The sequence below is a fragment of the Podarcis gaigeae genome, assembly GCF_964106915.1.
Source record: "Podarcis gaigeae genome assembly, chromosome: 16".
In the NCBI taxonomy this organism is placed as follows: Eukaryota; Metazoa; Chordata; class Lepidosauria; order Squamata; family Lacertidae; genus Podarcis; species Podarcis gaigeae.
Window position 1 is genome coordinate 6,112,647 of NC_139693.1, and position 71,849 is coordinate 6,184,495.

The 71,849-nt window shown below is 44.1% G+C and overlaps 8 long non-coding RNA genes across 9 annotated transcripts in view; 3 read left to right on the forward strand and 5 right to left on the reverse strand.

Moving 5' to 3' along the window:
• Window positions 1-5,705: 5,705 nt before the first annotated feature.
• On the reverse strand, window positions 5,706-13,573 carry LOC310833558. Of its 2 annotated transcripts, XR_014558790.1 has the most exons (3): window positions 13,533-13,573; window positions 8,192-8,453; window positions 5,706-6,581 (listed from the first exon to the last, which is right to left on the reverse strand). It is a non-coding gene; the product is annotated as an uncharacterized lncRNA (long non-coding RNA). The 2 variants fall into 2 exon arrangements; XR_014558791.1 differs by lacking the exon at window positions 13,533-13,573 and having other exon boundaries at window positions 8,192-9,122.
• Window positions 13,574-14,670: 1,097 nt separating this feature from the next.
• Window positions 14,671-18,077, forward strand: LOC310833043. Its single transcript, XR_014558532.1, has 2 exons — window positions 14,671-15,233; window positions 16,949-18,077. It is a non-coding gene; the product is annotated as an uncharacterized lncRNA (long non-coding RNA).
• A 6,527-nt stretch (window positions 18,078-24,604) lies between these two features.
• On the forward strand, window positions 24,605-26,940 carry LOC310833524. Its single transcript, XR_014558747.1, has 2 exons — window positions 24,605-25,306; window positions 26,249-26,940. It is a non-coding gene; the product is annotated as an uncharacterized lncRNA (long non-coding RNA).
• A 5,926-nt stretch (window positions 26,941-32,866) lies between these two features.
• Window positions 32,867-35,478, reverse strand: LOC310833115. Its single transcript, XR_014558567.1, has 2 exons — window positions 35,133-35,478; window positions 32,867-33,291 (listed from the first exon to the last, which is right to left on the reverse strand). It is a non-coding gene; the product is annotated as an uncharacterized lncRNA (long non-coding RNA).
• A 5,079-nt stretch (window positions 35,479-40,557) lies between these two features.
• Window positions 40,558-46,304, reverse strand: LOC310833116. Its single transcript, XR_014558568.1, has 3 exons — window positions 46,083-46,304; window positions 45,010-45,215; window positions 40,558-41,361 (listed from the first exon to the last, which is right to left on the reverse strand). It is a non-coding gene; the product is annotated as an uncharacterized lncRNA (long non-coding RNA).
• An 8,315-nt stretch (window positions 46,305-54,619) lies between these two features.
• On the reverse strand, window positions 54,620-56,980 carry LOC310833500. The gene is made up of 2 exons (XR_014558714.1): window positions 56,423-56,980; window positions 54,620-55,081 (listed from the first exon to the last, which is right to left on the reverse strand). It is a non-coding gene; the product is annotated as an uncharacterized lncRNA (long non-coding RNA).
• A 10,398-nt stretch (window positions 56,981-67,378) lies between these two features.
• Window positions 67,379-69,980, reverse strand: LOC310833499. The gene is made up of 2 exons (XR_014558713.1): window positions 69,117-69,980; window positions 67,379-67,978 (listed from the first exon to the last, which is right to left on the reverse strand). It is a non-coding gene; the product is annotated as an uncharacterized lncRNA (long non-coding RNA).
• Window positions 69,981-70,984: 1,004 nt separating this feature from the next.
• LOC310833044 overlaps window positions 70,985-71,849 on the forward strand; it is a 1,751-nt gene continuing 886 nt past the window's right edge. The window contains exon 1 of the long non-coding RNA XR_014558533.1: window positions 70,985-71,292. This is a non-coding gene — a long non-coding RNA (uncharacterized lncRNA). The remainder of the gene's footprint in view (window positions 71,293-71,849) is intronic.

Consider the following 71,849-nt stretch of genomic DNA (forward strand, 5'->3'; position numbering starts at 1 on the left):
TAGATGATTAAAAACTATGCGTGGGGAATAATAACGATGTCATTCTGACCCTATCCCCAAAGGCAGTTTAGAGGCCTGTTGTTAAAAGAAGATTACTAGGCTGCTGTGACCTCAGGTGATTTGCTGACTAGGTTCAAGATGAATTATGATACCTGGGACCAACCTGCCTTGTATTTTCCTGCCACATTCCCCAACCATTCCACAGTAAAGATAGCACAACTTAATCCACACAATTTGTGTGAGTCATAGAAGTTGGGAGGACCAGCTGAACCATCTAGTTCAACCTACTTTCTTAAGGAATGTCTATAAAACACCAGAAGATGCTTTTGGCTGAGTCAAAGCATTGACTGACCTTACCTGGGCATTGTCTACTCAGGTAGCGTAGCACCTTTTCAAGGTGTCAGTCAGAGAGAGGATATTCATTTCCTTCTTTCTTTCTGGAAAGAAGCCGAAGTCCCAGCAAAGGGAGAATGGATACGGAAACTTATGGAATATGCAGAAATGGCAAAACTTACCAGAAGAAGAATAAATCAAGATAACAAATTTTTCATATAAGAATGGAAATTGTTTATTGAATATTTACAGATAAATTGTAAACAGATAAAAACATTGGTGGGGTTATTGTAATAACCTGCAGTTTCATGAGTATATATTTAAAGGAGATAAACAAATGAAGAAATTAAGTTAATTCTAATAGGTAGAAGATATTAAAAATAAATTTAAGGATCCATAGAAAGAGGGGGAAGGAAGTCAATTTTTGAAATGTCAAAATGATTGTAAAATTAGTGAAATGTATAAACTTGAAAAGTATAAATATTATTATTATTATAAAGGAGGACATTCCTGTCACAATGTAATTAATCATGGCCTGTAGACATATTAGGCTGCGATCTTGCTGAAACTTAGTGGGTCAATTCCTGGGTAGTTGAATACCTGTATGATGCAAATATGGTGCCTTTTGGTTTCATGATGAAAGGAAGATGAGATATCAACGGTCCTTTTTGTGGGAGGGGGAAATATGGTTGATATCTATCCAATGTTAGCCCTACTCACAGTAGATCCACAGAAACCAATGGAATTTAGTTAACCACGGTCATTCATTTCAAAGGGTTCTTCAAAATAGGACATAGCCGGATACAATTTAAATGTCACCAGAAAAGGGGTAAAACAAGTGAGAAATTCAAAAATCTTGAAATCCAGTGAGAAATAGTCTTGCTTTGTTTTATGCACAATCACAAGACAGAAAGACAAACATCACAGGACTAGACACAAATTAGAGGCTGGCACCCATGCTCACTCTGCTTGCCACTCTTTGCCATTCCCCCACACCTGACCAACCCCACCACCCTTTACACACCCCTCACTTTTCTCCCCACAGCTTACCCCAAACACCTCCCACTCCAAGTCCCACTCCTTTTTAAAAGAGGGGCAGGTACTTCACAGAGATGCTTGCTAAACCACTGTGTGAAGGCCCCCCCCTTTAGAAGAGGCTAGGGCATGACAACAATACACCCCATCACCCCCAATACACACACCCCTCAATATACTTCAACTATCTTAACAAAACATTTCAATGTTTCTCAGATACTTCATGTAAGAAGGAATTCTTAAGTTTGCTTTGGGTTGAGTTTCGATAGCTCCCCTTTTCGCAACAGAAGTGGTCAGAGGCTAGATTGGGATTCAGATAGATTTATGGGTAATTCGATCACCAAGGGTTTATAACTCCCAGCTGCTTAACCTGTTGAATTGTCTCTTTAAATCTGAAGGGTCATTATTGTTCCACAAGATGTGTATTTCTTTAAAGGCCAGAGCAAATAACGTGACCTAGTTTTACAGCTATGAAGCAGTATAGCAGGTGCTGTTAAGCTGTGGTAATTAAGCTGTTGGATATAGTATATAAAGAGCAGCATGTAGCTCTCTCGGTACCCTGGTGGATGGGTCATGCTTCTTGATATATTGTATTTTAGTGTAAAAGGAGTTTTTGGTTTTGTTATTAAAAACCTAGCAAAAGTTATTTTGCGTTTCTTGAATGTGTGGTCTCCCCAGCACTTCTGGCGGTTCCCTCACTGTGAGAGGCCAAGTTACAGGGAACCAGGCAGAGGGCCTTCTCGGTAGTGGCGCCCGCCCTGTGGAACGCCCTCCCATCAGATGTCAAAGCAATAAACATCTACCTGACATTCAGAAGACATCTGAAGGCAGCCCTGTTCAGGGAAGTTTTTAATATGTGCTATTTTAGTGTATCTTTCATCTTTGTTGGAAGCCGCCCAGAGTGGCTGGGGAAACCCAGCCAGATGGGCGGGGTACAAATAAATTATTATTATTATTATTATTATTATTATTATTATTATTATTATTATTATTATTATTCTGCAGCAGAGCTAATCTGCAAATAGCCAGCATAACCATGTGCCCCCAGTCCCTATAAATTATACTGCAGAAAGGGGGGGGGGAGTAGGGGGGAGTAGAAGTAACCACAAGCAAGTTTTCCCCTGGAAGAGCTGTGAACTCAGTTCAACTTTGATACTCAAAATTCCCAGGCTCAGGATCCTGTGTGTGTGTGTGTGACCTGACTCAAAGTCTGCCCATTCCCACTGGCAGAGGAAGAGGAGTGTGGGGGGAGCACACCGCCCCCGGTAGCACAATCCCGGTGGGGTGCCATTGTGACTGCCCCCCCACGCTGGGCATCATACCCCAGCAGGTGGCATGCCTCGCCCCCAGGACACACACACCACCCCTAGGATGCATGCCCCACCCCTGTGGGCAGCGTGCCCTGCCCCCGGGATGCACGCCAGCCCCAGCCCCGCCTGCTCTCTGCCTCCCAGTGCCAGAGCATGAAGCTCCGCTACTGCCCATTCCTGCATAATATTTGGAGTAGCAAACATGATGTCCTCCAGGTGCTGCTACACTTCCTAACCTTTGGCCATGTAGACTGGCACTGATGAGAGTTTGAATCCTGCAGCATCTACAGAGGACTGCACTGGCCTCCAGTGCTTTAGATATCTCATGTAGGAAGGAGTGTTAAATTTCATAGTGCAATTTGCCTTGGTACATGAATGAAGATAGAGAACGCAGCTCGCTCCAAAGAAAAGATCCCTATGGGGACTGAATCCCAAAAGGTATTACTGCCCTTATATTGATTTGAAGATTGAAAAACCAAAATATAAACCCAAAGCAATCAAGGGGAGCAGAGAGGCGGTGTATTCCCTTTGCTCCTCAGAAGCTATTAGAGGAGACAGTCTTACTCTTCAATTAGAGGAGGAAGCAAAAAGCTTTAGGCCTTTAATTTTGCAAGATGAGCATGGGAAGGGCAGACAGCAGGTGTTCAACTCTCTTTCAAGGACATTAACTTAGTTCAGGCTGCACAGCTGTAATTCTGTCCTGAGTTTCTCTTACCACCCCTTCATTCCATAGCAATTCAGTTTCACCGCCCGCCAGCAAGTGGATTGGATACAATTTGAAAAACTACAGAATAGGATGCAAATGGTTAAGCAGCAGCATTAAGAAAGGCTGGAAGGAGGTGGGAAAGGAAGTCAGGTCTGGTTGTGATGGAATGGCAAGGAGGAAGGAGAAGAGAAGACTTAAGAGGCTACAGGAAAAGCTACAGGAGAGGCAGGTCTGGTGGTACCAATGTCTTCAACACCAACACACTAAGAAACAAGTACCTCTGGTCAGTCATTCTATGGAAATTAAGGTGTATGAAATGTTCACAACTGCAAAAAAGAGAGTGGAGAAAAGCTGCAAAACCCCCAAGAGGTCCAACGTCTATGAGTTTAGAACTTTATTGGAGAACAGCATAAGAATGGGCTCTAGACACCAAGGTAAATATGGGAACACCATTTACGCAAGCTTCACATATTTTGTCGAATGAAAGAAGAGGAGAATCTTTCAATAGCGTGACACAGGGAAGTTGAAAGCTTTGCCCTGCAAGATTAGGCACATCTACTCAGAAGTAACTCCCACTGTTGGCATGCATACTTATGGTATGACAAAGTCAAGATCAATAAGGCCTTTAAGAACCATATTGTCAGGAAAGCAGTATTTAATGTCTGGACAAAATACAAAGACTTATTGGAAAATAAAACTCCAAGGTGGCTTTCACCTCTGGAAGCTAAGGCCCGAAAAAGACCCAATATGGAAGCCGATTGGCCAAAATATTGGGAAATATTAGAAAAAGATGGAAATAATTGGAAATTGCAGAGTTTGGAGAAAATGAAGGATAAAGTGCGAGACTGGTTACATTACGCTCAGATTAAAGAAGTGTTTAAAAATGACAAAAAGTTAGGGTTCCAGGTGGAGAAATCGAAGTTGGAAACAGAGCTGTTAGAACCTAAGGCTAAGGTACTTTCAAGAATGTATAACTTGCTGCTGAAATGGAATACACAAGACAAAATGGTTAAATCGGCTATGATAAAATGGGCACAGGACATTGGGCATAACATTATGTTTGAGGACTGGGAAAGGTTGTGGACCACTGGGCTGAACTTTACTGCATGTAATGCTTTGAAGGAAAATGTAATGAAAATGATATACAGATGGTACATGACCCCAGTTAAACTTGCCACAATATACCATTTGTCTGATAATAAATGTTGGAAATGTAAAGAAAATGAAGGAACATTCTTTCACCTCTGGTGGACCTGCCCTAAAGTGAAGGTCTTCTGGGAAATGATATATAATGAGCTGAAAAAGGTATTTAAGTATACCTTTACTAAGAAACCAGAGGCCTTCCTTCTGGGTATTGTCGGCCAGAAGGTGTTAAAGAAGGATAGAACATTCTTTATGTATGCAACAACGGCAGCAAGGATACTTATCGCTAAGAACTGGAAAACTCAAGATCTACCCACACTGGAAGAATGGCAGATGCAGCTGATGGACTATATGCAACTGGCGGAGATGACTGGCAGAATTCGAGACTTGGGAGAAGAAAGGATTGAAGAAGATTGGAATAAATTTAAGATTTATCTACAAAAATATTGTGATTTAGTGGAATGTTAATGAGGATGCTTGGTTATAAATAATTGGCCACCACTAAATTGGACTGAAAATTGACGACAAATAAGATTAAGAGAAACAAAATTTGTTGGAGAATTGTTATACTATATTGAATTGAGTGGTTATAAATTTGCAAATAAGATGAGAATTTGCTTGAAAAAAAACTTATTAACGATGTAAGTGGGAGCGGGAGACGTGAGGAAGTCCAAAGAAGTGATGAAATTTTGTCAAAACAAAGTAATGTTGTTTATTATTTTTGTATTTCTTTTATAAAAAACCCTAATAAATATCTTATATATAAAAAAAGAAGAAGTAACTCCCACTGAGCTTAATGGGGATTACACCCAGGTAAGTATGCTTAGGGCTGCTGCTTTAGGTAGCTAATTCACAGTGGAAAGCGATTGTGCAAAGAAAACACTGTGGCCATGAGATCAGTGCTGCCGCTGGAGATGTCCCTCCATCTTCTGAAAGGTTTTAGGCTTGGTTGAACATCCAGAGTTTCTTTAGCAGCATTTATTGGAGCAGGGTTCCTGCAGCATTTGGTCTGAGAGCAGCTGGGGAAGTGGCAAGACTTAGCACAGCCACAAGAGGGAGCACAACAGCGGGGGACACCGTAACCCAAATACTGGCCACTGCAAAGGGGAGAGGCAGGGGTCAGAGCATCTCATAACTGCCAGAAAAGGCGAATGAAAAGCAACCAAGGAGAAGATCAATTTGAATGCTTTTAGAATTTTATTGGAGGCCTCTGAAAGGACCCTGCGCCCCAAGACAAACATGGGCACCATCTACCCAACATTTACTTTACATTTCATTTGTTAAGAGGTAAAAGGAAAGAAGGGAATGACCCAACACTGGAGTGAAAGAGGGAGGTTCAAAAGCTTTGCATTGCAAGATTATCATATTTACAGCGGTACCTCGGGTTACATACGCCTTAGGTTACATATGCTTCAGGTTGCAGACTCTGCTAACCCAGAAATAGTACCTCGGGTTAAGAACTTTGCTTCAGGATGAGAACAGAAATCGTGCGGCAGCAGCAGGAGGCCCCATTAGCTAAAGTGGTACCTCAGGTTAAGAACAGTTTCTGGTTAAGAATGGACCCCCAGAACGAATTAAGTTCTTCACCCAAGGTACCACTGTACTTGTGAGTAACTCTAGTTGAGCTGAATTGTTCTTAATCTGGATTAAGCATGAAGTTAATGTCCCGATGGGGACACTGGATGGGCAGAGAAAACTTGCGGCCATAAGAGCATCGCAGCTGGTGGTGGAGATGTCATTCCGGTTTCCATAACGTTCTGATCTAGACTTGCTCATAATTCTGGGATTTCCTTAGCAGCATTTCTTGACTTGAGCACAGCAGGGGGTGCAGCAAGACTTGGAGCAGCAGTAGGGGACGCAGCAGCAGGCAGGCTTGGAGCAGCAGCAAGGGGTGCAGCAGCAGCAGGGAGCACAATAGGGAGCACAGCAGGGGGTGCAGCAGGGGGTGCAGCAGGAGTTGCTGCCACCGGATGGGACACAGCAAATGATGGTTCCTGAATTAGATGAAGAGCCACAGCAGTCACAGCCCATCTTGGTTGGAGAGAAGGCAAGCACTGGGAAAAAAAAATAGTCGTGTGGGGTTTTTTGAGGATAGGCAACATGTGGTTCAGTTCCTTATCATCATCTTTCTTCTTTGGCAATCCCTCGTAGCCAAGTAAGATTGTCTTCCATAAACACGGTTTTCACAATGATTCCATAAGTGACTGTGGAGGCCAATTCTGGATCCACACGTCCTTTCACAATGGGGACATTGGTTCCCAGGCCGGAGTATACAAATAGGGGTGGACAACTGTGCTTATTTTGAATTTTTGCTATCTCGTTTACCCCATTTTAACATTCCGTTTACTGCATTTCAACATCAGCTTACTCCCCCCTCTTTTAAAATATAACCTACTTAACAAAATGTTTTCATTTATTTTTCTCCTAATATATCTTTTTGGTTGTTTGCACCCCCCCCCTTACAACCCTACACTATACACCCCATATAATGCATTTTTCATGATATTAGCATTTTAATGTGCATTTCCCATGATATTTGCCCAACACAGAGATACAATGTATGCTCTGAGATGTAAAAAGTGGAACTATGTCATTTCTGACAGCAGGCTGATGTTTTGGATAGACATTGGGTTGCCTCCAACAAAATTATGCTCCACTGAAATTGATGGGCTGAAGTTAGTCATGACATTTATTTTCAAAGGGTCAACTAACTTCGATCCATTTATCTCAGTAGATCTACTCTAAGTAGCATTTAGTTGCCGACCAGCCATTGCATATGTTCCATTTAGAACTAATCACAGCTCGTGCACCCAAGACAATGAGCTATCGCTTAAGAAGCTCCTATTTCAATTTTTTATTGGACATGAAGTCCATAAGTGGATGTAGAAAAATGCAATATCTCAACCTCAATCCCTTATCCCCAACCTGCAAAACAAACCAGGGCTGTTAATGGGTGGCTAACCTGAAGGCAGGGAAGTTTTTGATGTTTGATGTTTTATCATGTTTTTAATATTCTTGTTGGGAGCCACCCAGAGTGGCTGAGGAAACTCAGCCAGATAGGCAGGGTATCAATTATTATTATTATTATTATTACTATCATCATCATCATCATCATCATTATGGTTCACCATATGCTGTTGGGACTCAGCCAGTATGGCCAATAGTCTTGGATGAGAGCTATAGTCCAGCGACGACTGAATGGTCAAAGCTTAGCCGCTCAGGGATTACAACAGGTGTGGGTACCTTTTGGCCTTTCAGTTGCTTCTGAACTACAATTCCCATGATTTCTGGCCATTGACTATGCTGGCTGGGACTGATGGGAGTTGTAGTACAGCAACAGCTGGAAGGCCAAAAGTTCCCTACACTTGACATGACACTTTTAATGGGAGACGCCAGGGATTGAACCTGGGACTTTCAACATGCAAAGCAATGCCCCCTACCTTTAAGTTAATGGTCCCTCCTGTAAGATTGATAGTTTGGTTAAAAGAAGAGTCCATAGACCACATGTGGAGAACCTTCAGCCCTCCATCAGCTCCAGCAAGCATGGGCAATGGCCAGGGCTGGAATTTGTAGTTCAGCAACATCCATCAGGCCATTCCTGCCATAGACTCTACCAAAGGAAAATCCCCCCTCCATAATGAACAATTTGTGAAATTCTCCTTACCTTCTTAAGCAGAGAGATGTCGAGTGGAACAGAAGCCAATGGATCAAATGAATGAGGAACCAATGTCCTGAGACCTTTTATACAGCTCCTTCCATCCTCCCCCTTAGGAAGTGAGGCACCATGGAAGAACAGCAAGTTCTCCAATAACCTGCGGACATGCCCTCTTTCGGTTTGATTCAATTCACATTCCTCATTACAAATTGTTTTATGGCAGTGTCTTCTTCCGTGGATCCCTTCCCACCGTCACAGGGTCAATCCCAGGCTAGAACCCATGCAGAAGTTTAATTTTAAAATAAGTATCATTGCAGGGTTTCCTTAAGCCATTAAGTGCCTTTGTCACCGTCATCCTATAGCTAAAGACCATAATTATTACCCAAGTAACCATAGAGGGGACCTTTATTGCTAGAAGTCGATGTTGTCCTTTTGTGGCATGTAATTAGCAATAACGTGGTTATTTTGCAGAGACTGGGTAGGAGAAGCTCTTTTCACATGCAATCCCCGGTTTGTTATATTCTGGATTTGGCCCTCCTGACTTCAGTCTTATTAAGGAGGATTTAAGAAAATAAGAACAGGCCAATGCCTGTCTAATCCCCTGTCCTGTTCTCACAGTGGCCATTCAGATTCTTGTGGGAAATACAGGATGCAAGCCCAAAAGGATCCTCCTGATGTTCAGAAGAATTACTGACCATTGAGGCAGAGCACAATCATAGAAACTAGTAGCCATCATTAGCCTTATTCTTCCTGAATTTGCACAATCCTCTTTTACAGACATCCAAGCTGGTAGCCATTTCTGCCTTTTGTTAGAGCAAGTTCAATACAGTCATACCTCATGTTACGTCTGCTTCATGTTACGTTCTTTCAGGTTACGTTCCGTGGGGACCCGGAAGTACCGGAAAGGGTTACTTCCGGGTTTCACCGTTCACGCATGCGCAGAAGCGCAAAAATGACGTTGCACGCATGCACAGAAGCGGCAAATCGCAACCCTTGCATGTGCAGATGCGCCGTTGCAGGTTGTGCTCTTTTCATGTTGCGAACGGGCCTCCAGAACAGATTCCCGTTCGCAACCAGAGGTACCACTGTAGTTTGTCCATGAGCTGTGTGAAAAAACTGCTTTCTTTGTTCTATCCTGAATAATAATTTCTTTAAAACAATTCTGGTATTGGACTTGTAAAAGGGTAAGAGAGTATTGGGAAGTTACAGATAGGTAGCCGTGTTGGTCTGCCATAGTCAAAACAAAAAAATTCCTTCCAGTAGCACCTTAAAGACCAACTAAGACCAACTAAGTTAGTTCTTGGTATGAGCTTTCGTGTTCATGCACACTTCTTCAGATACCATCTGAAGAAGTGTGCATGCACACGAAAGCTCATACCAAGAACAAACTTAGTTGGTCTTTAAGGTGCTACTGGAAGGAATTTTTTTTGTTTAGAGTATTGGGAAATGATCCCATAATGAATTGGGAGGGAAATGTTTGAAAGTACTTCTCCCCCCAAAATCAGAGTCCTTTCCGTTGGGGATAATTCAGACTGAAATTTCCAGGTGTCAGAAAAGGTTATTTATGTATATCACTACTGCAACCCGTGTTTTGTTAGCCCAAAAATGGAAATCGAGTGAGGTCCCAACTAAAGAAGAGTGGCAACAGAATATGTGCAGCTTGCAGACTTCACATATAGAATAAGAGAACAAGAAGAACACACATTCAGAGAAGATTGGAAAATGCTTATTGAATACAGTGGTACCTCGGGTTAAGTAGTTAATTCGTTCTGGAGGTCCGTTCTTAACCTGAAACTGTTCTTAACCTGAAGCACCACTTTAGCTAATGGGGCCTCCTGCTGCCGCCATGCCACCGGAGCACAATCCTGAAGCAAAGTTCTTAACCCGAGGTACTATTTCTGGGTTAGCGGAGTCTGTAACCTGAAGCGTATGTAACCTGAAGTGTATGTAACCCGAGGTACCACTGTATAGGGGAAATAACTGTACGTCTGAAAACACTGGCAGCATTGAAATAAATTCAGCAGTGTAAATGAAGTTATGATGGATGTAATAATGGAATACTGAATGGTATAGTTTTTGTAAAATATGCAGGGATTTATGATATGCAAAATGAACCTTTACCTCACAACAGTGAACACGATGAACCAATTGGTGGACTCTGTAGAGGGCAGCTTCCTATGTGAACCTATTCAGAAGAACACCAGACAGGTTCACTCCACCAACAAACCCTAATGGCTGTGTTCACGCGCCTCTTTCACAGGCATTGAGGGAGTTACCTTCCAGGGATCATGCCCAAAGCCAAAATCACATTGGATTTCTATTGCTCAATACTGGATTTAATTCAAATCACATTGTTCATTATGAAGTCTTTGAGGATGATGAAAGAGATCAGCATCCCCGCAGCAATGTAAGCCATGCAGAAGATGCATTCTAAACTGTGGAAAGGTTGGAGTTCTTTAACCAATAAGAGCAACAGAAGCCCTATGTAATTATTATCCGAGTTGCTTGGATAATACCTTGCCCATCCTCTATCACCAGAGGACAATATTTTCCCCCTTCATGCATATAATTAGCAATGCCTCTGACATGAATATTGTGTTTTTAAATATGTTCAGCACATAATTATGGGAGTCTACATGGGATGTTGTTGTTGTTGTTGTTGTTGTTGCTGCTGCTTTGCTTTTATTTGTTTATTCCATTTCGATCCCACTTTGCCCTCAAGGAGATCAAGGCAGGGTACATGGTTCTCGTCTCCCTCGTTTTATCCCCACAACTAGCAGAAACCTTTGTGTGGGATTCCACTAGAGCAGTGTTGGCCAAACTTGGTCCTCCACCTGTTTTTGGACTACAACTCCCATCATCCCTAGCTAACAGGACCAGTGGTCAGGGATGATCTGAATTGTAGTCTCAAAACAGTTGGAGACCCAAGTTTGGCCAACACTGCACTAGAGGAACTCGTTAGTTGAATTCGTCTCACTGTCATTACGTTATGCCATCCAATTAATTACAATGCAAGTGTAGAGGAAATGTAACCAATTACATATTATTTGTGGGCTGAAAGCAAAATGTGCTTTCTATCTTCAGGTGGTGGTAGTGGTTGTGGCTTGTTATCGGGTCACCATATGGGGTCAATGGCAAAAATGAATAAATCTAAATCAAATAAGTGTTGGAAATGTAAAGAGAAAGGAGGTTCTTTTTATCATATATGGTGGTCTTGTAGTAAGGTTAATGCTTGCTGGGAAATTATATACAGTGGTACTTCAGGTTACAAATGCTTCAAGGTACAAACACTTCGGGTTACAGACTCCGCTAACCCGGAAGTAGTACCTCGGTTTGAGAACTTTGCCCCAGGATGAGAACAGAAATCGTGCGCCTGAAAACCCAGCTCACCCACTGAGATAATATGCAGGAGAGTTGATGGTTGTTTCCTGAGTTGGCGAAACTCCTTTGATAATAAGAAACCAAGCCTTTAGCAACTTCTGTTTAAGCTTTTAAACACCCACTGAAAGCTTTTCCATAATAGCTAGCTGACTTTGGATTTTATTTTTTAAATACGTGATTATATGCTTTTGGGTACAGTTGTAAACCACTCTGATTTCCCCCCCCCCCCCATGAATAGCAGTATCTAAATATTTTTAAATAAATAAATAAAACCCATAATCGTTCACCTGGATTGGTGGGGCTGTTTTGTTCTGCATTCAAAGCAGGTACTCGACCTGTTGGACTGGCTACAACATTTCCAAACAAGGCAAGAGAAAAATCCTCTTGTTTTGTCTTATGGTTTTGGGATTGTCTTATCTCCCATACACATATTTTGCATTGGGTCAACAGTGGAGTTACTCACAGAGATGGAACAGAACTAGGAGAACCCAGTTTCAAAAACAGTCATGCCTCCTCCACGAATTACAAAGCAAAGAGTAGAATGAGAGAATATGAAAGGTGATCTACAAATTAGTAGAGGAGGCAGGTGCAAAGCTTGAGGGAATCAACTTGGAACACCGAACAAAAGGAGAGAAGCAGCAGGGTGAGTCTGGGTGGTGGTGGTGGTTTCAGGTCCCCTAGTAAAGGTAAAGGTAAAGGGACCCCTGACCATTAGGTCCAGTCGTGGCCGGCTCTGGGGATGCGGTGCTCATCTCGCTTTATTGGCTGAGGGAGCTGGCGCACAGCTTCCAGGTCATGTGGCTAGCATGACTAAGCCGCTTCTGGCAAACCAGAGCAGTGCACGGAAACACCGTTTTACCTTCCCGCAAGAGTGGTACCTACGGTATTTATCTACTTGCACTTTGACGTGCTTTCGAACTGCTAGGCTGAAAGGAGCAGGGACTGAGCAACGGAAGCTCACCCCGTCGTGGGGATTCGCACCGCCGACCTTCTGATCGGCAAGTCCTAGGCTCTGTGGTTTAACCCACAGCGCCACCCGCGTCCCTCAGGTCCCCTACTTGCTTCCAAAGCTTCCCTTGAGGTTGAGCAGCAGCCCTGCTTAGAAGAGCAGCAACCAGAACCGCAGCCACAAGAGCCAGAACTACTGGGACCACAGCAAGGGCGGCAGCAGCAGTTGCAGCAGCAGCAGCAGGGAGAGCAGTGACAATTGGAACCACACAACATCTTTGAGATGAGGATGGAAAGAAGAGAATTTTTGTGAATTCGCCTCAAGAGACTCAAGGGAGCTTCTCCTTGCAAAGGATGTGCTCTACCATTGAGCGATGGCTTTCCATATTCCAACCCCACCTCCCAGCCGGGGTGGAGGAACGGGGTGCGGTGAGGGTGGGTCGCCCTGGGTGTCATCACTGAGGGGGGTGACAAAATGCCAGGTGGCACTCACCATGGGGCCTGCAGCACACCTGAGCCACATGTCTTTCCTGGGAGAGACGCGGTGGCTTATGCACACAGGCTCTGCGCTGCCCCAAATGGTCTGCCTGCCGCCTCCCCCTCAGCTGTAGGGCGGTGATTGGGAGGAGGCAGGCAGACTCCTTGGAGGCCCCACAGAGTGTCCTGCCCCAGCTTGCCCCACCTCTGCGGGCGTCTGGCCTGCCCCTTGGCGCAGGGAATGCACGGTGCCCGATCAGCTTGCTCCGCTGCTGCCTCCCAGGCCTTAGGTCATGGAAGGGGAAACTGCAGCCTCCCATATGTTGTTGGACTTCAACAACCCATCAGCCACAGGCATCGGAGTTTGGGGAAATTGGGGCCCAGCAACATCAGGAGGGCCACAGCTTCCTTACCCCTGCTTTATCTGAAGATGTCAGCTAATTCTATCACATTCTTATGTTTATCCCTTTGCTGTGAACAAAGATCTGCTGAGCAAAACAGACCTTATTAAGCAGTTCACAAAGATTCCTTGAGCTGTACTTACCTTGTTAAGCAATGGGAAATGGCAAGGAGGGATGCATCCTATTGAGCAAATGAGGAGTTTTGCTGGGGGAGGGCAGCTTTTATACAGTTCTTTGGAAGTGAGACACCACCACGAAACGGCAAGGTCTTCATTAAACATCAACACACATGGTCACCTGCCGTGACGTCTAATGGTTCACGGCGCTTGACTCAACCCCCATATCCCATTCTTCTTTAGAAGTGTGTTTGTACTATGTATGATTAAAGCTTTGTTTAGATAATAGCACAGTGATTCTCAGGGCTTCCCAGGAGGCACAGAGAGGAGTGTTTTCTTTTTTAAAGGACACATTGTGGAGTCTATGGATATTGTAGGGTCTGCTTATTGGGAACATGTGACTCTTGACTGTTGATTATTATCTAAGGTTTAATGAGGTCACATCTGACCCCTGGGCCAGAGGTTTCTCACCACTGTTGTAAGGGGAAGAATCTTGGATTTTGATTGTTTTTAAGACTTGAATAGTAGTATAATCAATAACAGTATTCACATTGTCAAATAGGGTTATATCCAACCATAAACTGTTCATGGAAGAGTGGAGACACTTTTTGGACTATTTGAAGAACTGTTACAGTCAAATGAAAACATGGAATTATGAGCAGTGGAAAGAAAATAATAATAAGTGAAATAGATGATAATTGTATTAGATAAAAGTATGTTATATAAAGCAGAAGGTATAAGGTGGAAATAAGAACATCATTGATGTAAGGGTGGAAAGTCAAAATTTTAAGAAAAACATACACTGAAATTTAAGGAAATTTGTAAAACATGTGAAAATCAATAAAAAAATTATGAACCCCCCCAAAAAAAATTTCAGTTGGTCTACTCTGAGTAGGGCTGATACTGGATACAACCAACAAACAAAAAGCTAATGAAAACTTTAAAAGAGGAACATAATCCAGATAATTACAAAGCATTCCTAAAACTTAGGGATGCATCCAATGTGAAGCCTACTCAGAGTAGACCCAATGGAATAGATGGGCATGACTAACTTAGGTTCATTGTTTTTAATCGGCGTACTGTAAGTGGATGTTTGTTGACTGCAGTCCTTAATTTTGACTGCAGCTACAACCCCTAAGCAATGTCCCACCGTGATTATCCAGCTTTAGACCTTGCTGGTTGCATTGCAAGAACCTTTGCCCTCCAGATGTTGGCCACTGGCTGTGCTTGTTGGGGTTGATGGCAGTTGCAGTTCAGCAACATCTGGAGGGCCGAGGCTCCCCACACCTGTGATAATCTGATGATGCATCAAGAGGACTCAGAGTCAAAAGAATTTGGGAAATAATGGCTATTTAGTCATATGGTCCCCACAAGGAGAGCATTGGAGCAGTAATCTTCCTCCTTAGGTTTCTTATTTTAAAATCATTCATGTGCCTCCTGGTCTTGGAATTACCACGTTGCTAACTCAAAATCCCTTTAATCACACGCCATGGGGAAGTGCTCTTTTAATGAGAAATGGGCATTCCTTCGAGGAGCATGAATTGGATGATGGCATCAAGGAAGGAAACGTGTTTCGATGATGAGTGAAGGCTCTGCCGTTCCACGGCGGTGCCTCACTTCCTACAGGAAGGTTTGGGGGAAATATATAAAAGGTGTCCCCATCCCCAAAGATCTTCATTATCTCACTTGGGTTCATTGTCCTTATACCAGCTTCAACCTCTCCGAACGGTAAGTTGCATTTGACAGGTCATTACTGCAATGGGAAATGGTTTACTTTTAGATCAGGGCACGGTAACCTGTGGCTGTCTGCATTTTGTTGAACTCCAGCTCCCATCCAGTATGGAAAATACTCAGGGATGATGGGAGCTGTGGCCCTTCAACATCTGCAGAGCCGCAGGCTTCTAATGCTCAAAGTAGACTGTATTAAAGATTAAACAGTAGTGAATGTGTTGCTTTCAAAATATGATGCTTTTAAAAATTACTACATACTGGATGAGGGTAAATAAACTTAAACTGAATCCTGATAAGAAAACTGATTATGGTAGAGGTCTAAGTAAAATTGAGCAATGTATCAATAGGATCACATTCTCCTATAGGAACCAAATTAATTGCTAAGAGGGTACTATTGAAAGCATCCTTATTCCAGGAATCCTTGTTTGTATACTTGCTTGCTTGCCTTTTCATTTATTTCATGCAATTTATATAATGTTTGTTTGTAAACAAAGAAACAAACCTCAGAGTGGTTTACAAGAAGTTGGTGGCTAAAGTCCAGGATACTTTTATCAGCATTGGCTTATTTGTTGGCTATGCCCAGCACTGAATAACAGAAGCCAGGCCAGTGTCATTCATGCTTGTTGACTTCCAGGTTAGACTACTGCTGTGTGCCTTATGTGGGGCTGCCCTTGGAGGCTATTTAGAAAGTTCATTTAGTGCAGGCAGCTGTGGTTCTCTTGAGCCACCTATATTAAAATAGAGCCATAGATTTCAATTGCCCCCCCCCAGTCTTTTAAATTTTCAAACCCTTAAAAAGTAGATTTATTTTATTGTCTCAGAGAAGCACCTCTAACATGATTGTTCCCCTACCTCCCCACCCCCCAAAAAAATGGCATTCCAGAAGATTCCACCTTATGGACTTCAATAACCTAAAATGACCTTTTCTGTTGAAGCCCCAGAGGCCTGGGATTCTTTACTGTAGGAAATTGGAGCCTGCTTTTGCTAGGAAGTACTATGACATCTACCCACTCTTTAAACCTTGGTGCTTCCAACATATATTCAGTGGTTCATGGTTAATGTGCCAGGGTTCTGCAGAAGGTGCTGTCTCAAAAGCTACCTTCTTAAAGGTAAAGGTAAAGGGACCCCTGACCATTAGGTCCAGTCATGGACGACTCTGGGGTTGTGGCGCTCATCTCGCTTTATTGGCCGAGGGAGCCAGTGTACAGCTTCTGAGTCATGTGGCCTGCATGACTAAGCTGCTTCTGGTGAACCAGAGCAGCGCACGGAAACACCGTTTACCTTCCCGCCAGAGCTGTACCTATTTATCTACTTGCACTTTGATGCGCTCTCGAACTGCTAGGTTGGCAGGAGCAGGGACCGAGCAACCGGAGCTCACCCCGTCGTGGGGATTTGAACCGCTGAGCTTCTGACCAGCAAGCCCTAGGCTCTGTGGTTTAGCCCACAGAGCCACCCGTGTCCCTACCTTCTTAAACATGGCTAAATTTCAAAGAGAAGTTGTCCCAAAAGCTCAGAGTCGCCTGATCTGTTTATTCATTTTTTTAAAACCACATCGTTCATCTCAAAAACCTGGCTACCCTACTAAACATGGGCTGGATTTTAAAGAGTGCTTTTCTCAAAGGCTCAGAGTTTGCTAATCTAGTTTTTTAAACACACACACACACACAAACCACAGACCGTTTTCTATCAATACCCCCCCCTTTGCTTTACAGAAATGGGAAACGGTGGTTCTTCCTGCTGTGATTGCGATTGCGGTGGTAATGGCAACAACGATACCATGATTGTCTGCACACCCTCCTCGGGTTGCCGGCCTTGCTGCACTCCCTGCTGCTGTGCCCCAATGTGCTGCCCACCTTGCTGCCCTCCCTGCTGCTGCTGCTGCCACCCATCTTGCTGCACGCCCTGCTGTTCTCAGATGTGCTGTAGAAAATGCTGAGCCCAGCCCACGGCTGCACCACGAGGTGCCTTCTCGTGGGTAGCCATCTCCTCTCCCCATTACTATTCTACAGGTAGCCATCCCCCCCACCAGCCCTCCACCCTTGTCGCTTCCACTCCCCAGTTTCCATCTCAGGTTCCTCCACACCCCCATTGGCAACCAAGGTGTGTCCACTCCCCCATTTCCATCCCAAGTGCAGCCACTTCCCCCCCTGTTTCGACACCATGTGGAGCATCTTGTCCTTCCAGATGCAGCTACTCCCCCATTGCCATCTAAAGTGTAACAATTCCTCCTTGTTCCCACACCCTGGCTGCAGCAACTCCCCCCATTGCTATGCTTAGGGTGACTACTCCCCATTCTGCCATACTGAATGCAGACATTCTCCCCCCACATTGCTCTCCTAGATGAAGCCACTGCCACTTTCCATTTCCATTCCAGGTGTTTACACTCCCCTTGCCCCTTGCTTCCATGGTCAATCTTCCCTGTCCCCTGTCCCTGTAACCAGCCACCCCCACTTTGAATATGGTTGCTCCCCGCTATCCCTAGTCTCATCACTCTGTCTGTTCCTGCTGCTCCAATGGTTGCAGATCCAAATGCTGAAATCCTCTTCAACTTGCAAGCCAACTTCAACAGAAGGGGAATCTGGCATGGAAGCTCAAGTCTGCCATCTGCCAGAATAACAGCGGGAATGAACTTCAGCAACACTACATTCCATGGTGATTTGAAGACTAGGTGATTCACTTCCATGGCCTCCATCTTGCTAATTTGCCTGCCTGAAGCTCTTTCTTAAATTACAGATCCTTCTTTGGCCACAAGGACATCTTGGAATGATACACCTCTCCCCCCCATGATCTATTAGCTGTAATTTGAGAGGCTCAATACAATAAAAGATTGGAATGATTGAACTTGTGTCTTGTCATGGAATTAAGGGGTCATGTGGTGGTGAGGGTTGTTGGCAGCCAGATCCCACCAAAGCAACACTGGCTGGGCTTCCAAGGAGCTGGTGGCTGCTGTTGGATAAGCTCTTTTGATCCCCTAGGGTGGAGATAAGGGGCAAACAGAACGGCTTACAGCAGGGTTGGGAAACTTTTTTTCAGATCAAGGGCCGCATTCCCTTATGACCAACCTTCCGAGGTTCACATGCCAGCGGTAGACAGGGTGGAATAATGATTGGAAAATTCCTCTTTGTCTAGTAGCCTACTTTCTACAAACACAGACACCCCTCTCTATCCTCCATAAAGGCATTACAAGAGTTCAAGTATATATTCTAGTCAGGCAGCCCCCTGAATTAGGGCCAGTGATGGATGTGGCCTGAGGAGAGAGGGGGTGGCTGAGGAGAATTCCTAGATTCAGGTCACAAAGCCTGAGATTCCTCACCTATGGGTGTACATGGGTTGGAGAATCCACAGAAGGTGAAAAGCCGGGGGCTGAAAATGGGAAGAAGCCTAGCACGTTTAGTATGGAGGAGAATGAATAAAAGGATAGAATGTGGAGGAATAAAAGACAAAGGGAAGGAAATCAGTTTCCTCCTGTTGCTGCATTTTTTCTCCAGAGGTATCCAAATCCACTTGCAAAGGGGCTTTATCTATGGCTGTGTTCATCAACCTTGTGTCCTCTTATCTTGTTGGACTACATAAGAACATAAGAAGAACCTACTGTGTCAGGCCAATAGCCTATCTGGTCCAGTATCTCGTTCTCTCAGATGCATGTGGTAAACCTGAATCAGGACATGAGCTGAACAACACTGTGTCCACCTGTGATTCTCAGAAACTGGAATTCAGAAACATTACTGCTTCCAAATCACTGAGTTCAGCTCCCATCACTTCCCCCCCACACCCCCAGTTTAGCCAGTGTTCAAGTATAGTAGGAGTTGTAGTCCAACAACCTCTGTGGACCCAAAGTTGAAGAACACTGACCTGTGGAATGACTATGCTGCAGATTCAGCCTCCAGGATGCAACCCTGTTCTCGTTGAAGGATAAACTACCTTGGCTTTATGAGTTCAGATCCCTGGTACTTATGTTTGTGGGTGTTGGAAGGAGGAAATGAGGAAGGAGGACATCTGAAGTACTGCAAAATAGCATTTATCTGAGCCTAAGGCCCAGAAACTCCTGTGCTTAGATATTTGGAAGGATGTTTCAGCAGGTTGTTGGGACAATGCTCCATTTGGGGAGCCCAAACCTGTCAGTTGTAGGACAATGCAAGAAGCAAATGGGAAAGGATATGTGTGCCCTTGGAAAAGGTCTCTCCTCTGCCCTGGAAATGTGTTTGGCTTATAATAAAGGCCATTTTATTTTTAGCCTGCCAGTTGTGCTACCCCAGTTTTGTGGTTGGAGTGAAGGCATTCTTTGGATAGAAAGCTCCTATATTCTTAATAAAACCCACTACATGGAATATAACCATATTATGGGGCCGAAAGTTCATATCCTCCAACATTTCTCTGATAAAATAGGGATATCCTATTCCATAATAGTAACTTAATTATCTGTATATCCTGCTCATTTGACTAGGTTACCCCATCCACTTTGGGCGACTTCCAACATATATAAACACACACACACACACACACACACATAATACAGTGGTATCTCAGGTTAAGAACTTAATTCGTTCTGGAGGTCTGTTCTTAACCTGAAACTGTTCTTACCCTGAAGCACCATTTTGGCTAATGGGGCCTCCTGCTGTAGCTGCGCTGCTGCTGCACGATTTCTGTTCTCATCCTGAAGCAAAGTTCTTAACCTGAGGTACTATTTCTGGGTTAGTGGAGTCTGTAACCTGAAGCGTATGTAACCTGAAGTGTATGTAACCCGAGGTACCACTGTAAAACATCAAACATTGAAAAAACCTTCCCTATACAGGGTTGCCTTCAGATGTCTTCTAAAGGTTGTATAGTTACTTATCTCCTTGGCTCGGGGGTCGTGTAACTCCATACCCACCATCATTTTTCAGATGAAAACAGGGACACCCTAAGGAAAAGAGGGACATTCCAGGATCAAATAAGAAACTGGGATGGGTTCTGTAAATCCAGAACTGTCCCTTGGAAATAGGGACATTTAGAGGGTTTGAAAGTCCTCTTTCTGACATGTACATTTTCTACTGCGTCCAGGTGGAAATTGCTAAAATGTTCAGTAAAATCCAGACATATAGCATCCCATTTTGGAAGTGTAGATTTTGGCTGTTTTCTTTAAAAAATAGCTCAAAATTTCAAACAACAACAACCAAATTCTCAACAACTTTTGCTTCCAGATTTTCACTTTTTGAAATACGGCAACCCTATCTTAGGCTACAGGTAGTCAATGTCCGGCCTCCACTGTAAGAGGCAATATGCCTCTGAATACCAGTAGCTGGGAATCACGAGTGAGAGAGCGCTGCTGCAGTCAGGTCCTAATTTCTGGTTTCCCACAGGCATCAGGCTGGCCACTGTGAGAACAGGAAGGTGAACTAGATGGGCCATTGGCCTGATTCAGCAGGGCTGTTTTGGTGGGCAACTCCCCTTTGAGGAAAGAGTTGCAGCATTTGGAGTTTTCTCCAATCCAGAATGCGGCAGCTAGACTGGTGACTGGGAGTGGCGGCCGAGACCACATAACACCAGTCTTGAAAGACCTACATTGGCTCCCAGTACATTTCCGAGCACAATTCAAAGTGTTGGTGCTGACCTTTAAAGCCCTAAATTGCCTTGGTCCAGTATATCTGAAGGAGGGTCTCCACCCCCATCGTTCTGCTCGGACACTGAGGTCCAGCGCCGAGGGCCTTCTGGCGGTTCCCTCACTGCGAGAAGCCAAGTTACAGGGAACCAGGCAGAGGGCCTTCTCGGCAGTGGCACCCACCCTGTGGAATGCCCTCCCAACAGATGTCAAAGAGAAGAACAACTACCAGATTTTTAGAAGACATCTGAAGGCAGCCCTCTTTAGGGAAGCTTTTAATGTTTAACAGACTACTGTATTTTAATACTTTGTTGGAAGCCTCCTAGAGTGGCGGGGTATAATTAATAAATTTATTATTATTATTATTATTATTATTATTATTATTATTATTATTATTATTTAAAGAAAGGGCACTTAAGAGGTGACATGATGGAAGTTCATTAAACTATGCATAGAACAGATATTGGTTTTTCTTCTCTCTTTTTTAAAAAAATTCTTTTTATTGAGTTTCAGTTACAAAAAAACAACAACAACAAAAATATGAAACAACAGTTTCAGAAAAAAGAATGGAAAACAGAAAAGAACAAATATCCATACTTAACACCAAAAAACATCAATTTCTGTTACGGTTCTTGGTCTTATACTTCAAAATTTTATGCCTCTTCTCCTCTCAAAACACGAGAACCTGTAACCATCCAATGAAACAGTGTGTGGGAAGATTCAAGACACATAAAAGAAAGCATTTCTTCACACCACAAAGTTAAGCTATGGAACTTGGTCCCACAGGAGGCAGTGATGGCCTACAACTTTGATGGCTTTAATTGGACAAATTAATGCAGGAGAAAGCCACAAATCATCACTAGCCATTATGGCTATACTCTGTCCCCACAAACCAAGCCACCAGTGCTTCTGAATTTCAGTTGCTGGTAACCACAGGAGGGAGTGATCTTGTTCCCAGGCCCTGTTTGTGAGTTTCCCACAGGTATCCAGTCAACCACTGGGAGAACAGGATGCTAAACTTGATGGGACACTGTCATGATTTAGCAGGTTCTTCTTAGGAACAGAATTTGTCAACGGCTCTTGTTGGCCTCCAATTCCCACCAGCTCCAGCCAATTGACAAGAAAGATGGTAGTTGGAGTCAAATAATATCTGGAGGGTCAACCCCCCCCCCCAATTTATTAGCAGATCCTATGCTGGTAAACTGGCGTCAAACCTTTGCTGAAGCCCCTCTAACTCTGTGGTTCATGAACTGCAAATAAGAGAAGACTTTATACTTAACAAGAAGGCTAGAAATACTGCAATGAAGGCCCAATAAAAGTCAGAATCACATAAGTCAGAATCACAAGGAACCTGGAGCACCAAGACACTCATAGTCAAAGCACCCCAATATTCACCTTTTAAACACAGACATGTGACTGCCTTTGGGGCTAGCCTAAGAATAATCCTGCTATTATCCAAAGATAGCTTAATTGCCTACCCGTACCAAAACAACAAGTAAATAAATATTTGCCCGGTGAGCTGTGAATTGAGTTAAAGAGCATGAACCGGAAGTTTGAGCATGGGGCTGAATTATCATGAATATAGGGCACGGGATTTTCCACCTGTTGTTTATATCTCTTTGGTTGTTTTATTTCTTGCTTAGCTTTGTTCTAACAATATAGTTGTCCAATATTGCCCTGAAACATTTCATTCCACAATATTGTACGTATGTAGCATGTCACAATACATATTTAAAGCACATGGACTTGTCCCAAAGACTCCTGGGACATGTAGCTCACCGCTCATTGAGCTACAATTCCTAGCATCCTTAACAGTTCCCAAGATTATTTGGCTCAGTCATGCATTTTAGTTGAAATTTGAATTTACAGTGTATCTACAACTTGCATAGGATCAGCCTGTAATATTTTGAGACCCACATCTGGACCTGGAGTAATCAAGAAGGTGCCGTGAAGGACAATGCCACCATTGAAAAGTTGCTCTAGCACTTCAAATGTCTATGAATTAACTCACCTCTCCTTTCCTTTTGAGGTGGTGAGGGTAGTACCTCCACCCATTGAAAACTGCTTACTGCTAAAGGAGGAAGTTGGAAAGGGAATGCTCTTCCACACTTCCTGTTTCTGGGAATTAGGAATTGGATTAGCCCAATAGTGGGTCCAATAGTCAAGAAGGCAGTTTCTGCCCATGCTGTTGAGGGAAGTGAAGGGTAGATGGGGCTCAACCTGGGAAGATACTTGAAAGAAAACTTTGATCTTAAACCTCTGCTGCCTTGTGGGATATCTTTGGGAGAAGAAAAGACTAAGGAGTAAACCCTACACAAATCCATAGCTGTCAACCGTCCCTTATTTGGTGGGAAAGTCCCTTATCCCAGCACTGAGTTCCACTGCTGTCCCTTATTGATGATGTCCCTTAAATTTCCCAGGTTTTCAAAGGAAGCAGCTCCTCTCCCTCCCTCCTTCCCTGCCGGCCAGGGAGGAGGGAGGCTCCAACTGTGTTGCTTGGCTGTGTTGCTCACCCAATAAGGAGTCTAAGAACGACTGGGGGGTGGAGCTTGCATGCCTTGTGCAGATCAAATTGGCTGCTGGTTGGGCTTTCTGCCTTTGGCTCGGAGGGGCAGAAGTTGAACATATCTGTGTTTGGAAAATCCCTTATTTTCGAAGCTGCTGGTCCCTTATTTTCAAATCTGTAAGTTGACAGCTATGCACAAACCCAGAGTAGAGTCCCTAAGACAGTTGGATGGTGCCTTGTCTGCTGCAGCAACTCCTGCAGCCAAGCTGGTACCAAACGTATTGCTCTGCTTTCCTTTGGTCCACATCAGTGAGGCAGACAGAGGAGTCTTGTCATCCAGGCATCCCAAGACCTCAATACACACTGCCCAGGTTTGCACCCCAGGGAGGTCACTTTGGTGCTGCTAGCACAGCAGATTAACTTCACCCCCAGAGGTGCACTGTATTGCCTCTCAAGACAGACAGATGCCAACAACAACAACAACAAAGTCTGTCATTCACTGATCAGAAAATAAGGGTGCTTTGTTGTTCTTCCTGAATGAGCATATGCAGAGGAGGCAACACAACCAGAAGAATACAAGCAGATTTCCCCATCTGCATTCTTACACAACCCTATAATTCTGTGGTGGTGAACCTTTTTCAAGCCTTAGAAAGCTGTCACATAAATAGGGGAAACAACTGGCCATAGGGGGAAAAGCCCGCTATCCACTCAAATGGCAGATTTAAGAGAGAGTCTGTCTGATGGATTCTGTCCTAGATTTTGAGGTTATGCTTTGTCAGATATGTTGCTGGCACCCATAAGCTTCGTAGTATTCAGCTATGGAGATCCCGATGAGAAAAGCCATCAGCAGACATTCACTCCAATATTCTGTAACAGAATTTTGGGCTAGCTAGTTTGAAAATTATTATTTTTAAAAGATTTTTTATTAGTTTTTACAGTTCAATATTCAACACATTCATCATATAAAATAAAAAAATTCCAAAAATCCAAATCCCCACCTCTACCCCGTGACTTCCCTCAACTTCCAGAGCCAGTGTGGTGTAGTGGTTAAGAGCGGTAGTCTCGTAATCTGGGGAACCGGGTTCGCTTCTCCGCTCCTCCACATGCAGCTGCTGGGTGACCTTGGGCCAGTCACACTTCTCTGAAGTCTCTCAGCCCCACTCACCTCACAGAGTGTTTGTTGTGGGGGAGGAAGGGAAAGGAGAATGTTAGCTGCTTTGAGACTCCTTAAAGGGAGTGAAAGGCAGGATATCAAATCCAAACTCTTCTTCTTCTTCTTCCCCTTCTGGTTCTTTAAATATTTGCTACTTCTCCTTAATTTGTTTTTCCTTAATTTTGTAATCTTTTAGCTAAACGCTCTTATATTCTTATCGTTTTATACCATGTTTTCTTTCAAATTACATCTTACACTTGATTAAATTACATCTTACACTTGATTAATTTCCAAATTATTATTTCTTAACCTTTACATTTGCTTTCTTGGTTGTATGTCTTTACTCAAACCCTGCTAGTGAGTCTATTTCTTTACAATGTTTCTGTAAATACAGCATGAACGGTTCCCAATCTTTTTTAAAGTCTCTATTGTCATTGTCTCTGAGTCATCCCGTAAGTTTCACCTATTTCTGCGTATTCCATAAGTTTAAACTTGCCATTCTTCTTTCATTGGCATCTTGGCATCTTTCCATTTTTGGGCTAGTAGAATCCTAGCTGGGCTAGTTTGAAAATTATAATGTTAACTGATGACCAGTCTCATCATCTGCATCATTAAAGGAGCATAATTTTTAATGGGAGTTGAATTGAGCCAGGAAATATAATCAGGAAGAAATAATGATGCCTTGGAGGTTGAAGAAGAATTTTCAACTTTTCGATGATGTGTCACTTCCTAGAGGAAGGGCGACTTGAGATGTATAAATAAGGTCCGCCATTCCGCAGAACTTCATCCAATCCACTTGGGTTCATCATTACCGGCTGCTTCTGCTAACTAAGGTAGGAATTATTCCATTGATGTTCAACTTTGGGTGGACTTCTCATTGGTTATTTACTGATTGCATGGAAGGCTATTACCCTCATGCCCTCCTTGCAGGCTCTGACTGCCATGGGAAACCTTTATGATAAGTCTAGATGGAGCTTTGGTCTGATCCAGCAAGACTCTTCCTGCGTTCTAATGAAGGAGGGTGAGGTTAGGGAGGTGAGAGATTAAACCTTGCAAACCTCCCTCTCTCTGGTTGAAGAGCCATAGCTCACTGGAAAAGCACCGGCTTTGCATGCAGAAGGACCCAGGTTCAATTCCCAACATCTCCAGCAAGTACTGGGGATTGCCCTTTGCCAGAAACCCCAGAAAGCCACTACCAGCCAGTATCGTAGACAGAACTGAGCTAGATGGATCAATGGTCTGACTCAAAATGAGTTAACTTCATATGTTCCTAGGAGACCAAAGTGTGGGGGGGGAGGGGTGTGTGGATTCCACCCTCTTCCTTCTCCTCCAAACCCACTTGATCCCAATCTCCCCATTTGGTCCCGGAGACTTTTCCCAGCCACAACCCATCTTCCCCACCACACCCCTCACCAGTCCTATTTTGAATCCTCCTTGAGTGTTTTTACCTGGCTGGAATGTGTCCTTGAACTCTGATCATGCCCTTTGCTTGCTTGGATGGAGGACAAAGAAGGGTCGTTGGAGTGCGTGAGCAGAAATTAACCTGCTGTACAAAGCTAAAATTCACATGTGTTGCTCCATCCACTTTCCCCTTTCGCCTACTGCCATGTGGCCCCCATAAGGTTTCTCAGAAGGGAATGTGGCCCTTGAAATGAAAAAAAATAATAGTTCACCATCCCTGGACCAGAAGGATACCCATTTTGAACCAGCAAGTGTCTCTTTTTTGTTTCTTATAGTAACCATACCTAACTGAGGTGTTTTGATTTATCTTCCAGCTTTTCATTCGCTCAACAAAGATGAGCTGTTGTGGCTGTTGTGGTGGCTGCTGCGGTGGCAGCGGAAGTGGGGCAACCATCATTTATTGCCCAATGCCCATGGCACCCCAGCCATGCTATGCACCCCAGTGTATCCCTGTCCAAAGCTACTATCCTTCCATGCAATCTTGTTGCCAGTCTCTGCAATCCGCCTGCGCCCCTGCAAAGGCCTGCTGCCAGTCTCTGCAATCCGCCTGTGCCCCTGCGAAGGCCTGCTGCCAGTCTCTGCAATCTGCCTGTGCACCCGTGAAATCCAAGGGGGGCGCCATTCCCCTTCAGCAGAGCTTGGGTTCGGCCAAGATTTGTTAATGGAACATCTGTGAAAATAAAACCCAGCCTCCAAGATGCTCAATCATCAGATGGATTTGGAGTATCATCAGCTGAAGACTTCCTGGTCTATCTTCTGCCTGCAACTGGTGAAGGCTATCACCTCTCTCATCCTCCTTTGCTAAACATCTCTTCTTTTCTTTGCTGGAATTAGTACAATATTTATCACAGCTGTTATTAAGAAACAGGAGTTTCGCTGCTGAATAGTCTTCTTGATATTTTCCGTTGATAGGTGAGCTAAATTGCTTTCATATTCTTCTCCTCTATAGCTTCCTTCTTGGATGAGGTACCTAGAGTACAATAAAGCTTACATGCAATTTGCACAAGTTCCTGTTTGTTTTGGTGTTTTGTTGCAAATTACTTTGCTTGAAATGGTCTCACTTTCCTTCCAGATGAATGTCTGCTACTTGGGGGAATGGGTCAGGGTGGAGACAATTCTGGAGATAAAAGGCCCCTACAAACCACTGTTTTATTACAGTGTATTCTACAACATGCTCTTGACGTAACAGCATACACACAGTCTCTAATCTTGTGGATACAGTGGTACCTCAGGTTAAGTACTTAATTCGTTTCGGAGGTCCGTACTTAACTTGAAACTGTTCTTAACCTGAAGCACCACTTTAGCTAATGGGGCCTCCTGCTGCTGCCGCACCACCAGAGCACGATTTCTGTTCTCATCCTGAAGCAAAGTTCTGAACCCGAGGTAATATTTCTGGGTTTGCAGAGTCTAACTTGAAGCATCTGTAACCTGAAGCGTATGTAACCCGAGGTACCACTGTATTCTAAATGCATTGTGATTTACCAATGATATTTATTTTTTTAAAATAACAATGGATGCTGAGAGACCCAGCAACTCCTAGAAGTCCTTGAATTGGGCCTGGAACTGAACTCGCAGCAGAGCATCAATCATGGATTTCTTCAGCTTTAGTTTCTTCTGTGATGCTTCCCCAATGCTGTACCACATTATTGCTGCCTGGAAGGTCTACAGTGAAACAAAAGCAGGTCAGAAATAAACCAGAGTATTTGTGCCATAAAAAGTCTCAACAGCCAGTGTGGTATAGTGGTTAGAGTGTCAGATTAGCACCTGAGAAAGACCAGGGTTCAAATCCCACTTGTCTATGAAGCACACTGGGCATGATATTGGGCCAGTCATTACTTCTCAACCTGATCTACCTCACATGGTTATGGTGGGTTAAACCACAGAGCCTAGGGCTTGCCGATCAGAAGGTCGGCGGTTCGAATCCCTGAGATGGGGTGAGCTCCCATTGCTCGGTCCCTCCCAACCTAGCAGTTCGAAAGCATGTCAAAAAGTGCAAGTAGATAAATAAGTACCGCTGCTGCGGCGGGAAGGTAAACGACGTTTCCGTGCACTGCTCTGGTTCGCCAGAAGCGGCTTAGTCATGCTGGCCACGTGACCCAGAAGCTGTACGCCGGCTCCCTCGGCCAATAAAGCAAGATGAGTGCCGCAACCCCAGAGTTGGCCACAACTGGACCTAATGGTCAGGGGTCCCTCTACCTTTACCTTTACACAAGGAAGGGGAGAACTATGCACATTACTTTGAGCAATTTGAAGCAGGGGAAACGTAGGATGTAAATGCAATACAGTGGTACCTCAGGTTAAGTACTTAATTCGTTCCGGAGGTCTGTTCTTAACTTGAAGCACCACTTTTGCCTCCTGCTGCTGCCACACCACCGGAGTGCAATTTCTGTTCTCATCCTGAAGCAAAGTTCTTAACCCAAAGTACTATTTCTGGGTTAGCAGAGTCTGTAACCTGAAGTGTATGTAACCTGAAGTGTATGTAACCCAAGGTACCACTGTAAACATGTAAAATAAATAAATAAATGGATTCAGCTTGACATTTCGGTCTAGGAAAAAATAAGGATTCTATCTGAATAGTGCTTCTATTACAGCTTGCACATTCTGTGGGAGAAGAGCTAGAATTTCTAGTTGTCCAAATGATGTTCATGTCCCTCAGGACAGCTGGCTAATGGGCTCTTAATTTCCTCAAGCAATTACAACAATCAAAGGGGTGATCTAATTGGATGAGGGTGTTCCTTGAACCCATTGGTCACAAATAAAATTAAAAAGAATTCTCCACCAAGAATCAGGGAAGGCCTACAGGAAGGGAAGGAATTCTCTAATCTTTCCCATGTTGCTAGACTGAAACTCCCATCATTCCTGATCACTGGGGCTAGGTTGGGAGAGCTGAGAGGGGAGAAAGAAAGGCATGACTGGGACTGGAGGCTGCCTCCTCTCAGCACATGTTTGGCCACCTTAAGGCTTGCTTGGAAGGGTAGAGAGTTTAGGGTGGTGTGGCCACCTGGGAAGGGCCATAGCTCAGTGGTAGAGCACTGGCTTTGCATGCAGGAAGTCCCAGATTCAATCCCTGACATCTTCATGTGGGACTGGGAACGGCCCACTGCCTAAAACCCTGGAGAACTACTGACAGTGTGGACAATACTAGATGCATCAATGACCTGACTCAGAATAAGGAAGCTTCCTACATTCCCGAGTCGCCTGGGATTGGAGGATGTTGGAATCTAGCAACATCTTAAGGGCTGCAAGTTCCCCATCCAAGACCAAAAAAGGCCGATTGAAACATTTGTGAAAGTGTCTGCCTTTAGTAGGAATGGGAAAATCTGTTAATTTCACTTCTCTCATTCCCCCCTCCCCACATTTTTGCAATCTTGATTTCAGCTCCCCACATTTCAGCCATAACTTGCTGCTTTTATGTTAAAAACGTCTCGTGGAAATTCACCAGCATATTAATGTAAATTTCTCATAATAAGCACATTCTGTCTGCAGTTTGGACTGGTCCACTCACCCTCTCTGGTGGCCGCCATTGCGTGGTGGCATCCTCCCGCAAGCTGGGATCTGATGTGGAAAGTCCCAGGGCCTGTTTCCCAGACAGCAAAGGAAGCCTCTGGGCTCAGCTTGCTACCTGGGTAAATTGGTCCTACCTGCTCACCTAATCAGCAAATCACAAGCAGGCATGGGCCACCGGGGACTGGCTTGGCCCACCCCTCCCGTATATAACATAGGCCTCTGGCTTGCTCTGCAGTCACTTTTCATTGGATCTCCCACATGTTATATATTGCTGCTGCATGTTGTTCTCCTTGACATTGTTATGGCATAGCCGGCCAGCGTATTCAGGGCCAGGTTGGCATTTTCCCAGTTGGCAAATTGGCTCCATCCCTCTGGTTTCCTCCATCCTCATAGCAATTGTTGCAACTTCAGCAGCTTAGGCATTGGATAGGCATCGTCTTGGTCAGAAGGTAGGTTGTAGCCTCTGCCTGGCCCATCCAAAATAGGGTATCTAGGGTAGATGCTTCTATCCAGATGCCCATGTGGGGGCGAGGTGCCACAGCACTCCCCAGGTGCAAAATAGTGAAGGAGTAACCTCTGGATGTAGGTCACAGACTCCCCCATTTCTGGTTGACCCCAAAATGAAAGTTCTTTGGGCAGGTGGGCTGGAAGGGGTAGGGCCTACCCAATGCCCATGCCAAACCTCTTACATCTGTTATCAAAGTTGTGGCCTGATTTCTCCCAAATATTGGATGTCATGTGTCTTATTCTTGGGGGAGGGGGACTGAAGAGTAGGGGGAGTGCCTTGCCACACAAACGTCATTTTTTTCTGTATTTTGACAGATGTGCATATTTTAAAAAGCCATTTCCTCTAATGCAATGCTTTTTGTATCTTATTTTCACCGATACATTCATTTTAATGCATGCTTTCCCTTGATATATGCATTTTTTGTAAATACTGTTTTTTTTTTGGGGGGGGGGGAGAAGTGCACCACAAAATTCAGATACATGTGCATTTCGAAGGGTGGGTATGTTTCGGTTCTAATATTGTTTTGGAAGGTGTGAATTTGATAGATTTGCCTTTAAATGCAAACTGGGTTAGATTTTTCTCCCATCCCTAACCACTGGGCAAAGGAGGTATAATTAGTGTGATTGCAGACAGCAGAGAGCCAGTGTGGTGTAGTGGTTAAGAGTGGTAGACTCGTAATCTGGTGAACCGGGTTCGCTTCCCCGCTGCTCCACATGCAGCTGCTGGGTGACCTTGGGCCAGTCACACTTCTTTGAAGTCTCTCAGCCCCACTCACCTCACATGGTAGTGATAAAGCAGGATATCAAATCCAAACTCCTCCTCCTCCTCCTCCTCTTCCTCTTCCTCATTTACCAAATGGTGTTTTGCCCCACTATTCAGATATACGCACTTCATCCATTCTTCTGCATTCGCCTGATCAGTGTTGCTGGAAAGCCTATCCCTACACATTATCCAAATTAGATTTGTATAATTAGTTGGACACAGGACAACAAATCAAAGATGTTTAGAAATTCTGGCCACATCTGCACCATACATTTAAAGCAGTAGCATAGCACTTCAAACAGACACACCTTCCCCCAAAGAATCCTGGGAACTGTAGTTTGTTAAGGGTGCTGAGAGTTGTCAAGAGACTTCCCCATCCTTCTCAACAGAGCTGAATTTCCAGAGTTCTTTAACCATAGATCCCTCTTCATGAGGATTCAGGGATTCAGATTGGTGGATCCGTGGGAGTTAATAATCTTTATAAGAGGTCTATTAGGCAGCATTGGTGACAGAGGGGCGGAGGTATTGTGAACCATAAAATGTCCAGATATGACCCATGAGCTGCAGAGTTACCCACACCCCATTTTGCTGCGAGAGCTACCAGGAGTTGCAGTCAAACAACCATTAGAGGACCACAGGCTTCCCATCCCCGTCTCAGATGTACACCAGGGATGGGTAATATATGGTCCTCCCAGATGCTTCTAGGCTCTAGTTCCCATTATCCTTGACCACTGGACGTGGAGGTTGAATCCTGACAAGTCAGAAGTACTGTTTTTGGGGGACAGGAGGTGGGCAGGTGTCGAGGACTCCCTGGTCCTGAATGGGGTAACTGTGCCCCTGAAGGACCAGGTGCGCAGCCTGGGAGTCATTTTGGACTCACAGCTGTCCATGTAGGTGCTGATTAATTCTGTGGTAGGGCAGATGTTTACGCAGGCTGAGACCCTACCTGCCCACAGACTGTCTTGCCAGAGTGGTGCATGCTCTAGTTATCTCCTGCTTGGACTACTGCAATGCACTCTATGTGGGGCTACCTTTAAAGGTGACCTGGAAACTACAACTAATCCAGAATGCAGCAGCTAGACTGGTGACTGGGAGCAGCCGCCGAGACCACATAACACTGGCCTTGAAAGACCTACATTGGCTCCCAGTACGTTTCTGAGTACAATTCAAAGTGTTGGTGCTGACCTTTAAAGCCCTAAATGGCCTTGGCCCAATATACCTGAAGGAGCATCTCCACCCCCATCATTCTGCCCAGACACTGAGGTCCAGCACCGAGGGCCTTCTAGCGGTTCCCTCACTACAAGAAGTGAGGTTGCAGGGAACCAGGCAGAGGGTCTTCTCGGTAGTGGCGCCCACCCTGTGGAACGCCGTCCCACCAGATGTCAAAGGAAAAAACAACTACCTGACTTTTAGAAGACATCTGAAGGCAGCCCTGTTTAGGGAAGCTTTTAATATTGGAAGGACTATTGTATTTTAATATTTCATTGGAAGCTGCCCTGTGTGGATGGGGAAATCCAATCAGATGGGTGGGGTATAAATAATAAATTATTATTATTATTATTATTATTATTATTATTATTATTATTATTATTATTATTACTACTACTACTACTACTACTACTACTACTGGAGGCTGATGGAAGTTGGAGTCTGGCAACATGTGAAGGACTGCAGATTCCCCCATCTTTCACAGAGGTGGGATTCCCAGAGTTCCCTGGGAAGAGGGATTGATTGTTCAACCACTCTGAGAGGGTAATCAGAGCTGGAGTCAGTGTAAGACAGTGCTGAGCCAGGGAGTCCAATGAGCTGATTCAGTAGAAGGTGGCTTCCTTCAGTGATGCCTAATTAGCTCGATTTGCACAGTGCATTGGCCATACCAGTTAAACACACACACACAGAGAGAGAGAGAGCTTTTCACCACAAACCAAACCACATCAGCTAAATCAGCTCGTTATCCATTCAGCTGTCATTTCAATAATAGCATTATTAACATTCACATTCATATTTTTACTATAATTATTGGTATTATTTCTGGCATTCCTGTTGATCTAATTGTTGTAATTTATTATATTCTGCCCTCGTGGTAATTCAATGGCTGAAAAATCCAGACCTTGAAAGTCAACTTCAGACTTGATGACAAATGAGAAATTTAAAATTTGTGAAGCACATGTTTTTTGTTATTTTTCGTTTTAACAGAAGATGTTAAATCCTGGAGTTTTGAATTGAAGTCTTTGACTTTATGGTGTTGGGGTGCTGCAGTGCTTGAAATGGTAGTTTATTCAGCCTTTGGTATGAACCGGTTCTGGGGAATACATGTCATGGTGTTTATAATGCATGGGTGCTGAAGGGTAAGGTTGAACAGGGTAATTCTGCCTTGCTGGAGAAGGTCCAGAATGCTCCAACTCATGGTGGGCAGGTCGTGGTTTGCAGCAGCAGCAGCAGCAGCCACCACCCCTATGATGGTCTCTGGGCTGCTTTGGCACACACACTGCATGTCTACGAGTTTCATGCCATGTTCTTTCGTCATGCTTCCTCATACCACTTCCACAACAGCCCATCTTTCCTGTAGCTGTGGTGATGCTGAAAAGGGATTAAAAGCATTTGAGAAAGGAGCAGTTATGGCACTCAATATCTCCCACATGACTCTTTCCTGTCTCTGCAGAAGTTGTCATAAATTTCAAAACTGGCAAACAGAGGCTGGCTGGCCACTTTTGAGAGACCTTCCAACTCATGAGTAATGTAGATGCCTATCTGAATGCTTGAGCTATTCCAGGTGGGTTTGCCACCCACAGCCTCACACATCTCCACTGGAGGTCAGTCTTGTCCACCTAAAGGCTTGAGATGTGGAAGGCTAATTGCAGCTTCCTCCTTCTCTGCCCTGTCTTGCTACTTCAGAGGTGAGGAATGGAGGTGCCTCACCTCCTCAGCCACCTCCTACTAATGACCATATCCAACATAGCCAACATAGTGTCCTTCAGAAGTTGTTAGAGACTATCAACTCCAATCAGCCCCAGCCAGAATGGCAAAAGGTCAAGTATGGTGTGAGCTATAGTCCAATGACATCTGGAGTGCACCACAGTAGGTACTTTTGAGCTAGATGCAGGTAGTATGAATAGGCAAGCCAGAGTCTCCCAGCCACTCGAGCCATCTTACAGAGCTTCTCGGGAGTTTAAAAGCCACTCATTCTTTTACAGAAATGTCATTTTGAAACAACAACAGCCATTGTTTCCTGATACAGTAACACACCGAAGCAAGTTCAGAAATGAACCTAGTGTTCCCAGTTGAAATCTTACACCTATTACTTTGAGCATTTAGCATGGTGGTCTCTCAAAACCAAACCAAGCCCCTTGACTTTTCAGACTATTCACTTTTCAGAGAACCAGTGTGGTGTAGTGGTTAAGAGCGGTAGACTCGTAATCTGGTGAACCGGGTTCGATTCCCCGCTCCTCCACATGCAGCTGCTGGGTGACCTTGGGCTAGTCACACTTCTCTGAAGTCTCTCAGCCCCACTCACCTCACAGAGTGTTTGTTGTGGGGGAGAGGAAGGGAAAGGAGATTGTTAGCTGCTTTGAGACTCCTTAGGGTAGTGATAAAGCGGGATTCCAAATCCAAACTACTGTCTGGATATAAGCCCAAACACAAATTTGCATTCATGGCTGACAGATGGAATTCAGCGCTTCCCCTTTTTCCCCAACAGAAGGTGCTATTCCACTAGAACACAGTCAGTGCTATTTTTCTAGAAAGAGAGGTACCGGAGCTCACCATGAAAGCCTCCCTTGTTCTCTTATATTGACAATAGTGACCACCTAAGAGGTGCTAGAACTGAGTTCTGGCGAGTTTTGCCTTTAAAAAAGCCCTGGAACACACATAGGGGGAATCTATGTCCTTCCAGATGTTGCTGAACTTCCATTTCCCAACTCTCACCATCACTTATCAGGCAGGAATGGGGAACCAGTGGCCCTCCAGACATTACTGGATTACAGTTCCTGTCATCCTTCATCATTGGCCATGCTGGCTAGGGCTGATGAGAGCTGGAGTCCAACTACATCTGGAATGACAAAGGTTCCTTGCCCTAGTGAATGGTCAGAGATGTCTGATGAGAGTTGGAGGCCAGCTGCATCTGCAAGGTACATCAGGTTCCCTATCTCTGCATCAAAAGAAGACTCCTACCAGAAACAGAAACAGAGAACCTTTGGATCCAATCCAATGTACATTGGGTTGGATGCAAACGCATGCAAGCGCATGCACACACACACGGTAGGGGCTTCCATCCTTGCTTGCCAGCACTATCTACCGCTCCATTTACACCTCACCCAAATCCCATTTCCTCACAGCTTCTCTAAGCCTCTCATCCCGCAACAGCAGCTTTGAGCCTCCCCCACCCCATATCTTCAAATATAACAAAATCCATTCATGCTCACCCTTGATATCAGCTGTGCAGCAGAAGGCCAAAGTGCTCTGAGTGAATTATTTGGACCATAGGACAGACATCATTTTATACGATGCCATGTCCCTCCCCCAGGACGTGAGGCATAGCCCCAAATTGGAAAAGACATTATGCACCTTAACCCGAACCACAACAGTCTTTTTGTGCCTTCATCCAACATCTGATCTTGGGCTCATTATTTTAAATGGAATGGCAATTTAGACCTTATTATGAACAAAGAGATTGTTTGTGCTACCTAGCACTGAGAATATTCATACTTTGTGCTACAGAATGCTAATGGTTTTGTTCATTTGTTTGGGTGTCTGCGAAACTTGCGAGAAGATATGGAATAGAATATCCTGGAAGAAGGCATGGCTTGTTGGGACACTGCCAGGGAGTCGGGGGCACTTGGCAGGCCACCGGTGGGCAGCTGGGCTATCTCCGGTATAGCATCAATCAGCTACACGAGCCTCAGAAATGTTCAGATGCTGTGCACACTCTTATCATCAGAGTGAATAAATTCTCACAACGGTAGTGGCGGACAGAGACATGTGTAAGCATTATTTACAGGCATTTATTCAGCATAGTTCAGGAACAAAGGGAAAACATGTCTGCTTCCCTTCGTGTCCAGCAAAACTGCAGTAAAGCAAAAGCAATATACAAACGGAAGTTCCCAGCAGACTGTGCTGGAAGTAAACAGGCATGTGACACACAACAGTCATGCCTGTTCCTTTTAAGGTGGAATGGAACCATATCCTAACATGGCTGTAGTACTTAACACTCCATCCTGCAGCATCTACAATTGGAGGCAGAATGCCAGTTGCTGGAAATCACAATTTGGGAGAGTTGCTGTTGACCTGCTATTGTTCCTGCTTGTGGACTTCCCATTTGAGCACCTGGCTTGCTGCTGTGAGAACAAGGTAGTGAACTGGACAGTCCTACAGCCTAATTCAACAGGGATGCAAACATCACTTCCTGGGATTCACAAGTGGGAAGAGTTGCTGTTGCGCTCACATTCTGCTTGCAGTCTTCCCACTGGGACACTGGTTGCCCACTGTAAGAACAGAATCCTAGCCTAGATAGGCCACCATTGGTCTGATCCAGCAGAACCCTGCTTGTGTTCCTATGTTGAAAGCCCTATTTGTCTCAGTTAATGCATCATTTCAGGACTGCTGCCCAGAAGCGTTGGATTTGGGCAGGGCCATTTTAAGCAAATCTAGTGCCGTGGTTCAAAGATCCCTCTGGCGCCCACCCCGGCAACTCCAAAACAATGGAGGGGGCTGTGGAAAATGTCCTCTGCCTCCCCCACTGTCCCAGTCCCTGGCGTGGTGGTGGCAATCAAGCAGGAAAATGTGCTGGTGGACATGGTCTCCAGTGTTGGGGTGCCCGAGAAGGCAGCCCTGGAAGGCTGCACACCACCTTTCACCAGGAAACAGGAGGAGGACAACGACCGGGAGCAGAGCCATCTTTAGCAGATGCAGATGCTTGGGAGGGATCGCTTGGGAAGGAAGCTGCATGCCCACCAGCCATATAGTTGGCAGGGGCGGGGCGCAGCTGGCAGGCATGCAGGGAAAGGGGAGGCTGCTGGCAAAGACACGCAGCTCCCCCACTTGCTAGGGCTCCCCTGAGAGGCTGGCGCCCTGGTGCAATGAACCACTAACACCAATGGGAAAGACGGCACTGGATTTGGGGGCAATCTCATCACGTGTGGAGGTATGTGCCTGCAGAGGTGCAACCTCCTCAGCATTTTGGTGAGCTTCCTGGGCATATCAGCACCAATTTTCATGGTGTTGGGTACCAAGTATAGGTAAGTTTCAATACTACCTCCCTCTGCCCCCCACTCTCCCCACCCCTCCCAACCTTATATAGTATACAACATCATTGTCTCACATAGAATGTAAGTGATCTGTAGAAAAAACTCTGCAACCTGAAAATAGAGACAATGTGTGTATGTTTGTAAGCCAAGAAAACCTTTAATGAAAACTATTTGGAAAAAAAGAAAATACATTATTTGATGAAGAAGAAAATCGTTCATGGGCACAAATCACAAAAGGTCCCTGCTTCAATTCCTGGCATCTCCAGGTCAGGCAGGAAAGACCTCTATCTAAAATCCTGGAGAGTCATTTCAATTTAGTGTTGACAAGACTGAACCAGAAGGACCAGTGGTCTGACTTGGAATAAGGCAACTTCCTGTGTTTGTTATTAATAAGAATGAAGTCATTGTCCTGTTCACAAGCCCAGCAAGCATTATATTGGAATTCAGGAATTTATCACATCATTCTACTACCAACTCACTTCTTGATCATGTTTGGATGAGTCCACATGTCTTCTAAAAATTTAGAGAAAAGCACCTGAACTTCTTAAGTAGTCACACACACATGGTAAACACACACACACCTGTTCTATTTTCTAATATTACATAATGAGATAAATGGTGTGAGAAAAGGAACACGACAGAACAGCCAGTTTACCACAAAGGCACAAGCCAGGAATGGTTGGATTCTAAACATAGTCACCACATCATCACCCAGTCATGAGAGGTGGTTCTGAAACCAATGTGCCTCAAATTTGATCACCTCCAGTGCTAAACAAACATGGTTGCTCCCAGTATCACTGTGGAATAAAACACACATAAAAAGGCAATGTAGGTTAGTTCAGTTGTAAAACTGTTTTTTTATGGTGCTCAGGTTGTCATTATGTAGGAATGGAAGCGGATTGAAAAAGTGTGAGTCAATGTGTTGAATGTTGTATCAAGGGAACACCAAATTACCAGGGCTGACATGAGGAATGAAAAGCCCATATACAACAGAGTCGCTCATTATTGAGGATCTCCTGAGCTTTCTAAAAAGGCCATGGGTCCCTCATACGTTCGCCCTTGCATCGCCTCACAGAGCCTTGACTATCCACAGGGTAAGTCAGACCACACCAAGAAAGCTTTAGTCCAAGGATGGGGAGTCTTTTTGGACCCCAACCTCCCCTAGGCCCAGTCAGCATGCCCAGTGGTCAGGGATGATGGCATTTGGATGTTCCATAATTTCCCCACCCCTGTCCTAGAAGCATGTCCCAATCAATCAGGGAACATGTTTAATGCACTTGCAGAGTTGGGGAACCCATGGCTCTCCAGAAAGTTTCTGCCACGCCAACAAAGCTGAGTTTCCTATGGGAACAACTGAAGTAAACTTTATTGGCATGGCCAATGGTGAGGGATAGCAGTGGCTGTCTGGAGAAATGAGGAAAGATGTTGAGAATCTCTGCAGTTTGCAGATTCTGGGTTTCCTGGACATGTGGCAGGATATAAGACAGAGAAGGGAAGCTTGTGGCTTTTCAAGATATTGTCTGGAGGGTCCTTATACAGGAGCTCCATAACAAGATTGAGCATCTATGTAGGATCTTCTCTCCAAAATTCTCCAAGTCCTGACTCTAAATTTCATCTCATAACATGCAAACATATCTTCCAGTGAGGTTTAAACTGCTTGGAGAGGATCACAACAGAGTGGTTATAATCCAATGGGTGTGCAGAAATCCAAGTGGATTGTTTTGCCAGAGAAATAAGACAATGGCTTCTGAGTGTTAGAAAAAGCTCTTCCAGAAGGGAGAAGGTAGAGTTAACTTTCAGGTATGCTCAGAATGCTGGCGAATGGAAATCATTTTAAGACACTTCTTGAAAGTAGCATTGCAATTAATTTTCCGCACATCAAAGTGTTGCTGGTAATTATTCTAGCAGCTGTGAGTCATGTGCAGTTGTAACAATCCATGGGAGATGAGGATAGCTTGGACTTCATGATTCAGGCATAAGGAAGCTTTTTCTCCCTTTCCCATAAAACTAGAAGTGCTTTCAGATTACCTGTTTATTGAGGAATATGGTTTATTGAGTCATTGTATTTTTTTAAAAAAATAACACCATATATTATGGTTTGTTGATATTATTGTTGGCATTTTTGATCTCTCTGGTCATGGGCTAGAAGATTTTTTTATCAATCATCTCTCTTTCTCTCTCTCTTTCATCAAACTTGGCAGGTTGTGCCACCACCAATAGGTAGCCTTGCCTACTCCAGCATGACAAATAGCAAGAGTTTATGTGTGTCTTTCTTAATGGAGAGGGGAGAGCACACCACAGAACAGCTTAGCATGTCATTCTGTGAAGCACTCCTCCTGAATCAAATGTTGCTGTGGCGAGGTTAAATGGAGGGAGGGAGACACTTCACACAGCGGTTTAGCAAGCCACTGTGGGAAGCGTCTCCTCCCTCCTTGAAAAGGGGCTGGGAGTTGAGGTGAGCTGGGAGAGGAGGGGCAGAGGCTTGGGGGAACTGTGGGTGGAAGGAGTGGGCCAAGGTGTAATGGGAGGAGGGCTGGTGTCAGGGAAGGGACATTGGCAAGAATGTTGGCAGGCAGGGAGGGTTGGCAAGTGAAGAGAGCAAGGATAGCAGCTCCTAGTTTTGTATATATAGATATATGGTGTAGAAATATATGGTATTGAGTTTATTTTTTTGCACTTACTAGTTCAACCTATGTGTCTATTGAGCACCCAGCCAGATTTGTTTGAAAGGAGATTAGATGCCATTTTGGCTAGTGGCTGTTGGGACAAGGGATGATGGAGAAATTTGCTTCAGTTTGCATTGAAAAGTCAACTTACCAAATTTGCACTTTCAGAATTGATACATGAACTGAAGCACTGCCATACTTTGAAATTTGCACTTTTCTGAATTTTGTAACGCCATTCTCTATTCAAGTACAGTGGTACCTTGGTTTACATACGCTTCAGGTTACAGACTCCTCTAAACCAGAAATAGTACCTCGGGTTAAGAACTTTGCTTCAGTATGAGAACAGAAATTGAGAAGAGGCTCCATTAGGTAAAGTGGTGCTTCAGGTTAAGAACAGTTTCAGGTTCAGAACGGACCTCCGGAACGAATTAAGTACTTAACCCGAGGTACCACTGTAATGTGCACCAAAAAGGGGGAATATGCTGGGGAAAGTGTTTCTATACCAGAGGTGCCAACTTGAATCAAATATTTGGGGGGGGCAGGGAAGCCCCACCTAGCATAATCAATCACATGACATGGGGCAAGCATGTCATATGAATGACAATGCCCATCAACTTTGGGTCTCCCTGGCCCCTTCAAATATTTCATGGGGGGCCAAAAAACCCATCAGCCCCCAGAAGTTGGATCCTATGTTCTACACATTTATAGATTAGTTTTTTTTAAAAAAAAAAAACTTTATATGGGGAAAATTGCTTTGCAAAAATGTACATAGTAGGGGGAAATGCATTAAAAATGTGTACTTTAGGAGAAATTCGTACTAGAATGCTGATGAATTTTCAGGAGGATTTTTTTTTTAAAAAAAGAAAAGGAACATGGAGGTTAGCAAATTCACCCTAATAAAAAGTGTTTTGGTATGTTATTTTCTCCAATACATGCATTTTTATGTACACTGCAGCCTATGCATTTTTACGAACTGCATTGCAAAGTTCAGGGATGTGCAAATTTCAAAGGGTCATTGTCATTTGGTTTGCATATTGTTTCAGAAAATGCAGATTTGGCAGCTTTGCCTTTAAAGACAAACTGAAATCAATTTCTTTCCCATCCCTAAGTCAGCCACAGGTCCACCAGTGCCTTGTGGGGCAGAGGCATTGTAAAGTGTGAAGGGGAGGGAGGCATTGACCATGCAATAAATATGTTGGGCACTCTGAGAACAGGATGCTAGACTAAGTAGGACTCTGGCCTGATCCACCAGGGCTCTTAGATATACAGTGATCTATCATTTAATTACTTCTGTGGTTTGTGGAAGCAAAGCTATGCTGGACTATCTTTTGGACCACTTGCCAATTTGTTTTCTATTCTTCCAGCCCCCTGCTCCTCATCTGGATACATAATGACCTGCTCTTCTGGGAGAGAGTCATACTTCAACTTGAATTCAGTATGGTATGACCCTGCAGGTTCTTGGCTGGATACCCGCCGCACGCCATTTTGCTATGGCAATAACACTTGTTGCATGACTTGTTGTGACAAAGATCTGCCCATCAGAGGAGGCCACAATTACCGCTGCTATGGCAGCCGACGTCTCTGCACTGGTACAGCCACAGAGTACTGCTGCCAAAGAGGGTCTTGCTGTGTCCGCAGGCCTTTGGGAGGCTGTCAGGATTATTGGGGCCGTCCTGCTGGAGAATGTCAAAATGGCAGGGGATTGGCTTGTGCCAAGAGCTGCCATGGAGGATGCTGCAGCACTGCAGGACCAGTCTGCGAAGAAGAATGCAACAGTAGGGAATAAGAAGAGACCTTCTGGATCAGGCTAAAGGCTCAGCATAGTCCAACATGTCATGGAATTCTACTCAATATTGATCCAGGGTAGATTCCAATGTGGAGTCAGCAAAGTAACAACTTAAACACATTGCAAGATTCCCCAAAAATAGACCAGAGGCAATTAATATTTCATTCAGCAGAGCTGAAGGCAAATGTGCATGATGGTCACAAATCCAATACATTCAGGATTGGCACTGTCCATAAGAAATCCAGTTGCAGCAGACTTTAACTTACAAACACTTATAACAAGTCTAAATCACTAAGCTTACTATGTACAGAACACCATGCCTGAAGGAAAAGACATAGAAAGAGTATGAAATCCAGGCTCCTTCTGGCCTTACTTTTATAGTCAGCATGACCCTGAAGAGGAGATAATAGAAACAGAACCAGTTTAAGAAAGCTGTACTCAGCTTCTCTGAAGGAATAACCCAAACATCATGAACCTTCTCCTTGTTTCTATCACACAGAGAAGCTTCCAGAACCCTTTTGAATTAATTAGAATAGGAAAGATTTCTACACATCAGATCAATACTTTCTGCACTAAGAAATGAAAACCGACACATCTCATCCAGCATCGTGTTCTCACAGAGGAACTGTGCAAGAACTGTGTGAACTCTGCAAGCACAATCTGAACGCAACAGTCCTCTCCCCACATGTGATTCCCAATTACTGGCTTCACATTCAGAGGCTTCTTGCTTCTGACAGTGGAACTATAACATAGCCATTGTGTCTAGTAGGCACTTATAGCCTTATATGCCATGTGTTTATCCAATCTGCTTTAAAGCCAAGTTGGTGGCCATTACTATCTTTTGTGGGAATAAATTCCATAGTTTCACTGTGTACTGCACAGTTTGTTATTGTTTGTTAATTTTTGTGTGTTTATATTGTAAGTCACCCTGTGATCCTCAGAGAAAGGGCAGTATAGAAATGTTAGCAGCAGCAATAATAATCCATTCTTAATGGATGACTAATCCTGCTTTAAAGATATCCAGCAAGGGAGACTCCTCTATAGGCCATTAGTTGCATTGCAAAACTGCTGTGTCTGCCAATAGGTTTTCCTTTACGTTCAAATGGAATCTACTCTCCTGTCCATTGCTCCAATCAGACTTAGTTTCTGCCCTCTGGGGCAGTAGAGAATATATATTTGCCCTGTGTTCACCATGTATTTCTATGGCTTGAAAAGGTTTCACTGCCACTGAAGCATAGGGGATGCCGAAGAGGAAACCCACTTGTATTCTTCTTATTGTGTTTCCTCTTCTCCTTATACCATTCAGGAACAGAAGCAAAGCATTGTTCTTTCCTGATCAGTGAATGGCAGACTGCATATAGGCAATGAAAGCAGCACTGCGAGTGACATGCAAATGCTGTCGATGCCTCAGGGCAATTGCAAGCAGCTCAGGGTTATTACAAGCAACCAAAGATTATAGGCAACCTGCTATACAGGCTGAAGCCTGCAACACTTGGTTATCAGCAGCCCAGGCCAGATCTTTGGCCCAGTTTCCAGTGGTGCTGATTTTATCATGCCTGGGTTCATGCTTGGCCCAGAAGGGAAATAGGACTATGTGAAAGGTATGATTTTGCACCCCAAGAGATTATATCGAATAACCATGAGGCCCACTCAAATGCAGATGGGGAAAACTATGTATGTCACCTTGAGCTCCTTGCAGAAAAGGTGGGATATAGATGATATACAGTGGTACCTCGGGTTACAGATGCTTCAAGTTACAGACTCCGCTAACCCAGAAATAGTACTTTGGGTTAAGAACTTTGCTTCAGGATGAGAACAGAAATCGTGGCGCAGCAACAGCAGCAGGCCACATTAGCTAAAGTGGTACCTCAGGTTCAGAACAGTTTCAGGTTAAGAACGGACCTCCAGAACGAATTAAGTTCTTAACCCGAGGTACCACTGTACTACTAATAATAATCACAATCACAATAATAAATTAAGAGAGAGGCCCACTCCAATTGTGTTTATGAATTGTTTTAAGCTGTTTTAATGCTGTATTTTATATAGCAGTAACCCACCCTAGGACTTTCTAGTTTTTACTAGGTGATAAATCAATCATCTCACCAGTATTATTTTTCTAGCATCTGAGAATGAAGTGTCGATTAGAGAAGATCGCTGGCAAACTTCCAGGAAACAGCATAAGTAAATGTCAGGGGCACAGGAGTTGCAAGCTGGGAAATTCAGCACTGCTGGCATCCACAAATGCAATATATTGTAGGGGTCGAGTCCATCTATTCTTCTTGAGTACAGTGGTGCCTCGCAAGACGAAATTAATCCGTTCCGTGAGGCTCTTCGTATAGCGGTTTTTCCGTCTTGCGAAGCAAGCCCATTGACAGCTTAGCGGATTAGCGCTATTAGCGGTTTAGCGGCTTTTAGCGATCAGCTGTTAAGCGGCTTATCAGCGGATCAGCTGATAAGCGGCTTAGGAAAAGGGGGGGAGGGAAAAAAAACCCGCAGGAACTCGCAAGACATTTTCGTCTTGCGAAGCAAGCCCATAAAGAAATTCGTTTTGCGAAGCGCCTCCAAAACGGAAAACCCTTTCGTCTAGCGGGTTTTCCGTCTTGCGAGGCGTTCGTCTTGTGGGGCACCACTGTATACTGGAGGTACAAACAGTCACCCTGACGACATTATTTTACAGTATATTCCTTCTCACCATAGGCAAGTGGCAATATGCAATATTCTAAAGCTCCTGCCAACCTGGCAGTTCGAAAGCATGTCAAAGTGTAAGTAGATAAATAGGTACCGCTCTGGTGGGAAGGTAAACAGTGTTTCCGTGCGCTGCTCTGGCTCGCCAGAAGCAGCTTAGTCACACTGGCTACATGATCTAGAAGCTGTACGCCAGCTCCCTCCCAGAGTTGGTCATGACTGGACCTAATGGTCAGGGGTCCCTTTACCTTTACTAAAGCCGCAGGGCTGTGGTGGACATACTTTGGAGACACATGATGAGATGTGTGGCTAGATAGCACATCCTTCTTGCATGGTTAATGGCTCCCTCTCCTCCATACTTCATAATGCTACCCCCTCACTTTACATGGCACCCATGCATATGGATGGATTTTTAATTATGCTGAATGTAATGGATTGGTTTATATGTTTTCTAATATTCTTGGAAGCAATCTTGGCATTAAACAGAGCAACAACAAACAATGCACTGTGAAAGGCTAAATTGCAGGGTTATTCTCCTTGAAATCCAACCACTTAAATACTTTAACATTTCCTAGAGCAGCAGTTCTCAAACTGTGGGTCCCCAGATGTTGTTGGACTACAACTCCCATCATCTCTGAGCTCTGGCCTTGCTAGCTAGTGATGATGGGAGTTGTAGTCCAACATCTGGGGACCCACAGGTTGAGAACCACTGTCCTAGAGTCTTCATGTGATGACTGACCCATCTTCAGGGTACATCCAAGGTTAACAGGTCTGGGAGCTCAAATAAAAAGCCATTACACACACACACACAATTTTAAAAAGCAAGTTTCATTAGAGAAAGAGAATTTCAAACGACAACACAAGTTAAAGCTACTCAGAAGCAAAGAAAACAACAAAACTGTCTTATCCGGCTAAAGACTAACAACACTTATACAAAATACTGGAAGTTGAGCAGGAAGGTGAACTTCAATCTGGCATCATGGCAGGCAACTGCACCTTCACGATGAACATTTAAGGGAATACTGGTCCAAATCTCATAACCAGAGGCAGCCAATCAGGAAGTACAGGTGGTTAAGCCTTTGAGAAAATGGGCATTCAGTCCTTCTATCATAAAGCAGCGAACACCTGTTTGCACCACAAGTTCTTAATTAACGAATTTTCCTTAGAGCTGGCCTTGAGAGCCTAATAAAGAACACCTGCACTCAGATTCAATACGCTGGGATTTTTAGCAGCTTCTAACGCAATCTAACAAATTAGGCTGGGGTGGGGGGGGAGACTGTTTCTCCACACTTAATTGGAATGTTCTCCCCATCTCTGAAAGTTGAGCTGGCCTGTTTCCCCTGTGGTGCAACAATTTGTGTTCACTGCATCTGTGATTGGGTTTAACGAGGCAAGGTAAATCTATTCATTTGTTTCCTTGCATTAGAAACTTCCAGACCAGGTAGTCTCTGAAAGCTGTTTGCAATCAAATAAGCATATGGCATTTTTAAACACACACACACACACACACAAGCATTTATAATCTCCTATTTTGCCTGCAAAATAGAAAAACTATTAAAGGCCAAGTGGCCTGCTGAACTCTACCGCATGATACCCAGCTGAATTCACTATTGGGGGGGGGGAGAACAAGGAACTGGAGTCAAATTCATTTGCAGGGGCATTCCGAGGTGGGGGGGCAGTCCACCCTGGGTGTCATTCCAAAGGGGGGGGGACAAAATGCCAACCCCCAATTGGTGGTACCCCTGGGGCACGCAGCGCACCCCCGGATGTGTGCCAAGCCCCTGGGACATGTGCCAGGCCCCCAGCATGCGACCATGCCCCCCACTGGTGGTGCGCCACACCCTTCGGGACACACACCACGCCCCACCCCCCAGGACAAGTGCCACTCCAGGTATCAGAGCAGGTTGCTTCGCCTCTGTCCATTGTAAGAAAGGTATCTGGCTGAATGCTTCAAGAAAGAAAAGAAAAATGAAATTGGGAAAAGAGGCTTACTGTAAACACTGAGAAGGCACTTCTGTCACTGGAATCAACTGAATGGGGAGCACAGTGGTGGGATAGATTTATATACCACCTGCCAAGCCCTGCTCTGCTTCTGATATCTAGTCACGGCCAGCATCTTTACAAAGAAATGCTACCACTTAATGTTTTCATCACTCACAGCAATTATCTTCTGAGTCACTTCTTCTGATGTTTATCTCATCTTGTATGTCATTTGTCCTCTGCATGTTAGTCCAAAACTAATTAAAGGGCGGTCCCCGTCTTTGACACTTTTAATTGCACTCTAAATGAATTTTCTGGAAATAGTAGCCTTGCACTGCGGAGCTTTCCTTCAATAGGGCATGGGAACAAGGGGCCCAGAGCAGCAAAGAGATAAAACAAAACAAAGGAGAATCATTCTAAAGCAGAATGAACCACCCTCAAAACAATTGCAAACATCTAAAAGTGCAATTGCAATTAGAAACATGCTCCCATCCAGCGATCTTGAGGTTTGCCAGGAACAGCCCACAAAATGCCCGCTTAAACAGGAATATTTTAAAATTCTTCCTGAAAGGTAATAATCATGCGGATGGGAGCAGCTTACTGGAGAGGGCATTCCACAACGAGAAGGACTATTTGTTGCGTGTTGAGTCCCACAGTGCCACCCCCCAAAATAATTCACACTTCACACATCAGTTTTTGTTTAAGGTTTTTGGCATAATTTTGGCCACAACTTTATTAAAATACAAAAAATGTGACTGGTTGCTTAGGCATTGGTTATGACTATCTGTCCTGGCCCTCAAGGACAGAGCTGGTCCCTTCCGGACACCACCGGAAGCCAGCGTGGGAAACAAGTATTGGGTGAGAAATGAAGCTGGGAAACAGACCCTCACTTCTCACCCCCATGTTCCTTTTGGGGCTTGCACGGCCCAAGTCCGGCTCCACGGACAAGGACGAAAAGAATGGCAAGCCCCTGGATTCCTCTAACGGAATTCCCTTTCCGCATCATTTGGAGGGATAGGCACTTAACCCTCCAAGCACCAATTAACCAATGCCTAACCGCCAACCTTACAAGTTGTGACGGTTTGCTATGCAGTAGGCAAAAACCAAATGGCACCAGCCAATCAGCCAAGTGGCAAAATTCCTACCAGGCCCCCGCTCAAAGGCGAACGACCCCATGACAGGCATAGCAAGGTCAAGCGATCCAGAAAAAACCACCCTATGAAAGGGAGGGAGGGCGGGTGATCCGATGCAAAACGGCCAAGAGGACGTCCCCACGTCTGGCCCCTATATTTAAAGCCTCTGACCCCTCCTCCGAATTGGTAACAATCAAAATTCCCCAGCAACCCAATTAACCCCTTAAAGGCTAGGGTTGCTGACCAATTTGCCTAGTCATGGCAGGGTGGCCTGTTCCCCCAACCGCAACACGCGCTCTCTATTAAGGAGAACACGCTATATGGCAATATAATTGGGGAAGATCCAAACACATTGCTGTATGATCGTATCAGCTTCATTGCTAATGAGAAAATTCCATTAGAATGAAGAAGCCGACTCTAAGTCTGTCTATTTGCTCCTCCCTCCCAGCCTGCTTTCCTTTTATGAGCCTGTCCAGATCCTGAGATCATAATCACAGACCTTTCTCTTTATGCTTAACCTCCAGGGAAGGTCCAGGAGTTGCCAATGGGAGAATGGGCCATCTTTGCAGAAGCACCCTACCTGCAGAATGCTCTCCCCAGGGAGACCCACCTGGTGCTATGCCTGTCATCAATTCAATGCCAGGTGAATACCCATTTGTATTTAATAAATAATAATAATAATAATAATAATAATAATAATAATAATAATAATAATAATAATAATAATATTTTATTTATATCCCGCCCTCCCCAGCCGAAGCCGGGCTCAGGGCGGCTAACAACAATAAAATAATACAACATGCTAAAATCATTTCATTATAAAATTAATTCAAAACAAACTGATGGCAACCATTGGGCTAGAGTTCTGTGAAGATTGCCAAAGGAGGGAGTCAGGCTGTGCCCTGGCCAAAGGCCTGGTGGAACAGCTCTGTCTTGCAGGCCCTGCGGAAAGATGTCAAGTCCCGCAGGACCCTAGTCTCTTGTGGCAGAGCGTTCCACCAAATCGGAGCCACAGCCGAAAAAGCCCTAGCTCTGGTTGAGGCCAGCCTAACCTCTCTGTAGCCTGGGACCTCCAAGATGTTTTTGTTTGAAGATCGTAAGTTCCTCCATGGGACATACCAGGAGAGATGATCCTGTAGGTTCGAGGGTCCTAGACCGTATAGGGCTTTAAAGGTTAAAACCAGCACCTTAAACCTGATCCTGTACTCCAGTGCAGCTGGTATAGCATCGGATGAATGTGATCTCATAGCGAGGACCCCATAAGGAGTCTTGCCGCGGCATTCTGCACCTGCTGGAGTTTTTTTTTTATAACATTCACACAATTTCATTACAAATGACTATAAATCACTTTTTCTTTAGTGGAAAATGATGTATGGATTTAATAAACTAAACCTTTAAATTTTAGTTTATTATATTATTTTTAGTTTTTTTATTATTTTTAATACTTTTATTTTGCTTTAAACAAATACAGATAAACATAAACAACCAAAATTACAAAAGAAAAGTCCTTAATAATAATAATGGAAAAACTAAAAAAAAAAAACTACAAAAAATATCAAAGTACATGGCATAGAACATAAGCCATTATGGGAAAGAAAAAAGAAAAAAGGAAAGAAGGAGGAGGAGGAGGGGGGAAGAAAAAGGAAAAAAGGGGGGGGAGAGGAAATAGACGAGCCTTCTTGTGTTTTGGCTCATTTTCCTCTTTATTTACATTTATTATTATTATTTTCCAGCGCTTTGATAACTGCTTTTGAACACATTATTGTTTGAACACAAATAATCAACAACAAAATAATAACCCCACCAGGTGAGGTTTGGAAAACCGCAATAGGATGCCAGCATCAATCCCCTTACAGTTGTAGCATATTACTTTACTTCCATGTTTGTTTATTTCATTTAAATCCCAACCGTGTTTTTTTTTTTGCGAAGTCATTTTAATAATACAAAGGACTTCTGAGCAATGAGTTGAAAACAGTGCAATGAGCATGCATGCCTGATATCAACTTAAGCTGCCTGATACCACTGCTGCTTCCTTGCTTACCATTCTGCTTGTGGTTCTGTCTTCACCCTGGAGTTGCACGACAGCCTTGCATTTTTATTATATAGTAAAATTTATTTGGCAGATTTGTAAACAGTTTTGCAGCTGGAAGCTATCAAAGATGTTGAGCTTCGAGAGAAAATGCAGTAAAATACAAATGCAGTTTTTAGTTATTCATTTGGAAGGTTTATATACCTTATATATATACCTGTTGGTGCTGACCTTTAAAGCCCTAAACGGCCTCAGTCCAGTATATCTGAAGGAGCGTCTCCTCCCCCATCGTTCTGCCCGGACACTGAGGTCCAGCTCCGAGGGCCTTCTGGCGGTTCCCTCACTGCGAGAGGCCAAGTTACAGGGAACCAGGCAGAGGGCCTTCTCGGTAGTGGCGCCCGCCCTGTGGAACGCCCTCCCATCAGATGTCAAAGCGATAAACATCTACCTGACATTCAGAAGACATCTGAAGGCAGCCCTGTTCAGGGAAGTTTTTAATATGTGACATTTTAGTGTATCTTTCATCTTTGTTGGAAGCCGTCCAGAGTGGCTGGGGAAACCCAACCAGATGGGTGGGGTACAAATAATAAATTATTATTATTATTACCTGCCCCAAGTGGTCTACAGCAGATTGCAGTAACACACACTCCTTCCCAAGCTCAAACATACTCAATACAAACAAACAAACAAAAATTCTTCTTGGTATCTGAAGAAGTGTGCATGCACACGAAAGCTCAAAACAATGACCAACTTAGTTGGTCTCCAAGGTGCTACTGGAAGGATTTTTTAAATTTTGTTTCGACTACGGCAGACCAACACGGCTACCTACCTGTATATTTGTTAAATGTTCATTGGTTGTAGCCTGACTGGAGTCTATTTTTCTATTGTAAATATGAATTTTGATTTTATTTTTTTAAGGTATCTTAAAATGCAAGCATTCCAGCACATTGATGGAGCATGAATTTTCTGCTTGCAACTGGATACTTTATTTGGGCTGAGAATATAACTTAGGAGGGCAATTTAAATTTGGTGAGATTTGCAGCTGCAACTTGAGGCATGCTTGTTATGGGACTTCTTTAGCCTACCTAACCAGTCACACTACTGACTCCCAGTACGTTTCTGAGCACAATTCAAAATGTTGGTGCTGACCTTTAAAGTCCTAAATGGCCTCAGCCCAATATACCTGAAGGAGCGTCTCCGCCCCCATTGTTCTGCCCGGACACTGAGGTCCAGCTCCGAGGGGCTTCTGGCGGTTCCCTCCCTGCAAAAAGTGAACCAGGCAGAGGGTCTTCTCGGTGGTGGCACCTGCTCTGTGGAATGACCTCCCGGCAAATATCAAGGAGATGAACAACTATCTGATTTTAGAAGATATCTGAAGGCAACCCTGTTTAGAGAAGAATACATCACAGGGTTGCCATAAGCCAGTGTAAAGCTATCTCTCCATCTCTCAGCCTCATCTCCTCCACCCTGCAATATGTGGATAATGAGCTCCATAAGCATTGGAATCCACAGACACACAGGGCTTTCTCAGCGCCTGAAGTGCACTCTCTAATGACAAAATCATATTGCATGCCAATGTAAATATTTCTGTTCCCGTCTCCCCAAATCCCTTGCAGCACCAAGATAGATAGAGGCATGACATCATCCTCATGAGAGATTATTGGATGAGGAGACACCTCAGTTCATTTCCAGTTACAGACGCTTTTCAAATTTAGGTATTGGTCCCAATGTGCAGATACCATGATATTTTGTGGGCAGGTTGTCTTGCTCGATCTCTTTTATTTGTAAAAAGAGTAGACTCTTCCGGGTTAGCGCCATTGCCTAATGGCGGATCCCCTCCGAGCTCCGGAGGGAATCAGCTCAGCAGGGGTCGGGTCCTGCTGCGGCGGCGACGCGGGGACCCTAAAAAACCACAGGCGCAGAAGCCTGTGGACTTGGTGACTCGGTGGGCACCATTTGCGCCCCCCCGACCTGCGAAGGAGCCTTTTTAAAGGCTGCGGAATGGGGGACGGGGAGCGGCGTGGTGCTGAGAGTCCTGCTTCCCCTGCTGAGTGAAGCCGCATGCCATGGATGGAGAGCGCTGACTTTTTCCTTTGAACATCTGGATTAAAAGCAACAACCCGTGAGTAATACGGAAATTGGACTTAAAAGGGAAATTTTCTTTTTGAATTTGGCACAATCGGGGAAGGCGCAAAAAGGAAGTCCGTCTCCCCGCCTTGTAAACAACTTAAAGCAAGGACTAGATCACTAAGGTTGAGAGAATATTTCCTTCTTTACTGGACAAAAGATATTAATTTCACGATTGGACAGTACAAGTAATTTTGCTGGAGGATAAGAGTTGATTTTGAGAGCTGAAGTGTAACCCCCCGGGACCCGGGAGTGATCCGAGAGAGAGCCTGTTGAAAAGATACAGAGGACTTTGACAGCTGTCAAAATTAGCTGTCAAAGTTGGAGAATAAAAAGAAACTTGGTTTCTGGTGCCTTTGCTGGTTGGATTTGCTACAATTTGGATATAAATTGTTGAAAACAAAGAGAAACAAGTTATTTTGACTTTGAGATTGGAACTAGAAGGATAGTAAGTAACCATAATCCCTCTAGAGGGGGTTCTGGGACATTGCAAGAATGGCTGCAAGTGGAAAAATACTCATTGAGCTGAACAGGACTTTTTATCTCCTGGGAAAGTTTCAAGAACAAAGTGATATTTTGGCTACAAGGGTAACTACACTGAATGAAACAGTAAATAGTTTTACTGAAACTGGAAGGGACTTAACTCAAGTCTTTGTTGCTGAACAAAAAGTCCTTGTAGCGGAAATAAAAGTTTTTGCAGCTGAGCAGGAAAAGAAATTTGATAAATCGGAGAAAGTGGAACAAGAGATACATGATGATCTGGAGGGAAATGAAGGAGGAGCTACAATGCTGCAGAAGGTTAAGGAAGGCCAGAGGCCTGGCAGGAAGGTCACAAAGGAAAATAGGAACGGGATGATGAAAAATTGGCTTGAATTGGAAAATGAAGAATGGAGACCTGAAGACCGATGGATTACAAATTTGATCAAGATGGAAGTTGGAGCTTTTGGGACATTTAGACTCAAAAGGATTAAGAAACAAGATTTGAGCTCCACTTACAAATATAGAGGTCTGGCTGGAAGAAAAATGGACATTATCGAGACAGAGCTTCTCCGAGATTTGGGGTTTGATATAAAGGACTATCAAAAAAACTGGCAAAGAGGAACTGAGAGGGAATTAAGAGCCTCGGATGTAAGGTCTCCAGGCTGATAACAGATAGACTGACGGACATTGGGGAAACCGGGAAAGGGGGGGGGGAGTTTGGGAATCCAAAGGGTGTATAACTATATTTTGATTTTTTTCTTCTTTTTTATTTTGTTTTGTTATGAGTATAAAAATGGGGAAATCGTGGAAGGGAACAGGGGTCGATCTTAGAAAAAGATTTTAATGTATAAAGCCTGAGGTTTATAAGGTAAAATTGGTTATATAAAATGTACTAAATATAATAAGGTTAAAAATTGGGGATAAGAACTTGTTGAACCAAATAAATGGAATTGGAATACAAGAAGGGGAGATGTGGGGAAGTCTTGGAAGTATGTCATTGAAAATAAGGCTTAAATGGTGAGTGTTTTTTTAATCTTTTTTCTCTTTTTTCTTTGTTTGTTCTTTTTCTTTTCTTTTTCTGTATTTTTTGAAAATTTCAATAAATATGATTTAAAAAAATATATTTGTAAAAAGAGTAAAAAGAGTTTAGTTTTGGTTGTCTCTTGAATTTGGGGAGCAAGGCTATCAGTTCTAGGGTTTCCATACGTCTGGAGCCATACGTTAACAGTGTCTGGGTGGAAATGGGCCAAATGTCCTGAAAAATCTGGACACATGGCAGCTCATGTTGGAAATGCCAATTTCCCCTTAAAATAGCTCAGAAACAGATAAAAAAAAAAGTTCAGCAACTTTGCCCCCCCAAAAAAAACTCAACAAATTTTCTGTCCAGAATTCCACTGTTTCAAATATGATGACCCTATGCAGCTAGCCACTATGGATGGACTCTGCCTCCACTGTCAAAGGCAGTAGCCCTTTGAATGCCATTTGCTGGAAATTTGCTGGGCAGAGTGCTCTGGTACTCATGTCTTGCTTGTAGGCTCATCCCAAACATCAGCATGCTGGACTAGATGGGCCATTGGCCTGATCCAGCAGGGAACGTTTTATGTTCTTTCCACCATGGATTAGTTTCACCCCATCTGCAATTTACATTTAAAGCAATCGTGATCCAACTTTAACCACTCGTGGTTTCCGTCAAAGAATCCTGGGGACTTAAGTTTGTTAAGGCTGCTGAGAGTTGTTAGGAAATCCCTTGTTCCCCCTGTACAGAGTTGTATTTCCACACATCTCCACACACTAGGATATTCTGCTCATTCCTCTGGCACCCAGAGATTTCTTCAGACACTGTCCGCTGGTTTTCAAATACAAATCATAGCCACATGGACTAGACACTTGATTTTATCTCATTTTTAGGGTTCCCTCAAGATGCTAAGGGATGCGGGTGGAACTGTGGGCTAAACCACAGAGCCTAGTACTTACTGATCACTAGGTTGGCCGTTCGAATCCCCGCAACAGGGTGAGCTCCCCTTGCTTGGTCCCTGCTCCTGCCAACCTAGCAGTTCAAAAGCACGTCAAAGTGCAAGTAGATAAATAGGTACCGCTCTGGCGGGAAGGTAAACAGCATTTCCATGCACTGCTCTGGTTTGCCAGAAGCGGCTTAGTCCTGCTGGCCACATGACCCAGAAGCTGTACGCCGGCTCCCTTGGCCAATAAAGCGAGATGAGTGCCGCAACCCCAGAGTCGGCCGCGATTGGACCTAATGGTCAGGGGTCCCTTTACCTTTACAAGATGCTAACATAGGTCTGGGGAAATGTTGGCCCTTGAGATGTTGCAGAATGACATGCCCCAGCCTTCCTGGCCATGCTGCAAGGGATTGATGGAATCTGTCATTCAGCAACATCTGGAGTGCCAATGGTTCCCCTTTAGCTCACAAATGCACACACAAAGAAAATGTTGAGGTGCACCAGATGTAAAAAGGAACACCAGTGTAAATAATAATTGAACTGCAGCATACAGTCTTAGCTTAGCATATGATTTTATTGATTACTGTTGTCCAAATAGTGACCAAAGCAGAAAAGGGATATATATATATATATATATATATATATATATATATATATGCAGGTTTTGGTGTCCTCGGGTGTCTTCCCGTGTAAAAGTTGGGGTGTCTAGGCGACGTTTCGACGAGGTCTCACTCGTCATCTTCAGGCTGGTGCTTTCCTGTACCCGTGAAAATCTACGAAAGCAAATATATATATATATATATATATATATATATATATATATCAGATCACATTTCAGGATGAATGAAAGACGCTGGGATTTCCATTCCAGATGGAGAAAATATGTGATACATTCTTATGCAGGGAGTAAGACATGCAATAGGTTCGGGGGGGGGGAGGGTGTTCCGCTTCTTTCAGCCAGGGCGACTCAAGAAAACATGTTGACCCTTCAGGCACCAAACAGGCCTTCCTTGGGAGACACGTCTCCTTTACTTCTGCTGACCTGGCCACTGGGGAGTTCGCTTCGTCTGCTGCTGGCAAGGGGGTGGGATGACCACAGGAGGAATGCATGGAGGTGGGATGACTACGGGAGGTTGTTTTGGGCAATGTGGTGGGACAACCTGAGGAGGGTTGCATGGAGGTGGGGTGACCACAGGAGGTTGCTGTTGGCAGGAGTCCTGTGGTTTGTTGCAGCATCCTCTATTGTTGCGGGAGCACATCTTGATATCGGTCAAATTTGGAGTCCTGTGAGAAATGAAGAAATAGCCTTTCAATGAAGGTCTGGCACAAGCATATCTTTCTTAGTCTTCCACTCAAAGCAGCTCACAATATGGTGGCCTTCCCTCCCTGTAGGAGGCATCTATAATGTTCTGTTTGTGTTAGAAGCTGAAATCGATTTCTAAATGGAGCCAGTGTGGCTTAGTGGTTAGAGCACCAGACTAAGATCTAGGAGACTTGAGTTTAAATCCCTACCCAGCCACCAATCTTACTGGGTGACCTTGAGCCAGTCAAGTCCTCTCAGGCCAACCTACTGCACAGAGTTGTGAAGATAAAATGTTTAGGAGGAAAACTGCGTATCTTGAGCTTCTTGAAGGAATGATGATGCGATTCAAGTACATAAGTACATAAGTAAATATTTTACCTGTTGTGGGTCTCACCCAGTGTACACCCAATGTACACTGGATATCTAATTTTGTAAAACAGGAACATATAAAGCTTCCTTTTTCTGAATCAAACCATTAGTCAATCTAGCATCTCCTGGTAGACTTGGGATTATCCCCTTTCTAATCCCTGGGAAACCACTGCCAATCAATGCTAACAATTCTAATCTAGACTAGTCAGTGGTACGTGACTCAGCATAAGGCAGCTTTCTGTGCTCCTAGTAGCTGAGGCCAACGTGTACCTATATTGAGGTTCAGAATGGAGGAAACCATCACCCTCTTTATTGCTCCTTGACTGAACATATATTATGCTCATCTGGCAAAGCAAGTGATCCAGACTAAAGGAGCTCTTGCTCCCTAACCTCTTTAAGGGAGAAAATATGCCTTGGATTCTAGTGCCTTCAATACTAGCCTATACATGAACGTAGGAAGTGGCCACATGCTGAGTCAGATCATTGATCACTGAGCCATTTCTACATTGTCTACACAGTGATTGGCAGTGGCTTTCCAGGGGGTGATTTCAGCCCTACCTGGAGATGTCAGGAGCTGAAACTAGGATCTTTTGTTTGCAAAGTAGATGCTCTGCTACCAAGTTAAGAACATTGCCAGAGATTCTCTTGACTCCTTCATTCACCAATGCCTATAATCTGTCAATTACTTGCTAGCACATTTCACTTAAAATCTCTGCCCAGAGATGGTTTTCAAAGCCCATGCTAGTTTTACGCAGAGGATACCCACTGGAGACAATAGACATGGCTAACAAAGGTTCATTCATTTCATTGTGTCTATTCTAAGTAGAATGTAGTTAGATGCAACCTAAGGACACCTAATCTGGAAACTAGGTTATCCTCATACATTTTGAATATTCAAAGTTCAGACCTCCCACAAATACAATCAATAGAGCGGGTGGTATCTCCAGACTTACCCCTAATGCCAACTGGAAAAACTGCAGTAGTGAAGATCCGAAGTCTATGTCTGGATCCTTGGAGGGTAAGACCTTTTATATGGTCCCCTTGCCTTACTTCTGGAAATGAATTTCCCCTCTTGAGCAATATTGCCCTTCAGGTCATGAGCAAATCTTCGATGGATGGGCCCCACCCCTTGGAAAAGTGTCATCAGGAAATAATAGGATCATGTATGCAATACAGCAGGCGCCGGATCACGTTCCAGGGGGTGATTCCGTGCCGTGTAACTTAATTAATTGCCTTTCTCGGTAACCTGCAGATCAACAAACATTGGGCAACTTTTGGGATAAATAAATACAATGCCTGGCAGGAGAAACCTATCACAGGACGTCTTCCTGGATTATTTGAAGACAGATCATGGGGAAGATAACAATCACTGATAAAGAAAGGCAATATCCGGTAGGACAATCACTTTGGGTGATGTTTTACTGTATGTTTAGAAGACACATCATGGAGATGATTGTTTCTTTCAATGTTTCCACACACTTTATGCCTTAGAACTATGTCTGATTAATGCAGTTTGCTAAAACAGCTAGTAAACCCACAGGCCTAAGTCTAGGGTGCACCTGCAACCTGCTACAGACCCTCCAAGTGTCCCTATTTTCCAGGGGCATTCCTGGATTTCCAGAAGCCGTTCCAGTTTCTGATTTGAATGTCCTGCTTTTCCTTGGGACGTCCCTATTTTCATTGGAGAAATGTTGGAGGATATGCTACTAGAGTCTATGATGGTACAGGAGCCCCTCAATTCCCGGAATAGAAACACATCTGACACCAAAGAACACTAACACTTACAGGAGAGTTCGGTTGCTGTGAGAATACAGCAGTGGGTTCTGGGTGTAAGAGTCAACAAAGTGTTTTTAGCCATTGTTCTTATTTCTGCTTCATTGCGCATATATCAAAATGTGTATTTCAGCTTTTTGTTTCTGAAGCGAGACCCCACAATGCCTTTGGAATGATGGGTAGCTGGGGTTGGTGAGCAGCACAAGTGTAGGGAGTGGAGGCCCTAGTGCTTCCCTCAAAGTATCTTGGGAGATGTAGTTTCTTAAGGGAGCTGAGATCCTGATTCCTCTTAAACAGCAACAATTTTCAGAATAGTTAAACAATGGATCCATCTTCTCAGAGAAACCTAGGAACTGTAACACTGGAAGGGGAAGAGGGTATCCTTCTGATAACTCTCATCACTCTGAATGGACCACAGTGCCTATCTCTGTGGACACACAGAGTGTTGTCCTCGTGCAGTTAATGGCTCATTGCCAGGAGTTCCTGGGTGTTCTGTCCACGTTGCAAGGTGGGCTGTCCTCCCCTTCTACACCAGGATCAAGACTCATTCTTCCTGGCAACAGCACAGTGATCAGGGTGTGTGGGGACAGGCTATCAATCACTCAAGAGCTCTCCGACTCTCCCATTCATGCCTTCCCCCACCACAACCTCAGATCAGACGCAGCAACCCACTGAATTTAAGCATATTAATCAGCGGAGGAAAAGAAACTAGCCAGGATTCCCTCAGTCGGTGGTGGTGGCGGTGGCGGGGGAATGTTTCAACTTTTAAAGAAGGAGGAGGAGGAGGAGGAGGAGGAGGAGGAGGAGGAGGAGGAGGAGGAGGAGGAGTCTCAAAGCAGCTAACATTCTCCTTTCCCTTCCTCCCCCACAACAAACACTCTGTGAGGTGAGTGGGGCTGAGAGACTTCAGAGAAGTGTGACTAGCCAAAGGTCACCCAGCAGCTGCATGTGGAGGAGCGGGGAAGAGAACCCGGTTCACCAGATTACGAGTCCACCGCTCTTAACCATAATGGTTTAAGTGCATGGTGTGGCATTGGCCAGATCCTTATTAATTGATTAATTAATTTCATAATCTTTATACAACACTTGATGGTAAAAAACAAACAAGGCATTTTACGGAAAAGATAAAGTGATAAAATCATCAATACCCCCCCCCCCAAAAAAAATTAATAATAGTAATTTAAGACTGTCAAAAAGTGAAAATAACATTAGTCTAAAACAAGCATCCATAGGAGAACAATGGTCAGAGAGAGTGCGCTTAGCTGAACTGAAAGCAGGTTAGAAGCTGAAGGCACAGAGACATCCTTGATCCAAAGCTACAACTACAGTGGCACCTTGGGTTAAGAACTTAATTCGTTCCGGAGTTCCGTTCTTAACCTGAAACTGTTCTTAACCTGAAGCACCACTTTAGCTAATGGGGCCTCCTGCTGCTGCCGTGCCGCCAGAGCACGATTTCTGTTCTCATCCTGAAGCAAAGTTCTTAACGTGAAGCACTATTTCTGGGTAAGCGGAGTCTGTAACCTGAAGCATCTTTAACCTGAAGCGTATGTAACCCGAGGTACCACTGTAATGTGAAGCAAGCTTTTGTGGGGTGTTAATGTTGTGAGCCCCTCCATCCTATGCTCCAGTTATGAACATGTGTAAACACACCAGTCGCCACTGAATTTCATTTCAAGGAAACTGAACCTAGCTAAGCAGTTAGAACTATGGGATTCTCTCACCACTTGCAGATTGGGATGCTTTTTGACACTACATATCAAGTGAGAATGGCCATAGTCAAGAAGTGTTTCTTCAGCATATGATGAAAACTATACAATGAAGATGGAAGTGAGAGCTGGACCATAAAGAAGGCTGATCGCCGAAGAATTGATGCTTTTGAATTATGGTGCTGGAGGAGACTCTTGAGTGTCCCATGGACTGCAAGAAGATCAAACGTATCCATTCTTAAGGAAATCAGCCCTGAAGGACAGATCATGAAGCTGAGGCTCCAATACTTTGGCCACCTCATGAGAAGAGAAGAATCCCTGGAAAAGACTCTGATGTTGGGAAAGATGGAGGGCACATGGAGAAGGGGACGACAGAGGACGAGATGGTGGGACAGTGATCTCGACGCTACCAGCATGAGTTTGATCAAACTGCGGGAGGCAGTGGAGGACAGAAGTGCCTAGCGTGCTCTGGTCCAGGGGGTCACGAAGAGTCGGACACGACTAAACGACTAAACAACAACAACATACAATGAAGGCACCAGGGGCACCTCTGTGGGAAAGGAATTCCACAACTTAAAGGCTGCCACAGAGAATGCCCTTCCCTGGGTCACACATCCCCAACTTCTGAGGGTGGTAGAGCTACCACAACAGGCCCTCCTCTGCTGATCTGAACACATGAGACTGTTTCTATGGAAGGGGGTGGTCTTTCTGGGGCCTAAGTCATTTGTGGCTTTAAACAAGAATGTGAGCTCTTTGAGTTGGACCTGGAAGCAAGCTGGAAGCCAATGCAGCTGCTGTTCTTAAAACTACAAAAAGAGCATAGCGTCATTAAGATCTCCTGAAATGTCTTCTTGCTGGTGTTTATGTGGTAAATGCAGTGGAATTCTAAGAATGCAGTGGAATTCCTTTTGCATGAACAGAAGCTTCTTCACTGGGGATCATCTCACAAAGAACCTGAATCCCAACTGAGGGCATTCAGAGTGTGATACGCTTGTGGGTTAATTTTGCCCTGGGAAAACGCCTTGCATTCCATGCCAGTTCACAAGTCAGTGCATGAACTGTGTGCGAGTAGTTTGCATGGGGAAAGTAATGAAGGAAAATAGGAAACTGCCTTCTACCTAGTTTCTGCCTCACAGAGGTACAATTCCGGGGACCCTTAACAAACTACAGTCTCCATTCTTCTTTAGGGAAAGTCATGTACTTTAAAGATACTATACTATACAGATACAATACTATACAGATACTATATCTCCCCACACTCAGACCAATTGATCCATCTAGTTCAGGACAGTACAGACTGACCGGCAGCCCTTACCCAGGATTTCAGACAGAAATTTATGGAGACCTGGAGATTCCTTTTTTAAATAATAATAATAATAATAATAATAATAATAATAATAATAATAATAATTTATTAGTTTTTACACATATTTTCCAGCAAAACATCCTTTTAAACATCATTTTTGGCTATCACAGCCTAAGACTTCTTTCAGCCTCAACTGATGGTTTTCTAAAGTCTTTCTAATTACGCATTTTGTTACTATACTTATTGCTACAAACTCAAATTTCCAATACATCTATTCTTAATTCTTTTCACAATAATTTATAAAGCATGTTCTCCAATAAATGAGAGCACGTGTTGCGGTGTGGGCCACCAGGCCAGACCTCTTGTTGCCAGGCAGGTTAATAGTTGTTGCCTGGCATCATGATTGGGTAACCGGGTTGCTGGGGCAAATTGTATGTTGCAAATTGGGTGGGTGGGACCATAGTCTTTAAATATTGGTGCACTCTGGTTTCTCTTTCTCTTTCGCAGAGTGTTTCGGATCACCGGCCCACCCGCCCTCTTTCCGGTTGACCTTGCTTTGCCTGTCATGGGGTCGTCTGCTTTGGAGCAGGGGCCTAGTAGGAATTTTGCCATTTGGTGATTGGCTGTGCCATTTGGTTTTGGCCTACTACTCAGCAATTCGTCACAACTTGTAAGGTTGCGGCTAGGCATTGGTTATAATATGCTGGTGGTGGAGGGGTCAGGCTGGGCCTGCCCCTCCTATTGTGCTGAAGGGAATTCCGTTAAAGGAATCCTGGGGCTTGCCATGATTTCGTCCAATCCCTGTTATGGGACCAGGGCCGCCCAATCCCTGTTATGGGAATCCTTGTCATAGGACTGGGCCGGCAAGCTTTCGGGGAGCTGCTGGGGTGAGCGGCGTGGGTCCGACGCTTAGCTCAAATGACCCCCCAGTTTGACTTTCTCTTCTACTGGCTACCGATCGGACCTCGGGATGTCAGTTCTGTCTCAGGCGCGGGGACAGATAGTCATAACCAATGTCTAAACAACCACTCACTGATTTTGTATTTTAATAAAGTTGTGGCCAAAATAGTGCCCAAAAACCAAAACTAAAATTATGTGTTATGTGTGAAGTTATTTGAGGGGTGGCCTGGGGACCTACACACGCAAATTACTGAGACCTGGAGATTCTAGGGCAGGAAATCATCTAAAACATGCAGAGCGTCTGTAAACATCTAAACATCTGAAACAACACCCACCCTCTTTTAAACACTGCTTCAGTCATGTTTAATCAAGCCATTGTGAAGCCATCTCTTTATCGCTGAGCCTCATCTTCTCCACCCTGCAATAGGTGGACAATGAAGTCCATTAGTACTGGAATCCACATACACACAGCAGCAGCAGCAGCCCCATGCAATCTCTAATGATAAAATCATATTTCCTGCCAATGCAAATTCTGTTTTGTTTATGTCTCCCCAAGTCCCTTGCAGCAGCAAGGAGGATATTGGAATACAACAAAGAGAATCATCATTCATTCCCTTCACAGGTATAACAGGAAATACAGGTAGAGGCATGACATCATCCTTACGAGATATTATGGGATGAGGAGACCTCAGTTCATTTTCACGCAGAGAAAATGTTGAGGTGAAACTGGAGGTGCTGGGTTTAACCCAACAGCCTATGCCCTTTTAAAACGTGTCTTTTGGGGGGGGGGCTATTGCTTTTATTTTTATTATCTATTTCACAGTTTTATATCTTGATTTTATTCTGTGAACCGCACTGAGACCCCCAGGTATAGGTTGGTATATAAATTCAATAAATAAACAAAATAACCACAAGTGTAAATAGGAAACCAGTGTGCCCAGATAGCACAAATGAAATGTAAGTACTGTATATAATAGAATTGCAGCAAGCAGTTATTATTTCACACATTGCTTTACAAGGCAACAGTATTTCATTGCCAGTCATAGAAGATGATTTTTGTTTGAGGAAGAAGATGCGCAATAAGATTTTCTTTCTTTCTTTTTGGTTAAAAGCAGCTAAGAAGTTGTCTCGCCAAAGGCAAGGTAGCTCTTTTAAAATGAGTTTCAGAAGCAATACAAAATAGTGAAAATGAGTAAGAAAATTAATGATTTTATTCTAAAACAGCAAGCAATGCATTGAATTGAATTGAATTTATTACTGTCCCAGACCAGACTCACATACCGTACTAAACAAATCAGAAACACAATAAAATTAAGTTTGAATTAACAATCAACATAATGATAAACAATACAGTTGTTTAAGACTTAAATATAGTTTAAGTCTTAATCTCTACAATAGCATCTATAATTTGCTTCTAAGGCCTTAGTCTTGTTGTGCTTCGAGCCCCCAAACCCATCCCCCACGGAAATAAAGACACAGTGGAGACAGAATTTAGTTTAAATGTTAATGGGCAAATTTTGGCCACAACTTTATTAAAATACACAAATGTGATTGGTATTGATGTAGGCATTGGTATCAAGCTATATCTGGCTCCTGTTCCACGCTATAGGAAGCCTGGAAGGGTAAACAACCAGCAGGGGGAGCTCCATCAATGTATATTGACTGGTGCATACCCCTGGGGTTTCCGGAGGTCCGGGCATGGCCCTAGCCCCTCTCCAGTCTTCAGACGAGATCCAGACCCCTGGATTCCTTTAACGGAATACCCTGTTCATTGGAGGGGCAGGAGATGGCCACACCTCCCCTCCCCACATTCCCCTAAACCAATGCCTAACCGCCAAACCTTACAAAGTTGTGACAATTGTTAAGAGCTAGGCAAAAACCAACTGCCCACATTGGAAAAAATTCCTACCCAGCCCCCATTCCAAAACAGGTGACCAACTGAACTCCAAAGCAAGGCCAAACACGACCTAATTAACGGGTGGGTGGGGGGTTTCAGCAACGCGAAACAAAATAAGGTCCCTGCCAAATAAATACCCCCAACCTTGCCACATTGCTGACTCACTAAAGGGCATTGGCATAACTGTGGCACCCCACTTCTTTCAGCCATCTTTTAATCATATATTCATCTACACACTTCCATTCCTGTTTGAGATTTTGGTTAGATTGCATTCTAATTGTTGCCGTCATTTTTGCTAATTCAATCATTTCAAAAAAATTTATGTTGCGTGTTGAGGTCCCCAATACACCCCAAAGGAAAACACAATTGACACTTAATTTTTGTTTAAATTTTTTGACATAATTTTGGCCACAACTTTATTCAAATACAGCAATGTGAGTGGTTGCTTAGGCATTGGTAGCACTAACTGCCCCGGCACGGGGACAGCTCTGACATTCGCACCCCCCCCCCCCCCGCAAAGTCGGGAAGGGTGAGTCACCTGCGGAGAGAGACGGGACTGGGGACCATGCCTCACCTCTCCCCAGGGGCTTGTTTGACCCTAGCCCCTTGCCAGGGGGTTTCGGACAAAAGCATGGGGGAGCCCCTTGGTTCCTTTAATGGTAAAACCCATAGGCGCCGACTCCATAGGGCCTGAGGGGGCCCGAGCCCCCTCAAAAATTCGTTTGGGGGGGGCTCTGCCCCCCCAATAATTTAAGAAAATTATTAGTTATATTATGCTTTGTAAAATCACAAAATTATGTTGGTATTTTTTATTTTCCTTGTTTGACAATAGTTACCTTTTAAAATACATTCAGTAATGAGTTAAAACAAAGCCACTCCCGATCTAGAGAGGGGGTGGGGTTGCGGGCTCTCGACCCATCAACAATCTTGCGGGGCTGGCGTCAGCCCCACGAGAAGCAGGGATTCCCCCTAGCTCATTAATATTCACCGCCCACGGCGGCAGCCAATCGGCTGCCGCAAAGGGCGGGCCCTCACAGGTTCACTTAAGGTCGGGGCAGCCCGGGGCTCGCCCCTTTCATTCCCCCAGCAGCAGCGGTTTGGAGGTCTTGGGCCCCCCCAATATTTTTTATAAGTCGGTATGGGCCCCCGCCCCCCCAATATTTTTTATAAGTCGGCGCCCCTGGTAAAACCCTTCAGCAGCAGCAGCAGCATTTTGGAGGGGCAGGCACAGCTGAATCCATACCCCTCCACCAGCAGCAGCATTTTGGGGGGCAGACACAGCCGAATCCATACCCCCCAGCAACCAATTCCAGACCAATGCCTAACCGCAAACCTTACAAGTTGTGACGATTTGCTGTGCAGTAGGCAAAAACCAAGTGGCACACACTAATCAGCCAAATGGCAAAATTCCTACCGGGCCCCTGCCCCAAAGCAGATGACCCCAAGACAGGCAATAGCAAGGTCAAGCAAACAGCCTAACATTAGGGAAGGGAGGGCGGGTGATCCAAAGCACACAGCGAAAGAGGACATCCGTTGCTGTGTGCCTTGTATTTAACAAATAGGGCTGTCAATCACTAAATGGCAACATCTAAATTTCCCCAGTAACAGCCCTGCTTACAAGTTGGCCAAACCATCTGCCCAGAAACAGCAAGGTGTCTTGGAATCCCCAACCGTGATGGAGAACACGCTTTGCCAATCTGCCACTGATGGTACTTTTTCTGATTTGCAATTTTTAGCAACCAATAACCTAGCGGCTGCTGTTGCAGATAGAAAAAAATTCTTCATGTCCCAAAGACTTTTAAAAATGATTTTTTTAAAGCCTGAATTTTAGTCTCTCCTAAACAAAGCCCTTTTGTTCTCTTGCACTTTTCTTATTGTGAGTTATAGGAAGGATCCTTCCTCCTTCCCATGCAGCCAGGCAATTTTTTCCCCTTCTGCTGGCGATTACTGAGGTATTTTTCCTGCTATAACATTGATTCTTTTTGGCATTTCATAATTATTTTTACAATGGATATTCAAAATTCCATCGCTGCTCATAGCCCCAGACTGCATAGACTCACAGACAGTAACTTTAGCCAATGGAGTCATTTCTTGCGCCAGACAGGAACAGCCTAGTGATGATGCAGCATTAATATGCAAATGGGAACAGCAGGATGACTCAGCTGTTATTATGGATAGACTTTCAGACTCTCAGCTACTTCAAACTAACAACTGTGAGACAGCTGCTCAGATGACGGACAGTTTACAGGAAGCATTTGGATTTACACAGAATTTTGCTTAACGGTTGCCATTAATTTGATTTTAATTAATTTTTATAATGAAATGTTTTTAGAATGTTGGATTATTTGATTGTTTGATTATTTGATTGTTGTTAGCCGCCCTGAGCCCGGCTTCGGCTGGGGAGGGCGGGATATAAATAAAATTATTATTATTATTATTATTATTATTATTATTATTATTATTACAATTAAACGTTTCCAGCAACTATTCAGAATAAAGCTTGAGTCCAAGAAAGACAGCAACCGTCGTGTGACACAGTTCCTAGCTATTATTGAGAATCTGGAACTAGCAAATTTTACACTTGTTGATGAATTGAAAGTTTGCAATTCTGGGGGTCACTTGAGCTAAAGTTTGAGACATTTGCCGCTCTCATGGCAACAGCCTATATGACAACATTTTACCTTTGCTTCCTATTTTGTGATTTTAAATTCCCCCTGAGTTTCTCTCACCAAAGAGTACATGCCCCAAACCTAGGGTTGCCATATTTTGAAGTGCAAAAAAGAGGATAATATGACAGCCATTCAAAGCAAATAAATGCTATTTGTCTCAAATTTTACCCCTGAAAAAGAGGAAGTGTCCTCGAAAAAGAGGACACATGGCAACCCTACACCTGGATCTTGACATCCCAGGAATTCTCCCTTTTTATATATACCCGCACCTGGGAAAACCCTTTAAGCTACAAATGCACAAATAAAATGAAATGTTGAGATAATGGAGATGCTGGATTTAAGCACAAATGTAAAAAGGGACACCAGTGTGCCCAGAAAACACATTAGGGTAGGGTTGCCATATGTCTGGGCTCCCCCAGACATTAGTGAGATTTCAGTGTTGGAAGTGATGTCCGGGTGGAATTTCCCAAAAGCAGCAGTTCATCCTGGATTTTTGGCAACATAACCACAAAATTGAGGGTGTTGTGAATTTGGGGATCTTCTTTTAAAAGCTCAACAATTTTGGTGTTTTTCTAAAGAAAAAAGAAATGCTAAACAACTTTGGCATTTTTTTATATAAAAAAAGGTCTACAATTTGTTTGTGTCTGGATTTTCATACCCTCCAACATTTCTCTTGAGAGTCCCATGGACTGCAAGAAGATCAAATCTATCCATTCTGAAGGAAATCAGCCCTGAGTGCTCACTAGAAGGACAGATCCTGAAGCTGAGGCTCCAAGACTTTGGCCACCTCATGAGAAGACAAGACTCCCTGGAAAAGACCCTGATGTTGGGAAAGATGGAGGGCACAAGGAGAAGGGGACGGCAGAGGACGAGATGGTTGGATAGTGTCTTTGAAGCTACAAACATGAGTCTGACCAAACTGTGGGAGGCAGTGGAAGACAGAAGTGCCTGGCCTGCTCTGGTCCAGGGGGTCACAAAGAGTCGGACACGACTAAACGACTAAACAACAACAACAATTCTCTGGTGAAAATAGAAGCGTGCCATTCCATAATGCTAACTTTGCTATTTATACCCCATACATCTTACTGGGCTGCCCCAGCCACTGAGGGGCAGCTTTCAACATATATAAGAACATAAGAAAACATTTTTGTTGTCGTTGTTGTTATTGAAAAATCCAGGATTGCCTTCAGATAGCTCAGGGGGATAATAACTCCATGCCCTCCAACATTTCACCAATGAAAATAGGGATATCCTAAGGAAAAGTGGACATTCCAGGATCAAATCAGAAACTGGGATGGCTTCTCTAAATCAGGGACGTCACTGGAAAGTAGGGACACTTGGAGGGTGATCCCATGTAAAACTGTAGCAAAAAGTTAATATTTTACACCTTACATACTAAGGGGAGTAAAAGGCCAGAGTATTTCTGTGCCATTGAGAAAAGATGGTTTTTGTCTGAGGAAGATGTGTATCAATATTTTTCTTTCTTTTAGCCAATCACAGCTAAGAAGCCAATATTGTCCTTCGCCCACTAAACACATTGTTCAAAGTCCTTATGGACTGGAAACCTAACTTTCTCTTTAAAACAAAAAAAAGTTCAAGGTTCTCAATAGGCCAGCTCGTTAAGCCACAAATATACAAAAGAAACAGTGCACGGTGTCTTATTTTTGCATATGATTTTAATTATTACTGTTGCTCAAACAGAGGCCAAAACAGAAAACAGTTAACTTTCCTCCCCAAATTATGTTTCTGGGTGGAGAAAAGACACTGGAATTTCAATGCTAGACAGAGAAAATATTTGAAACAATTTTATGTAGAGAGAAAAGCATTCAATAAGCTATCCCTCATCCTTCATCCGCTTCTTTTAGCCAGTGATGACTCAGAACAGAAGATGTTGACCCTTCAGCCAACAAACACATCTTCCTCAGGAGTCTCATGTTCTCTACTTCTGCTGCTGCGGCCACTGAGGGGTTTGCTTCGTCTGTTGCTGGCAAGAGGGTGGGATGACCACAGGAGGGATGCATGGAGGTGGGACGACCACGGGAGGTTGTTTGGGGCATTGAGCTGGGATGACCACGGGAGGAATGCATGGAGCTGGGATGACCACGGGAGGTTGTTGCTGGCAGCCTCTGTCCTCATGGCAGGAACTTCCACCCCTGTGGCAGGAGTCCTGTGGTTTGTTGTGGCAGGAGTCCTGTGGTTTGTTGTGGCATCCTCTATCGTTGCGGGAGCACATCTTGATATTGGTCAAATCTGGAGTCCTGTGGGAAATGAAGAAACAGCCTTTCAGAGAAGGTCCAGCAGAAGCATACCTTTCTTAGTCTTCCACTCAAAGCAGCTCACATTATAGTGACCTTCCCTTCCTGTAGGAGGCATCTATAATGTTCTGTTTGTGTTAGAAAATGATATCCATTCCTAAATGAAGCCGGTGTGGTATAGTTGTTAGAGTGTTGGACTAGGACCTGGGAGACTCAGATTTGAATCCCTGCTCATCTATGGAGCCCACTGAGTGACCTCCGGCCAGTCCCACACTCTCAGCCTACAGAGTGGTTGTGAAGATAAGACGGGGAGCAGGAATATGTATACCACCTTGAGCTCCTTGGAGGAAAAGTGGTGGGATGCAAATGTTAAGTAAAGAAATCAACATTTTAACTGCTGTGGGGCTCACCCAACGTACCACAGGTTTGTAACATTCTACTCATCCTGCAAAGCAAGTAATCCAGACTAAAGAAGCTTCTGTCTTAGTCGACAATGCTCTCTAGCATCTTTAAGGAAGAACATCTTTAAGGAAGTTCTTTCAGGGCTAGTTTCAAACAGGAGGCCATTTTGGCTGCACCTTGAGATGCTCAAATTGTTTAATTCAGTTTTTGAATATTTGTCTCTGTTTTTAATTGGATTGTAATTTGTTATTGTGACAATGTGGCTTTTATTGGATTTGTATTAAAATTAATAAAATTATTATTAAAAAAAGAGATGCTGGGAGTGGAGTCTGGGACCTTCTTCAGGCAAAGCAGATGTTCTACCACCGAGCTGTGACTCTTCATATGTCCCTATGTGTGCCACTCAAACTGTTGGCTAGTTGCATTCTCTTTGTGATAACTCAGCTCTAACTGAGTCAAAGATTCTTTTGATTCCTTAGTTCATCAATGCCTACAGTTTGTTGGTTTTCAAATATTTGTACCCAATGCAAATCCTCCTCAGAGTAGAGCCAGTGAAGTCAATAGATATGGCTAACAAAGGTTCATTCATTTCATTGTGTCTATTCTAAGTCGAATGCATTTAGATGCAACCCAAGGACACCTAATCTGGAAACTAGGTTATCCCCATGCATCTTGAATAATCAACGTTCAAACCTCCCACAAATACAATCAATAGAGCAGGTGTTATCTCCAGACTTACCTCAAATGCCAACTGGAAAAGCTGCAGTAGCGAAGATCAGAAGTGTATGTCTGGATCCTTGGAGGGTGAGACCTTTTATACGGTCCCCTTGCCTTACTTCTGGGAATGAAATCCCTCTCTTGAGCAAGTGTGAGCAATATCATCCTTCAAGCCATGAGCAACTCTTCGATGGATGGGCCCCACCCATTGGAAAAGTGTCACCAGGAAATAATGGGATCACTTTTGTAATACTGCAGACACCTGACCATGTTCTGGGGCTGATTCTGTGCTGTGTAACGTAATTAATTGCCTTTGTTGGAAACCTGCAGATCAACAAACATTGGGCAACTTTTGGGAGAAAGAAAGGCAGCGTCCAGTAGGACAACCCTTTTGAACAATGTCTTTCTGGATGCCTTTAAGACACATCATGGGGAAGGTGATTCCATCCAACGTTTCCACACACCTTCCTTTTTAGAACTATGTGTGACTAAACCATTTGGCTACAACCCCTAGCAGGCCCACAGGCCTAAATCTAGAGTGTGGGTGCTAGAGTCTTTGATGGTCCAGGAAATTGTAAAACCATGGAATATGGACCCTCCTGCTGTCGGAATTAGGCAGCTGTGAAGGTACAGTAGTGCAGAGGGACTGTGTGTAAGAGTCAACAAAGGGATTTAACTTACCATTTTTATCTCTGCTTTATTGTTTATATCAGGGGTTGTCAACCTAGTCCCTACCACCCACTAGTGGGCATTTCAGGACTGTAGGTGGGCAGTAGGGGGTTCTATGGCACAAGCTGAATCCTCCTTCCACCGAGCACTGGGGGGCAGTAAGGAAATTTTACCATCAAGAAAGATGCATTAGTGGGCGGTAGGTATAAATAGGTTGACTACCGCTGTTGTGTATGCTGAAATGTTGTATTTTAACTTACACAGTATGTTGTGTAGCAACACACTATGATGCCATTGGGATGATGGGCAGTTAAGAAATGTAATAAATAATTGAGAGTAATTAATGAGCAATATGAGCCGGGGGGGCAGCCCCTTGTACATTTAGAGCAATATATTGCCATTTTAAACAGCCATGGCTTTCCCCCAAAGAATTCTGGGAACTGTGGTTTGTTAAAGGTGCTGAGAGTTGTTAGGAGACTCCTATTCCCCTCACAGAGCTACTATTAACAGAGTGGTTTAACAATCAATCCCTCTTCTCAGGGAACCTGGACCTTTATACAGAAAGGCTCTCAGACTGATGGGTCAGTGTGTCTGGCTATTAACGATAAGGTTGGTGGTTCGAGTCCATCCAGGGATGGCTGTGAGATTCCTGCATTGTAGAGGGTTGGACTAGATGACCCCCCAGGTCCATTCCAACTCTACAATTGTATGTTCAAGCACAAGTTCTTTAATTTACAGGGTTGCGTCCCACTAAAGCTACATTCACATTTGCTAAGGATGTTGGGAATTGTAGCTGAGTGAGGGGGGAAATTCAGTTGCTATGAATCCTTGGGGGAAGGCATGTGCTTTAATAGGGTTGCCATTAGCAGGATTTGGCTCCCCTCCCCTAAAAAAAGGTCAACAATTTGTTTGTGTTTGGATTTTCACTTCTTGAAATATGGCAACCCAAGCTTTAAAAATATGTTGGATGAGCTTTCAGTGTATAGTGATCATTCCTTTATTTCCCTACAATTGACTATGGGGGAAGAGAGAGGGAGGGAGGGAGAGTGAGAACAAGCTTTTGGCAGAAGTGGGTGACATTTGCAAATTCTACTTTGGGACTATTCTCCATTCTTCTCCAAACGATGACTTTTAAGAATCCAGTAAGAAGACCCTGAAAAGGATTGTTCTGTTGGACCACACGTTTCATTATCCCTCCAGATTGATCAATGTGTGTGATTGCTGATACATAGGAATTCTAAGGGCAATTACATTACGCAGTGCAGAATCAGACCCTGATTTGTCATGAGTTGTACGCTGCATTGCAAAAGTAATCTCATTATGTTCCGGTGATACCTTTTCCCTGGGGTGGGGCCAATCCAGTAACACATACAAATCATCGCATGAAAGTCCAGCTTTGCTCACTCTTGCCCAAGAGAGGAATTTCATTTCCGGAAGGCAGGTGAGGGACTGTATAAAAAGTATCTCAACTCAAGGATCCAGACAAGACTCCAGTGATCATATCATAAGGACTCCAGTTTACATTTTCAGTAAGTTTGGGGATTCTACCTGTTCTGTGGATAGAATTGGAGGGCAGGGGTTGGAACTGATCTTCTGAAATTGATGCATGGGGTGATTTATGTCAAGGGAAGCTATCTTGGTGTCCCCCAGAGGACAATGGACAACAACTCCCATCATTCCTGTTCATTAGATGAGCCAGCTGGGACTGATGGGAGTTGTAGTCCAACGTTCCAGAAAGCACTACTTCGTCCATCCTTGGAGCTGTGAACGTTGTGAACCTAAGCCAAGGTTAGCCAAGGTGGTATCTTCTAGATGTTTCAGACTACAAATTCCACCAGCCCCAGATAGCATAGCCACTAGTCCAGGAAGATGAGAGTCTGTAACAGCTAGAGGATATTTTTCAAACTGTGTTTTTGTTGAACCTTCTTGGGAGATATATTTTTTTCTAGTTCACTTGAACAATGTTCTTTTCCTCCCAAGGTCTCCATGCTATTTCTTGGAATTCTGTTGAGTATCATAAGGCCCTGGTTTTTGTTTCTTTAGCTTTACTTATTTTAACAATTTTTATGCTTCTTAATTACAATCA